The 66,365-nt window shown below is 42.8% G+C and overlaps 3 protein-coding genes across 6 annotated transcripts in view; 2 read left to right on the top strand and 1 right to left on the bottom strand.

Annotated features, from left to right (window-relative positions):
- The first annotated feature begins 14,486 nt into the window (after window positions 1-14,486).
- STX16 (syntaxin 16) lies at window positions 14,487-36,369 on the top strand. 4 transcript variants are annotated; one of them, XM_034787115.1, is made up of 9 exons: window positions 14,487-15,096; window positions 20,155-20,166; window positions 24,374-24,481; window positions 25,300-25,440; window positions 26,245-26,407; window positions 27,605-27,696; window positions 29,189-29,332; window positions 30,124-30,204; window positions 33,291-36,369. In XM_034787115.1, the coding sequence occupies exons 1-9, from the start codon at window positions 14,962-14,964 to the stop codon at window positions 33,393-33,395; spliced, it is 981 nt and encodes a 326-aa protein (XP_034643006.1). In that variant the 5' UTR covers window positions 14,487-14,961; the 3' UTR covers window positions 33,396-36,369. The 4 variants fall into 4 exon arrangements, with proteins under 4 accessions (XP_034643006.1, XP_034643008.1, XP_034643009.1 ...); XM_034787118.1 differs by having other exon boundaries at window positions 14,488-15,042; XM_034787117.1 differs by lacking the exon at window positions 20,155-20,166.
- A 4,804-nt stretch (window positions 36,370-41,173) lies between these two features.
- NPEPL1 (aminopeptidase like 1) lies at window positions 41,174-61,057 on the top strand. The gene is made up of 12 exons (XM_034787319.1): window positions 41,174-41,381; window positions 44,253-44,438; window positions 46,166-46,336; window positions 48,788-48,877; window positions 49,723-49,804; window positions 49,949-50,091; window positions 51,112-51,189; window positions 55,257-55,357; window positions 55,871-55,994; window positions 57,736-57,912; window positions 58,897-59,007; window positions 60,250-61,057. Exons 1-12 carry the CDS (start codon window positions 41,232-41,234, stop codon window positions 60,406-60,408), a joined length of 1,572 nt encoding a protein of 523 aa, XP_034643210.1. The 5' UTR covers window positions 41,174-41,231; the 3' UTR covers window positions 60,409-61,057.
- A 1,129-nt stretch (window positions 61,058-62,186) lies between these two features.
- The window catches only part of LOC117885992 (piezo-type mechanosensitive ion channel component 2-like), a 59,446-nt gene continuing 55,267 nt past the window's right edge, over window positions 62,187-66,365 (bottom strand). The window contains exons 45-48 of the mRNA XM_034787599.1: window positions 65,788-65,904; window positions 64,737-64,816; window positions 64,139-64,367; window positions 62,187-62,795 (exon numbers count right to left, since the gene is read on the bottom strand). Coding sequence (XP_034643490.1) covers window positions 62,540-62,795; window positions 64,139-64,367; window positions 64,737-64,816; window positions 65,788-65,904 — 682 coding nt within the window. The 3' untranslated portion in view covers window positions 62,187-62,539. The remainder of the gene's footprint in view (window positions 62,796-64,138; window positions 64,368-64,736; window positions 64,817-65,787; window positions 65,905-66,365) is intronic.

Raw genomic sequence — 66,365 nt, 5'->3', positions numbered from 1 at the left:
CCGAAGAAGTGGGCTGTAGTCCACGAAAGCTTATGCTCTAATAAATTTGTTAGTCTCTAAGGTGCCACAAGTACTCCTGTTCTTTTTGCGGATACAGACTAACACGGCTGCTACTCTGAAATCTTCCATAGAATTATCCTTGCTACTTTTTTCACTCTGAGAAAAACATTCTCAAACTCTTGTACCTTTGATGTCTGAGTCACTTTGAAAAGAGGCAATACCGGCTTCACCAAGGAGCTCTTGCTGCTGTGCCACTCCCAAGCAAAACATCTGTCTCCAAACTTTCCATGTTAAGGGGAATGTAAAGGAATTGCTAACTCCACACCCATGCTGCAGCATTCCCCAGTGATAAAAGTGTGTTGGAGCATACACGGGACTGAATATACTATCAGTGCTCATAGAATGGAAACTTTTAATTAGCCATAGGGAAGTCTCCCTCCTCTATTCATTAAAATCCAGCCTATTCTTTGTCTCCTCTACCATTTACATCCAGTCTAGTTTTTGCATTGGGGGAACATTTGAAAATTCAGTAACAGTTTATTTTCATAGCTTGAAAGTTCAACATTTTCCAGGCACTCCCAGCAGTGGTTACTGCACAGGGACAACATGGGACTGGCCCCTCTCTCCCTAGGGCTAGTATGGGGGTGAGAGAAACTATATAGCTCTAGCTTTGGCCTGCACTGGTCCAACAGTCCTGGCCTCAGAGGCAACCAGAATGCCCCAGCTGGTCCAGAGCACTTTTGCACCCTCTCTCAACCTATATATATATATCAGGTACTCGTACGACTCCTATCCTTACAGGATCTGAGCACCTCTGAGTTTTAATGTATTTATCCTCATCACACTCTGTGAGATAGGGAAGAACTGTGAGCCGCATGTTATTCCCAAAGAGACTTAGTGACTTGCTCAAGGTTACACAGAAACTCTGTCACAGGAGGAAATTGAACTTGGGTCTTATGCAACCTCTCTACCACTAGACTAACCTTCCTCTCTAAGCACCTGCTGACTGTAAAAGCCAAAACAGAGTCCTTTGTGGGCAACTGCTACTGTCTTGTATATCCATACACGTCACCCCATTTTGCAGATGGCAAATGGATGTGCAAGCACATTTTGCGGTAGCATTTTCAGGGGGCCATTAGAAAATCTGGCCTCAAAGCATGAAATGAAACATATGTGTTTAAAAAGAAACACTCCAAAAATGCATGTGAAACAAACCAGATAGAAGGAACAGAGTAGAGTGTTCTCACTTGCCTTTTCTCCTCTGCAGATTTTAATTGAACATTACTCATTAAGTCTTTGCTCTTCAAAGCAAACAGCTCTGTTACGTGACACTTCTGTTATATAAACAACCAGAAACCTTTCTAGAGGCGTGTGCATGCACGCACTCACACATACACATTCACACACAGAGGAATGTTGTACTCACACCAAACACTCTGGTTTTGCTGTTCAGCTCCTGCATTAAAAGAACAAGGAGTTATCACTGCATTAGGGATTTTTTTCAGATTAGCTTCACAAAGTCCACATGGAAACCAAACTGAGTCACCTGGGGCCTGGCAGTTCAAGAAATGAGGAATGCAGCAGCACACACAAAAGGACCATAAATGGTTATTTGTGAGCGCTCTTACTCCTAAGTATGTGCTCAGTTGCAAGGAATTGTGTCTGCAAATCAGGTGGAGAGGTGTGGAAGCGAAACGGCCAAGGTGCCTCAGGAGTCAGTGCAGCTGCACAATGGGACCACACCGGGCAACTGTGTGTGCAAGTGACACACGCTTGTTCAAAAATCTGATGTGTAAACGGGAGGAGTGTCCAATATGTAGTACAAGGCTGAAAGAGCAAGACTACGAAAGAGCCGGCACCAGAAAATTCAGAGCGAAATGGCTACAACCTCCAATGCCAAGGTTGCCAAAGCAAAGAGCATTGGCAGAGTCCAGGGTCAGGTTCAGTAGCCACATTTCTCTGTGAAGTTGGGTGACTCTGTATTCCAGAACTGACCTTCTTGGCATGGGGAGGTTTGGTGGCTGCCTGTTAACCTACCTCTACAGCAGGGGCAGGCAAACTTTTTGGCCTGAGGGCTGCATCGGGTTTTGGAAATTGTATGGAGGGCCAGTTAGGGGAGGGGGCGTGGCCCGGACCCCACCCCCATCATTCCCCCCCTGCTTCTCATCCCCTGTCGGCCCACCCCCGGGACTCCTGTCCCATCCAACCCCCCCTGTTCCCTGACTGCCCCGGAATCCTTGCCCCTGACTGCCCCCTGCCGCCCCATCCAACCCTCCCCCTCCTTCCTGACTGCCCCCCTGAACCCCTGACCGCCCCGACCGCTATCCACAGCTCCGCCCCCTGACCACCATCCTGAACTCCCCTGCCCTCTATCCAACCCCACCGCTCCCTGCCCCCTTACCGCACTGCCTGGAGCACTGGTGGCTGGTGGTGCTACAGCCACGCACCGCGCAGCACAGAACACGGGGTCAGGCCGGGCTCTGCAGCGATGCTGCCCTTGGAGCTCGCAGCCCCACCACCCAGAGCATTGCATCGGCAGTGGGGCAAGCTGAGGCTGCGGGGGAGGGGGAACCGCCGGGGAGTGGCTGGGGTGAGCCTCCCAGGCCAGGAGCTCAGGGGCCGTAGTTTGCCCACCTCTAAGTGTAAGCAGCACCACCTGCAGGAAAGCATGATAAAGGGGCAACAACGACATGGTGTGCCTGCAAACTGCTAGCGACACAAGCAGCCATTCCCTAAGATACTGCCATGTGGCTGTCCCCTCACGTCCGCAGGGCTGGCTGTAGCACATGCCCGCCATGCACACTGTGCCTGTTGGGCAGTTTTCACATTTAGCTAATGAGAAATCCACAGGAAAGATGCATTTTGTGCACCACAGTGATGAGATGGTTGGCAGGAGGCATCCTAGCAAAGAATTGTCTTTCCTTTCCTTCCCATTCAAAATATTCCCGAATAGCAGGAACACCAATTCTCATGCTCAAATACTAGAGGGACAGATAGATAGATTGACTGATAGAGGACTGCATTCACACTGCTTTAGCCATCATACTTGTTATTTAAAGCTGCCATTTTCTCAGCACTCTTCATTTTCCTCTCATTAACAGCATTAATTTCACTTATTCAGAGCCCAATCCAGCACCTCCCAAAGGCAAAGGGAAGATTTCCTGTATCAGTGGGAGTTGGATCAGGCCTTAAGATCATAATCAGACCTAGGCCATGAGAGCGGTGGCTCAGAAAGCTCTTCTCCCCTGCGGAATTTGCCATTCCCTGGTCTAATCGTGAACATATTGGCTTCCTCGGGGTTCCTTCTTTATAGTTTTCTCCCTGAGGTACTTTTCTCACTCTCCAGCTTTCCCCTAAAAAAAAAAAAAAGAGATCACACAAGTGGGTGGCCAAATGAATACAATTCAAATGTCATATTGCTATGCATAGACTTAAATGTATTGGAAATTACAAGACAGTAAAACTTTATTTTGTACAGTCTTTCATGCAAACCGTATCCTAAACACGGATAAAAACTACTTTGCAGAGGTAAATAATAAAGCTTCAGAGTTAGACATAAAGAACAGCAGGCTGAAAAGAGAACATGACAAAGGGAGCTATGTGGGGCCAGATTGTCAGTGGTACTCAGTACTCAGCCGCTCCTATTGTGACACTTATGGCCTAGGCGTAGTTTGACTTCTACATAAGGGAGGAGGGGAGCTCCAGTCAGGCCAACGGGGCCATGCATGTGGGGGTCAAATTCTGCGCCTGCCCAAGGCTTACAGTTGGGGGGGGGGGCAATGCCCCTTCTGCCCCTCCTCCCCCAAATGACACCCATGACTTATGGCCAGATTTTCAAAAGAAATCTACACAGCAGTGAAACAGCCCCGCAGCCCTAGCCAGGTGGCATGGGACAGCTGCAGGTTTTTCGTTGCTGTGTAGACATTAGGCTCATAGTGTTCTGGTCTACAAATGGTTATAGTGACTGACGGCTTGCTCAAAAGACCGAAAAGTAAGCTGGAAACAGAAAATGTGCAGAGTTTGTGTCTGGAGAAGCAAATGGACGCAGGAGAGCACAGAAAGGTATTCCTAGATCTCTCTAGCTCCTTGATCTAAGGTAGGATAACCAGATGTCCCAATTTTATAGGGACAGTCCCGATTTTTGGATCTTTTTCTCACATAGGCACCCATTACCCCCCATCTCCTGTCCCGATTTTTGACACTTACTATCTGGTCAGCCTAATCTAATGGCAAATCGAAACAAACACAAGTGGGACCAAGTCATTCTTTGTCTCAGCCAGACATAGAAAAACTACTTCCAGTCACACAGGAGGAGATAGTAAGTCACATCTAGTGCAGCAAGAAGACATTTTTAACTGGATTTGGAGCCAGACTTACAATTGGTCCAGTTCATCCCTGATGTAGCTTCACTGAAATCAGCTCAACACTCTTCATCTTCCAGAGTTACCCCAAGGATGAATTTGGTCTGCTATGTTCATCCCCAAAAATCCAGCTGCAATAAGAACTGATCTTCAGAAACTAAGTGGCCTTCCATTGAAAGGCCTTGGGGGCCACCTGCCAATCTGACACATCTGAACTCATAAGCTGAAGATGTCTCTGACCTGCATGCTTCCTTTCCCCATTTCCCTAAATACCCACAAGCAAACTAAGTCAAGCACGTGCTACCCCAGTGCACACGAGACCACGAATTGGAAACGTGCACATTTTCCAGCCTTGCCTCGAGAGTGTCTCCCCATCAGTGGACAAGTCCTTTGCCTAAGGTCAGAGTATGGTTCATCACCTCGTATTTCACATGACACAAGATGGTGCAATGATCAGCCATCTCTCCAGCCTGAGGTTTATGGAGATAGGAATTAATGGGGAGTCAGTGTGTAGGGGACACACAGGCAGCTCGTGATACAGAGCCCTTGCTAGTGATGGGTGGGGCTTGTTTGCCTCTCCCTGAATTTCTGCCAGGCCAGTCAGCACATCCTCGGTCTCAAGGAGTTGGCAGCTGTTTTGCTTTGAAGCACCGGAGGAGGAGAAGGAAACGCAGCGGAGACTCCAAAGGCTCCTCTCAGGAACTGTAGTTCATTTCCTAGTATCTTGCCTTTGGTCAGGAATCCTAGCTGGAGTTGGGTAAATATGCTGAGTTTCACTTAGACCGAAGGCCTCAAAAAACCCGCACCAGGCCAAATTCTGTCCCAGTTACCGCCTTCAGTGTCCTTGTCTTATAAGATAAAATCCGGGCAGAATTTGCATCGTTATCTATCTATATTGTTTATATGGCCTCCATCATTGCAGTCTCCTTAATGTGTTTATCCTCACAACACCCCTGTGAGGTAGGGCAGTGCTGTGACTCCCATTGTACAGATAGGAAACTGAGGCCCAGAGAGACTAAGTGACTTGTCCAAGGTCACACAGGAAGTCTGTGCCTTCAGTGGGGTTGCACAGGGATAACGAAGTGCAAACCTTGGCGCTAAAAGAGTCTCAAGCTCTCTGTGCATTAGTTTCCTCATCTGTAAAATGGTGACAATAAGACTCACCTACTTCACAAGGAGTTTGGGAGGCTTTGATTCATGTTATTAAAAGTTCTTTGACAGGCACTATAGAAGTGCCCATATGTGTTCATAGAAACACTGTTTCTGTGTTTTCTGAACATAAAGAAAAGAGGAAAAGCTAGTGAGACAGCAGGTCCTCTCCTAGACCTGCTGCGGATTCTTACAAGCCCCCTGTTTTGTTTTAGGAAGTGTGGTTTGCTTTTTTAATATATATATGTATGAGGCTATTTCAGGCAGAAAAGGGTTTTCATCTTCTCTCCTCAGCTACTCAGAGCTGCACCTCTGCCCCCTCACTTCACTTGGTCTAATGAGCATTTTTTTGCATGGTCTAGTATCTTACATCATCCCTGTATTTGTCTCAGATTCTTGCATTTCCCACTTCTAAGGACCTCTGAGAATAGCAATAAACACCATGAAAAGCCGCATCTTGCCAGTGGTGTGTCAGCTGCAAGCAGCTATCGTGAGTGACAGAAAGCCAGTTTGGAAACCTAAGACTCTCTGTTTTGAGGATACCCATTTAAGAAATTTTCTAGCCACTGGGCACCAATTTGTTAAGAAAGTCACTATTCAGAGTTCCTAATTCTGTAGGAAAATCTAGACCAAGAGAGTTTATATTTACTAATTAGATGCCTGCTCCTGCTTGCCCTCTGCTGTTTACAAATGTATATTTCAGTGTGCAAAAGCTATTAATTTATTTGAAAAGATATTTTGGCCTGTTTCCTAAGTGTATGAAAGAGATTCTTCCTTGATCAGAATTGTTATTGCTGGAATGAATGTCAGGCCATGATCTACTGTGTTGCTGCTTTCTGAATCACTCTACTAAATTTTATTAGCAGATAAAAACCCTTCTAATTTGAAGAGATAAAGTCTTTCAGAGGGTGACTGGGGACAAGGCAGTCCATGGTTCCCTTTCTGAACAAGGGCAGGCTTCTTGTTCATCTGGAACAATCTTCCTCTTTTTCCTTAAATCCCATAGCTCCTGGGAAAATTTCTCACATTGGTCTCACCACAGATTTCTCTGGGAAGAAAGATCGTCTAGGGGTTAACCAGTGTTCCCTCTAATTTTTCCCACGCATGTGCAGAATTAATTTTGTTATGTGCACCAATATGGAGGTGATGTGTGACACATCATCTCCATATTGGTGCATATAACAAAATTCATGTGGCAGAGGTGGGGTTGAGGGGTTTGGAGGGTAGGAGGGGGCTCAGGGCTGGGGCAGAGGGTTGGGGTGGAGGGGTTGAGGACTCCAGCTGAGGGTGCAGGCTCTGGGGTGGGGCTGAGGATGAGGGGTTCAGGGCTGGAGGTGAGGGTTCCAGCTGGGGGTGCGGGCTCTGGGGTGGGGCTGGGATGAGGGGTTTGGGGGGCAGGCTGCCCCAGGCCTACAGTGGGGAGAGATGATTCCCCGCCGCTCTCTCTCCCCGCTGCAGCACCTAGGCTGGGGGGGAGAGGCACCTCTCCCTGCCGCGGCAGCTTCAGAGCTGGGGCCCTGGGATAGGTGCCTCTCCCCCGGCTGCAGCAGGTCCAGGCCGGGGGCTGGGCGGGGCCAGGGGTGGGGCGCCTCTCCCCCAGCCGCAACAGGTCTGGGGTTGGGCTGGGGCCAATGCGGAGAGCTGCCTCCCCCCGCCGCGGCAGGTCCGGGTCTGGGGGAGAGGCATCTCTCCCCGCCGCAGCCCTGAGCGCCTGCATGGCACTTAATAGGCTGCTGCCGTGCAGCTTAGAAGGAACTTAGGTTAAAACACCAAATTGGAACTCAAAAGATCTAGCTCAGCTCCTGACTCTGCCCCAGACACCCTGTGTGTATCCTTGGAAAAGTCACTTAATCATTCTGTGCCTGTTTCCTCATCTGTAAACTGGAGATAAGTCTGCTTTCTGGATTCAATTCCTAGCTCTCACATCCTATGTGACCGTGGCTGAATCACTTAATAAATCTCTTGATGCTTTGATTCCCCATTTGTAAAGTACAGATAGTGGTACTTCCTTTTATGTTTTGGGCATTTAGATAATAAGCTCTTCAGGGCCGGGACTGTCTTCTATTATGGGTTTGTACCGCACCTAGCACAATGGGGCTCCGATCACAGTTGGGGCCTCTAGGTGCTACTGCACTGCAAATAATAATAATGATCTCTCTTCATTTTTCCTGTGCCAGAACTGGCATCTCATCCTGGAGCTTTACAAAACTATCTCAGGTGTATCGGTTTGAGTCACATCAGGGAGGAGGTGGGCTCTTTATGGCAGATAATCTGGCTTGATTCTGATGTCATTTGTACAGTTTTCACAGCAGTTTAACTCCTTTTACTTCAGTGACATTGTTCCTGGTTTTCAATGGTGTGAGATGGGAATCAGGATCTCTCTATATTTTATTTTGTCTAGTACCGTCCATCCATGTTTTTATTTTGACTAGCACCAGGTCCATCCAGGTTATTACGTAAATAATAATAATAATACTATAACTTGACCCTTTTTGTTCATCACAGTCCCATATGGTCCAGTTCCCAATGAAGTCAATGAGAGCTTTGCCGTTGACTTCAGTGTGAGCAGTACTGGGTTTGTGTTGCATTAGTTATTATCCATTATTCCTATTCATCTGTATATAGTGGCACAAGTGTTCATGGCTCTTTACTAAAAGAATAAAGACCCAGCAACAAATGATGACATCTGCTACACCAGTTTAAATCCAGAGTATCTCCAAATGACTTCAGCAGAGTTACTCCAGATTAATGCCGTGTAATTTACAATCTGTGTTATAGATAAATGACATCACACTGGAGACTTAACATCCTACAAAGGGGAGGGAAACGGGAGTTCCCCAAATAAAATGACATGGGTGTTTGTTTAGGTACGGTACCATATGCATCATTAGGTTGGCATCTAAATGTGAGAGATTTCTGGAGATCATATACTATAAATCTCACATCTGCTTTTGGGCAGGATACCCCTTTTACTCAGATATGTGAACCAGAGGTACTTTAACATCATTTCTAGATGTATACACCAACTCTGGCTATTCAATTCTGATTCACTAAACTCCCCATGCATTTCCACCTGGATACATAATTCTTGTTCATTTCCTACATGACGTTAAACAGATGCGACATTCCACCCTGAATTTGACTGCATTTCAATGGTAGAGTAAGTGATACCTGTATACTCCTATGGCCTAATTCTGCAATTGTTCTGTGTGCAGGAGTGCTGCTGAAATCAACAGGACTTTTGAGTGTGGATTGAGGCACAACCGGCCCCACTTTGGAAGATGAATTCCTAGCATTACTGTATTTTAAATGCCTACTATTCAGGTCTCTCCCTAGTGATATTCTTAATCTCTAACTCCAACAAATCTTCGGTTAAAATTTGAGTTAACTTAGATCATATGAAAAGACAGCTTGTTCAATCAGTGGGTTTCCAGGAAAAGAAAAGTAATAGGCACACATTTGTAACACAGAGGCAATAATAGTTCTCTTCTGTTTATACAACTTTCCAATGGGTGCATTTTAATTATGGTTCAGCAAAATAAAGAAATTATAGGCAATTACCTCCAGTTTTCTTTAAGAAAGTTGAAATACCAAGGACTAGTAGAAACAAAGGAGACTTCATTTACCAAAAAAAAAAAAATGTCTAGAATGTTTCCACTCTCATTTTGCTACCCTATAGCACCACCTATAGAAAGCCTGCAAGAATCACATCGACCTGCAAAAGGCAGGACCTCAATCCACTCTCAAAGCAGTGCGCAGTTTCAATTTTAAAATGAATGAAGTACTTATGAAAGCTGGTACACTGACAACCCTGGAGTCTGAAACCATCTATTTATCCACTGAACAGGTGCAAGGGCAGTGCAAGTTTCCTCCAAAGTGCCTGAACACTGATCCAGAGGGATCACGTCTAGCAGTGACAAAGTCAATTTACAGAGTGGTAGCCGTGTTAGTCTGTATCAGCAAAAAGAACGAGGAGTACTTGTGGCACCTTAGAGACTAACAAATTTATTTGGGCATAAGCTTTCGTGGGCTAAAACCCACTTCATTGAATGCATGCAGTGGAAAATACAGTAGGAAGATATATATGCACAGGGAACATGAAAAATGGGTGTTGCCGTGCCAACTCTAACAAGACTAATGAATTAAGGTGGGCTATTATCAGCAGGAGAAAAAAAAACAGTTGACAAGAAGGTGTGAGTAACAGTAGGGGGAAAATTAGCATGGGGAAATAGTTTTTACTTTGTGTAATGACCCATCCACTCCCAGTCTTTATTCAAGCCTAATTGAATGGTGTCCAGTTTGCAAATTAATTCCAGGTCTGCAGTTTCTCATTGGGGTCTGTTTTTGAAGTTTTTTTGTTGAAGAATTGCCACTTTTAGGTCTGTAATTGAGTGACCAGGGAGGTTGAAGTGTTCTCCGACTGGTTTTTGAATGTTATAATTCTTGATGTCTGATTTGTGTCCATTTATTCTTTTGCATAGAGACTGTCCGTTTTGGCCAATGTACATGGCAGAGGGGCATTGCTGGCACATGATGGCATATATCACATTGGTAGATGTGCAGGTGAACGAGCCTCTGATGGTGTGGCTGAGGTGATTAGGTCCTATGATGTTGTCCTTTGGATAGATATGTGGACAGAGTTGGCAACGGGCTTTGTTGCAAGGATAGGTTTCTGGGTTAGTGTTTTTGTTGTGTGGTGTGTGGTTGCTGGTGAGTATTTGCTTCAGGTTGGGGGGCTGTCTGTAAGCGAGGACTGGCCTGTCTCCCAAGATCTGTGAGAATGAGGGATCGTCCTTCAGGATAGATTGTAGATCCTTGATGATGCGCTGGAGAGGTTTTAGTTAGGGGCTGAAGGTGATGGCTAGTGGCGTTCTGTTACTTTCTTTGTTGAGCCTGTCCTGGCAGGGCCGGCTCTGGCTTTTTGGCCGCCCCAAGCACACACACACACACAAAAAAAAAAACGGGGCAGCCAGAATAGCAAAGCAAAAAAAAAAAAAAAAACGGTGGCGCGGCCGGAGCGCGGGTGCAGGGGAACCGGCTAGCGGGGGGGAGGAGGAGGGAGCGGGTGGGAGAGAGAGAGAAGGGGGCGGCCAGGGCTACAGCGGGGTGCTGCCATGTGGCCCCTCCCGCCGCGCCGCCTGCCCTCCGCTCCGGTCGGCAGGGAGGGAAGGACGAGGACTGCCCTGCCGGGCTTGCTGCAGGGCGCTCCCGTCCTCCACACCGCCGCCCGCTAAAGGACGGCCGGAGTGGAACAAAAAAAAAAAAAAAGCGGCCGTGCCGCCCTAGGATGGGGCCGAATGCTGCCTCGTTCAATCTGCCGCCCCAAGCACCAGCTTGCTCGGCTGGTGCCTGGAGCCGGCCCTGTGTCCTGGAGTAGCTGACTTCTGGATATTCTTCGGGCTCTGTCAATCTGTTTCTTCACTTCAGCAGGTGGGTATTATAGTTTTAAGAATGCTTGATAGAGATCTTGAGGGGATTTGTCTCTGTCTGAGGGATTGGAGCAAATGCGGTTGTATCTTAGAGCTTGGTTGTAGACTATGGATTGTATGATGTGGTCTGGATGAAAGCTGGAGGCATGTAGGTAAGTATAGCGGTCAGTATTTTTCCGGTATAGGGCGGTGTTTATGTGACCATCGCTTATTGGCACTATAGTGTCCAGGAAGTGGATCTCTTGTGTGGACTGGTCCAGGCTGAGGTTGATGGTGGGATGGAAATTGTTGAAATCATGGTGTAATTCCTCAAGGGCTTCTTTTCCATGGGTCCAGATGATAAAGATGTCATCAATGTAGCACAAGTAGAGTAGGGGCATTAAGGGACGAGAGCTGAGGAAGCGTTGTTCTAAGTCAGCCATAAAAATGTTGGCATACTGTATTCCTTAACATCTCTGCTGAGATTGCCAACAAAGATCCCAGTTGTGAAAGGACTGTAGGGTTTGTCATGCTGAGTTGGACTTATTGGTCTATTTAGCCCAATATCATGCCACTGGCACTGGCCTGTAGCATCAGAGGATTGCAATGTTCCCTCTGTTACCCCCATATGAAATGTACCAATGGGGGAGGGAGAAGACGTTCCTTCCTGACCCTTGTTTTGAGCCCTGAAGCATGAAATCTAATCACCCTTGTCTAAATAGTCTGAATAGTTACACAATGCTGGTGACTATTAGGAACTAAACTGAGATGTCAAAACATGTGGGCACAATTTTAAAGTCATCTTTTGAAAATGTGGCTCTAGTTATCTAACCATTTTTGAAACATTTTACTTAGCAGTTTGCCTCAAAATAGAATTTTTAGATGAAATAAGGCGTACTTTTGTCTTTCTTTGAGAGCCTGATCTAAAACCCTCTGTGGTAAATGGAAAGACTACCATCAAGTTCAATGAGCTTTGGATTAGGTCCTGGTTGTGGGCGAGAATGTGAGTGGAGGAATGTGAGAGTCCATAGAGCATGTACTGTACCATTGTTCACTAAGTAGGGCAGCAAGGAAAAGATGCTAAGAAATAGTGGGGAAGCAAGCAGAAGAAATAGCACTTAAAACAACAACAACAAAATACCAAGTAAGTTATAATACAAAAAGAGGCCAGAGATCTGGGAATCCAAAAACATCTTTAAATGGAGACAAGAAAGGAAGAAAAAACTATGCTAAAAGAACATCAACATTTGCAAAAATGAAGTTATGAAATGTAAAAGTTAAGGTACCATCTGCCCCTTGCAATATGGTACGGAACGAGGGCTTATTTCATATGCACCCTCATCAGATTCAGAGAAATTCCAACCAGCTTTTTTATATACACATGTCCAGAACTAAAGGAACATTGAGAGATTGCCTGTTGAATGAAGAATTCAATTCAGCTTACATACACATGCATGCGCAGTGCCAAGAAAGTGTTGGAAGATCATTAGCAAAAACCTGTTCTCACAGAATACATTTTTTTTATAGTAGATTAAAAAAATCATTTAGAGGAGTGAAGTATATATTTAAACCTTTATAATTCAGCCAAACTCAAAACAGATTTTCACCAGACCACTGAAAACGAAGCACATGGCTAAGTCTTTGCAGGACTGAGGCCTATAGCCCTCTCAAATTCCAAATTTCTAGTCTCTTCCATTGAGGCAGTAGAGCTGTTCAAAAATGGGTCCTAAAATGTCTTACAATGGCAAAAGCCACTGCTCACTATAGATGCTGACCCAGGTGGCTAGACACAGTGGAATGACTTTTCTGGAAAAGGTATCTGTGATTATGGTAATTGCCTGAACCATATGTACAAATGCCACGTCTTTTTCTGAAAATTTAGGCCACTGAATCTCTTGAAGGACAAGAGAGGTTCACAGTGGGACAATTGCTCTGCTGCCTGCCACGGTACATTGGCTTCAGTTTCTTGCTGTTTCAAAAGTAAGCTTTGGGGCCCTGGTGAGACAAGAAAGAATGTGTAGATCACTGGGCCGACAGCAGAAGCATAGATCCCTCTCCATACCAAAAGGAGGCTCCCAGGCAGCTCCAGGAAGCAGCACAGCATACAGAATGCCCAGTGCAATAGAACAATCCAGCAACAAAGGAAACCGTGAAAGCCTGAGATTCTTCTCTAAGTCAACCCCAGTTCTCTACGTTTTTTTCTGCCATTTGAAAAATTCAAATAAATTAAAGTTTCAATATGTTTTTTTGTTTTAATTAGTAAATAACATCTCCCATACTTTAAATGAATGCAGACAAGAATTCCAGAACTGTACTGGCTGCAGCCTGCCTGGAGAAAGGTCACCTTTCTGTTCCTCTATTCCGTGTTACTCTGATGCTTATGTACTGTGTTGCTAGCTATCATGATTTTACCCAGAATCTTGCAATGGCCAGTGCTTTTCTTAAAGCCCCACCTTCTGGAGTCTTGTGATTATGTGAGAAGCTCATTTTCAGCCCGCCTGGTTGCAGAGAAAAGCTGGAACATCTAAACAGTAAATGCTGGGAAACCAGAAGGCAAATCAGCAGAACCCAACGTTTATTAGTTTTAATAGCTCATGATTTTTACAACCTCATGATTTTGGGGCCTGACTAATGGTTTCTGAATGCTCGGGGTTGGTGATCCTACTAATAGTTTGGCACTTTGTACCCCTTTTGGAGATTAGTCCTGTAGAGAGGTTAATGAGTCAGCTACTGCCCTCAAGCTAAGGCACTGGACTTGGCCCTTTCCCCAATCAGTACCAGGGCCGGCTCCAGGCACCAGCCCAGCATGCAGGTGCTTGGGGCAGCCAACGGTGAGGGGCAGCACGTCTGGTTCTACAGCGGCAATTTGGTGGCGGGTTCCTCACTCCCTCTTGGAGGGAAGGACCAGCCGCCGAATTGCCGCCGAAGACTGAAGCGGCGGTGGTAGAGCTGCAGATTGCGATCACGGCTTTTTTTTTGCGCTGCTTGGGGCGGCAAAAACCCTGGAGCAGCCCTGATCAGTACGGGCTTATGCTTTCACGGAGTTTGGTCCCTGAAGACAATGACCCCTCGAGGACATTATTACAAACTTGGGATGGCCCCGGCAACAGTCCCTTATTACAAGGGACATCCATCCCTTATTTTTTCATCTCTGTACGACAAGCTCGGGAATTGCTGAGTGCTGCAAAAAGCAGCAAAAAATACCACTGGCGAATATAGATGAGTACTGCTTATTAATTATATTATTAATAATTAATAATACCCAGAGGAGGGGTGGGGCAGAGGTGCTAAGAAAACAGTCCCTTGTTTTTGAAATATAATGTTGGCAACCCTAGCAAAGGCCCCATGACACTTGCAGCACCCACAGGCTTGGCACTGGGGGCAACCCCCATGGCGCTGCCCAGTGCTGCTGGGGACAGTGGGGCAACCCTGAGGAATCCCTCAAGATCTCAGTCTCAGGCTGAAAGTCTTCCCCGCCCCCGCTCATCCCCTCCCATTCTGGGCGGGAGCCCAGGCCGCCCCGGGGCCGGAACGTTGGTGCCGCGGCGCGCGGGCCGGGGGAAGGAGTACTTGCGATGCACAACGCGGAAGTGAGCCGGGCCGCAGTCAGATCCGGGGAGGAAGGCTGGATGAAGCCGGGGGCTGCCGCAGGGAGTCGGGGCTCGTTCCCGCTCCTTGGTCCCTGTGAGCGGCGGGAAGGAGCCGCCGGGGACTGGCGCTGTAACCGCCCCGGGGTGCCTGGGCTGAGCTAGAGCGGGAGCCCCAGGCCTAGGAGAGCCAGGCGCCTGGGGACAGCGGGGGAGGCTCAGGGGCTCCCTGGGGCTGCGATGCTCAGGGCACAAGCCTGACCGGGGAGTCCTTAGATAGAGAAGCCATTGGGGGGTTCGGGGTGTCCCGTGCAGGCCGAAGGGGGGTCGAGGAATCCGGGGACCCCTGGCAGTGCAGGGAGGGCGCTTGAAGGCTCGGGGCTGGGACCCCCGGGGGTGCCGAGGGGTCCCGGGACAGCTCTGCGGGGAGTCCAGGGGGGCCCTAGAAGTAGAGCCATGGCCACCCGGCGTTTAACAGACGCGTTCTTGTTGTTGCGGAACAACGCGATCCAAAACCGGCAGCTGCTGGCCGAGCAAGTGAGTAGTTACAGCTCCTCCAGCCCTCTGAATTCACGTAGCATGGCTGCTGCGGTGAGTCTCCTCCCTTCATCCTACTGTATCCCACACTTGCTGCTCTAATGCCATTTGCTTAGGACAGTCAGACAGCAAGTGTCCTTGTCTCCTCCTTCCTCCTCTCTTCACCCCATCTCCTCTGCCCCTAGTAAACCCCTTCGCCTCACCTTCCCCCCAAAACTCCCCCTGCTACCCTTCTCCTCACCCTATATTCCCCTCCTCCCTATCTCCTTTCCTCTTACTATTTCCTCCCCCCTTACACTTTTCCCCCCATCTCCCACCTTCCATTTGTCCCACACTTCTAACACTACCTCTCCCTCCCACTGTCCTCTCCCCATGTAAAATGAATAGAATAGATCTGTCCTATCATATTGATCTTGACTGTTTGCTCCATAAATAATAATCTTTATTATTATTTAAATATCTTCACATTATTATTAGACATTAAGTTGTTGTCTCTCCTTTTTCTCCCAACCCCACCTCCCTTCCCAGGTGAAAGGAACAAAGCTATCTTTTCATTCTGATCTCTTCTTCTCACTTTGTTGTGGGCACTGTTAAAACTTATAATGAAGTTTAGCACCATTGTTTTAACCTTTTCTTATTTTGAGACAAGTTGCTGGTATCTCTTTTTTTCCCCCTTTTCTGAAGTAAAATGAATGACTCTGCTCTCTTCAATGTGTATCTGATATTTTAAGGAAAAAAGAGGCATATAGAATACAAGGGTTGGAAGGGCCCTCAGGAGGTCATCTAGTGCAACCCCCTGCTCAAAGCAGAGCCAATCCCCAAACAGATTTTTGCCCCAGATCCCTAAATGGCTCCTTCGAGGATTGAACTCAGAACCCTGGGTTTAGCAGGCCAATGCTCAAACCACTGAGGCCTAGTCTTCACTTACCGGCTGGTCCGGCGGCACGCCATCGATGTTCTGGGATCGATTTATCGCGTCTGGTTAAGACGCGATAAATCGATCCCGGAAGTGCTCACAGTCGGCGCCGGTACTCCAGCTCGCCGAGAGGAGTACGCAGCGTCGACGGGGGGAGACTTCCGGCCGCGTCTGGACCGCGGTAAGTCCGGACTAAGGTACTTCGAATTCAGCTACGTTATTAACGTAGCTGAATTTGCGTACCTTAGTCCGAAGTCCGGACTAAGTGGGGACCAGGCCTGAGCTATCCCATCCCATTGGTAGCATGGTGTCATAAATTTGTTAAAATGCAATGCATGAATGCCTTTTGAAGCTCATGTAACATGGCATCCTAGAACTGACGGATCTTTTTGTTGTTTCTTGTAGAAGTTGTTCAATCAATAAATGCATTCCAAATTTACCATGATTCAATCTCCAAATTCTGAAAATACCATCACATAATGACACTTAGTGAAAGTGTAGGGAAAAAGGAAGTAGGATGGCTTATAATTGTCCACACAGGCAGTGCTTGTTTGCCTCTCTTTTAACCTACCCCAAAAAATTACACCGTTCCCTTTAGGGAATTTGTCACCCAAAAGCAATCTAGAAGCTGAATTTTATTAGGACTTTGAACTTCCAAAGCAACTAGCTCTGTTATCTTAGTGAATGCAAACATCTGTTTTCCAGTTGTACATAGAGGGATGAAAAAAGCAAGGAAACAATTTAAGCAAAAGCAATAATGAAATCAAAATTTTCTGGTTTTAAAACCATTTGCGGCCACTCAGTTTTTTATATCTTCATGTCAGTCTGAATCCAGGTACACTTTTAGTTCATAGTTTGATTCTTCCTTGTTTTAAAGAACATGTACATATGCATACAGGGTCCAATACTGACTCTCACAGGCAAAGCCCCTGTTGAATCCTTAACGAAGGATCTCAAAATTGGACCCATTGTATAAAGTCTATGTTATAGCTACCATTCCTGCAAGAAGATGCAATTAGAGCAGGCCACCATGCAGGCACAGATGTGCTCATCTGCAGGTGAGATCAGGGCCATAAGTGATTTGACATGTTTAGTTATGTATTAGTCATTCAATTTTTCTTTCCCTGGTAGGAATTAGCTTTGCTATTTTTCCATTCTGAAATTTAATTGCATGTTTTAATAAAGCCACATTCCACTGCTATATATATAGCTAAGTATGCAAAAATCCAGCATACAAAACTCTGTACATTTTTTCAGCTAAATATTATTTCAGCTACTTGAAAATACTTCATAGTATAATAGCAAATGTAGAAGCTAATTGGACTCTGCAGGCACAGGAGTCCACCCTTGTACATCAGTTTGCAGGATTGGGGCTTGGAGTGTATTCTCTCCATTGGTAATTTAAACATACAGCAAGTTATTATATATACGCTGTAGTTCTAATTTGGATGTTTTAAATATGAAAGGAGAAGCCCTTCCATTTTTCTCCTTAATATCTTATTGTTTGTTTCCTCTTTCTTCTCTGGCGGTTTTTATAGCTTTTATTGTTTGTATTCTATTGCAAAGTGGTTATAATACATAGTGCAGATACCACCAAGCATAATCCTTAAGTGCAAGAGGACAAACTATACCTGTGGCTGTTTGTAAATTTTGGTCTAGTCAGACTATGAGGGAAAACTTCAGATTCCAGTGTTACTTTGAAATCACTTATGAAATAATTATCGAGAGAGAGAGAGGCTTTTCTAAATGTATATAAACAGGCCCAATTTGAATTGAGTTTTAAAAATTGTATTTCAGTAAGTAACGAAGCAGCCCATTTGACAGCCCAGCCAAGTAGATTTCTGGCTGGTAACTGAAACTACATTAGTATAGAATTGTCTCTGTCCATTTCCACTTTTAAGTCAATCTTCTCATTTATTTAGAAAAGCCTCCAGTAAACATATAGGTCCTCCTTTCTTTCTCTGTTACTTTTCATTAGTGCATTTTCTGTAAGGAGAAACAGTACTTACTGCTATAAATTCCATTTTAACCTGGGAGCTGCCGTTGACTAATCTTTGTTCATGATTAGCTTTATTCCACCTATCTTTGTACAAGCTCCTTATGAAATTACATTTATAGAATAGTAAAGGTCACACCTAGTAATATATTTTAAATGTACTTTATTTTGGCACTCTATTTGGCTTTTCTAAAATTTTATTTGTCCAGATTATAATTAGAGGTTGTTAAATCGCCAGGATTTTTTTAGACATTCTAAAGTTTTAATATTTACCTAGAAATGTTACTGATCATAAAAACAGGTGTAGAAGCAACTAACCAATCAAATTCAGTTTCCATTGAAAGGGTAATGGGTTAGTAATACTTAGCACTTGTTTACAGCTTTATATTTTCAAAGCCTTTTTACTAGCATTGATGGAATAAAAAGCTATTTTGTCAAGTGCTGGTGTAAATGCAACCAATACTGGCAGAGATTGAAAAGCTTCATGTCTCCTTGTTGTCCTGTGTGAAATGAATTATTAATTGGACCTAGTTCCTAGTGGACAGCTGTCTGTTCCATAATTGCTATTTAGGGCTGGTCCACACTAACCCCCCAGTTCGAACTAAGATACACAACTTCAGCTACGTGAATAACGTAGCTGAAGTCGAAATATCTTAGTTCGAACTACAAGGTACTTACCACGGGTCCACACGCGGCAGGCAGGTTCCCCCATTGGCTCCGCGTACTCCTCTCGCGGAGCAGGAGTACCGGTGTTGACGGCGAGCACTTCCGGGATCGATTTATCGCGTCTAGACAAGATGCGATAAATCGATCCCAGAAGATCGATTGCTTACCGCCGAACCCGGAGGTAAGTATAGACGTACCCTTAGTTAAATCCACGTTTGTCTCAGCAAGAAAGCCAAAAACTGTATAGACCGAGCTATCTGTCATATATATCTGGGGTGCCTATCACTACACCTAGCAGTATAGCATCTATGCAAATTGCCTTTTCCTCCCTAACATGGTGCCTCCAGAGCAGAGTTGAAGCACAATGGCAGGTTGACAAAGCCTAATTGTCACTACCTTGTCTTACCTTGTTTTGGGATAAACAGGTTCCAGGGTTGTTGATCTACCACCCTTCACGAGTACTAGAAATTGCTGTAAAAAGTTAACTTTTTTTATTCTGCATTAGAATAGTTCAGCCTTCTGATACTGACAGTCATTGAATCAATGCAACTGAAATTTTAAATACTCAGGCAAAGTTTAAATACTTAGCATTCTTAAATTACTTTTTATTTCTAAAGCAGAGTATGTAAATATAAGAGGTATGTAAGTGTAGCATGAGACACCTTTTTACCTCTGAAGCATTTTGTCCTTGCTTTAAAAGTAACGTTTGTTTTATTTATTTTTCAATGATTCTTCTGGCCTCCTATTCATACACCATACAGTACAAAGATAACACAGTGGTTACACTGGTAAAGTTAGAAATATATTGTAGTTGCTAGTCTTTTATATGCTTTTCAACTATAAGGACAATAACATTATTTGATAACTAGAGTTTACTAAACTAGCTCTTGCATCTTTTGGTGTTTGGGTGTGGCTTTTTTGCCTTTCACTGTGTCCTCTTAAGGTGAGTGGGATGCTTATCAGTAAATGTGTGTCTTGAGTCAATTTTTTAAGCTTTGCCTAATAAAAATATCAAACCAAAATGCATACAGGTCCTCCAATCTCTTTCTTGAATTGAATGTGTCAAAATGTATGCTGGGTTTTGAATATCCTGGACACATGATCCTTGCTACATTCAACTGTTACAGCTCACATTAAACATGTTTTACACAGCAATTCTTCTATCTGATAGTTGGTATTTGAAATCATATATTGTATTTAAATCAATTTCTTGACTGTTTCTTGATTATTTTTTTTTAAACAAAAATTGTGTTCCTGTTTACCAGTTTAACTGAAATAACTTTTAAAGAAAAATGTGCTTTTGTGCACCAGGCTAAATGCTTCTGTAGATACATTGAGAATGCTGTATTTTATTAGCCATTACTGTTTTAAGAGCCTCTTTGGTTTGTTTTGGTAAATTGTCAATTTTAAAAAAATAAAGCTTTAGTATTTTCTCAACTGACTGTACCCTATCTCTGTCCTATGTCTCTCTCTCTCTTTTACCTTTTGCTGTCCCTAAATGGATGGGGCTGATGGAATCAACAAATCATATCAGGAGCTGGATGAGGTATTCTTTTTTTTGTGTTTTGTTCCACCATGGTGCATCCAGTATAGATGATGATTAGTTAGAACACTCATTTCTTTTTACTGTTCATTTTTGAGATTTAACAGGGTGAGATCACTGATGGTTTTTTCACAATACAAGAATAAGGCAGCTTTTTCATTAATGTGAAGGAGAGCTTTTGTGAGACATTTTGATGTTCAGGGTAGTCACATTACAGTATTAAGTATCAGGGGGTAGCCGTGTTAGTCTGTATCTACAAAAACAACAAGGAGTCTGGTGGCACCTTAAAGACTAACAGATTTATTTGGGCATAAGCTTTCGTGAGTAAAAACCTCACTTCTTCGGATGCACTGTATAGGCACAGCAACCTACTTCAAAATGCAACCCAAACAAACTGAACTGAAGAAAACTTACTTCAGTAGCTTTTTCTTAATATAAAGTTACCGGTCCATCATCAGAGACCATTACAGTATTATTATATACTTACATAAAATTGTCCAGGTTTACTTTGTACACACTATATATAAAAACTTTATACAGTGAAACCATTAAATGTTGTTCCTGCTTTTGTAAACTATAGCAGGCATACGGCTTATTTCTGAGAGTAGTCCCTTAGGTTTCAATGGACTAAGCAGTGTGCCCAGTAATGTTTGCAGCAACAGGGCCTTTGGGGGAGTATCCTTATTAGCAACAGATCTTCAAAGCTTAAGCTTTTAAATTAGAAAAGCATTATACACTAGAAACAATTAATTTGCACAGCTTTTGATTGTCGGCACAGCTACAAAATATACATATTGCCATCTGCTTACACAAAGTAGTATTAGTGGGATTTCTCTAATATGACATCTTCGATTTACATGACATTTTGAAAAATCTTGCCTTCGCAATCACGTATAATCCATCTGTATAGGCACAGCAACCTACTTCAAAATGCAACCCAAACAAACTGAACTGAAGAAAACTTACTTCAGTAGCTTTTTCTTAATATAAAGTTACCGGTCCATCATCAGAGACCATTCATGCTGCTTTATTTAATTATAAAATAAATCCATTTTATTATTCGTTCAATGTCCTATAAAGAAGCGGAGTGGTTCTGTTTGTAGCTGGAGCAGTGTGTTGCAGCAGTACTTCAGTGGGAGTGAGAGGAGGCTGAGTGAATTAAGTTAGAAAGTATGGTCTAGTGGCTAGATCACAGGACTGGGCGTCAAGAGACTTAGGTCTCGTTTCTAGCTCTGCCATAAATTTTCTGTGGACAAGTCATTTAACCTCTCAGTGCCTCTGTTTACCCATCAGTTATATTAGGATACTACTTCAAGGGATGTGTGAGGGTTTGTTAAAGTTTTCTTTCTGAGGTACTCAGAAGGAAAGTGCTGTAGGAGTATTAAGTGGTTTATGTTGTTGTTTATTGTACTATTGGCCTTACTTCAGAGTTTCTTTGTTTGTAAAGAGCTGTAGTGAGCCTTACTGTTGTAACTACATACTGTGTTCATTTCCCTTTTTAATTACAAGTTATTTCAATCGCATATAAAAAAAATAAAATATACTGAAGGTTACAGCAGCTAACTCAGCAAAAAGTACAGATCCAGGTAAACTACCTTGTTCTATGTGTCTAAATCAGTTTGAGATTCTTCTTCTGTTAGTTTTGGTGGGTAAAAAGGAGTGGCAGGGAGGGCACTAAGAGATTGCTAGGGTAAGGAAATAAATGGACATCTTCCTTCCACCCACTCCACACCTTAAGGACACAATTCTGATTGAGGATAAACAAGTGTATTTCATCATTAATTATGTCAAATCCTATAACAGCATATAATGCATCGGCATATCTGACATCAGAACTGGGCCTTTAGTCTTTGCCAGACTGAGCAAAGATGTTATGCTCTTTTTAGCTTCTTTGTTTTATTTTAAGGCTTTATTAGATGCCTCTTGAGGGTGAAGTGAAATTTTTTTGACCTACACCTAACAGTAAGATTTGGAAAATAAAAATAAGGCTCCTGCACACTTACTGTAAGCATTTGCAACTCTGCAGATAATCTTTGTGATTAGTTCTCTCTCTCTTTCCCTTAAAACCTTTCAACTTTTCAAATCTGGTTGCAGCCATGCTATCTTTTAATAGAAATCCATGCTCTGTTTTCAAGTATACTATTTAACTCTCCTCAGAATGTACTGCACCCTCATTTTAAAACTTACAACTCTGCTGTAAATAAATCAGTGTACTTCAGCTTCCAATAACATTAAACTCTATATCATGACACCCATTAAAACATCTTCTATCATTCAAATTATGTGACTCCTATGAATTGTGATATACACAGGATGTTTTTCCTCTTTGTATGTGTGCTGTTCTAGAGAACATACTATGATGTTAGCGGGCCACTTTTTAAAGGCTTGCTTTCACTATGAGAGTCACTGTAATTACCGGTACATACAAAATGGTTTTGAGGTTATTTCCTTCTAAAAGCATTTCTGTTGGCAGCTTCGCTTGTGTGGTTATTTATTTCCTTGCCAGGATCGCTACTTATTATTACTTGCTTATTTTATGGTTACTCCCAGAGGCCTTAATTAGGATCAAGGCCCAGTTGTGCTAGGCGCTGTACAAATACAAATATACATACAATCTAAGCCCCTGATGTTGCAGTGAGCTCCATGCAGGCAGACCCTTGTTGATGTCAGTGAGGCCCTGCATGGATTCAGGTGTTTGCTGTTGCAGATCTCTGCAGGATTGGGGCCTAAGTAGACAAGATGCAACACGTGAGTGCAACATGCAGAAGGGAGTAGGGAAGGGAGGATAGGGGTAACATGTATTTATGTTGGCTTATTATTGCACAGGTATAGATCATGTATACTAGCTTTGTTATTGTAAACATGCCTCCTAAAAACATATCCCCTCAGGTTTTATTAAAATTCTCCTACCCCAAATAAGGTGACTCTGGGCACACTGCCTAGTTGTATACAGTTTTATTTATTTTTGCTTTCTCCCCTGCCTCTTCCAGACTGCTCCTCTACCTACCATTATTAGTATTTTTTTTTAAACTATCCCCCCAATACCCTGAGATGAGGGGGTCCCTCCCCATCTGAGGCTGGGAGGCCACCAAAACTTCAAAGGTTCCTCCCCTCAGAAGATATTTTGTCCAAGTATGGAGTAGATGTCTTGATGTCACTGGTTTCCAAGGCTCAGAAGGTGCCAATAAGAGTCATTTGGAGTTCCCTGGGGGTGGGGGGTGTATGTAGCCTGCCCACAGGTGTTGCTTCTCCTCTCTTGAGAACGTATAGTGGGGGAACATACTTGGGTTCTTAAGCTGTGGAAGCAAGAGTGGGTTTCTTCCCTCCCCCTGCCACCTCTAACATTGCTCTGGACCAGGGGGAAGTCACATATGGGCTCTGCCCTACTCTCCACCTCTTGGGAATCTGTAAGGCTTCTTGGAAAAGTATTCCTATCCTCCGTGTGCTGTCCCAACTTGCTGATCATCATAATTTGGATCCTCCAGGTTTTCTTCATATCAATTCTAGAAGACCTTACCCGTGATCATTTATTAAATATATTGGTCTAGGAGGTACTTAGCTAGCCCGTGTCCCCCTAGTATCTGAGATTCCGAATGAATCAAATACAGTATTTATGTGAAAGAACTCACTGGAGACTGAGAATATAGAAAACTTTCTTTTCTTAGCTTCAAAGGGAGCTAATAAACATGATCTTTGGTTATTTGGAAATCTCATACTATTGTTTGAGACTACAAAACAATATAAATATATGGATATATAATTTTTTAAAATTAAGTCCTTGAAATGAAATTTGAAACTTTTGGCTAGCCCTGATCTGTAGAGAAATGTGGCCAATATGAGGATCCAGTGGCAACAAGCTCTCACATAGAGTGAGGCCACTTCCCTTACTCCAGCCCAAGGGCTTCCTGAGGCCCAACTTCGAAGCAGAGAGGAAAATGTGTGGCTGCCCGCTAGTTGCAGAGTGGATTCTATCTCCCGAATCCTGGCAGGACACAAGGACATTGCTAATTAATGTGTGAGAAACAAGCCAGGAAATGAACATCCATCACAAATGAGTAAACTGTACATGGAGTGCATTAACTACTCTGTTAAGATGGCCTTTTTTAAGCAAGGTTGCAGTTACAGTGATTACGAATACCTGAATTGGATGTCTATAATCTGAATAGACATTGGTTTCTGTCTTTAAATTTGTTGCTTTTCCCCTTCATAGCTTGCTGATGATCGCATGGCACTAGTATCAGGGATCAGTTTAGATCCCGAAGCAGCAGTTTATGTAACAAAGCGGCTACCTCCCAAATGGGTTGATGGAGTGGGAGAAGTAAGTACTTGCATGTTATTGTTGGGTGTAGTTTCACGTGCGAGGATTTTATTGGGAAAATAGCTGTGACAACACTAATGCAATAAGGTTTATTGTAATAGTAATTTACAAAGGAGTTAGTTGAAGTAAAGTCTTTTTGTAAATTCTAATGCTGTTTTACATGCATAAGGCAAGAAACACGGCACAAAAAGTGAACCTACTAGTACAGATTTCAAAAAGGCCTCTAAAAATGTACTCACAACATTTATAATCACGTCCTTTTCTGTATACAAAAAAACATCGTGTGCACAAAAATGGGTATTCAGCTGTTAGAAGCACAAGACACTGCTTGCAGACATCTGGCTTCTGACCTTACAGTTGTATTGGTAGAAGCCAATTTGAAATTATGCCCTTGAATTTAAACCATTATGTTTGGTTTGTATTATAACACCATGTGATATGGGTGAAGGTGCCATCTGGATTTTTCATATTCCCTTCTACATTTACATTTTTGATTTTACTATTAGTTTTTTATATAATTTGAATGATCCTTTGACTGTATTATGGTCCAGTCCAGTGGAGTTATATCTTTGAAAGTACCATAGTCCCATCCAGTGGGTACTGGTGGAGGTTTATACTAAGTTAAAATGTCAAAAGAGCAACAAGGTCACAGACCAAACCTCAGAGGCCAACTTTGTACATTTTGGCTTAAAATATTTGGCCTATTTTTCTACAGTACACGCTTCTGTTAATTATGTCTTTACATAGACTTAATTTATCTGATATTTGTCAGAATCTTTTCCTTTGTGGCATTACTGTCCTTTCTCCATTTCTTTTAGATTCAGGATGATATCAGCAGGATTAAACAGAAGATGAAAGAATTAGCCAGTCTTCACGACAAATATTTAAACAGACCTACTTTGGATGATAGCAGCGAAGAAGAACATGCAATAGAAATTACTACCCAAGAGATCACACAGGTGCAGATGAAATATTTTCAGAGAAGATGTTAATTATGTTCAGTTCCGAAACCACAGTTTTACTTTGCTCTATCCTGGTGTGGCACTGACTTATTTGAAATAAAGTTCACATTTGATAATCAGTACGCTCTTGTGGCTAGAACAGGAAGCCAGAACTTTGGGGTTCTGTGCCTAGTTCTTCCACTATGTCACTGAGATCCTGGGTGGTGGTGGCCTGTGATATACTGGAGGTCAGACTGGATGATCTGGTGGTCTCTTCTGGCCTTATACTCTATGACTGACTCTATGATGACAAGTCACTTACTTGCTCTGTGCCTCAGTTTACCCATCTGTAATATAGATGTTAACCCCCTTGCTGTAGGATTGTGAGGCTCAAGTAATTCATGTTTGTAAAGGAGTTATAAAATATAAAATAGTATTACTAATATGCAACCTCCATTCTGAACAAAAGTAATTACTTTCTAATGGAGTAAATATTCTGCAACCAGCATGCTCTCTTGAATGCCTTTTTTATTCACAAAGTAAATATCATAACTTGCTTAATCACAAATTCTTTAATCAGTTACAAAATCTAGCTTACAGAAAACTTTCATTTACATTTAGCTGCAAAGTTGTTTGGATTTTAGTCTTCATCTGAGTGCTGTGTTTTTATATCCATTTAAATGACAGCCTGGACATCAGTGTACTTTACTTTTCTTTAAAAATCCTTATGTTAAAGTATTACAGTCATTCATTCAGCATTTGAGCCATGTGATAATTAAAATGTCTTACTATTCTTTGACTAATGGGAATTATTTTTTTCAGCTATTTCACAGGTGCCAGAGAGCAGTCCAGGCCTTGCAGAGCAGGTCACGTAATTGTACAGAACAAGAAGAACGTGTTCTCAGAAACATAGTGTCTTGCTTAGCACAGTCGCTTCAGGACCTATCCACCAACTTTAGGCATGCACAGTCTGACTATCTCAAACGTAAGCATCTGCAAAGACATATAGTACTCAGTGCCTTCTGTCTGCAAAGTATTGAACAAATACCCTCACCCTATTCCATTTGTGCTGTGAAGGTGGTATCCCCATTTTCTGGATTGGGGAAACAGAAGCACAGAGAGGTTAAGTGACTTGTCCAAGATCACAAAGAGCTAGTAGTGGAATTCAGGAATTCCTGGCTCTAAGTCCTGTGCTCAAACCACTTAACTGTGCCTCTTTGGTCTTATTTATAAAATAAGTTAATATACTTAGTGTGGTCTTGATACAAGTACAAATATGAGGTATATATATGAGTGAAGTCTTATGTACAGGCAACAAGTGGAGATTGATTGCTAATAAATGTTAATGTCCAATAGCCATAGAGGAGAGAGAACACAGATGCAAAATGTTGTGTGGAATATACCACATATATAATGTGCAGTGTCCAAAATTCTGTAACTACGCAAATTCACCAACTTATTTTTATCTTGTCCACTTAATGTTGACCTAATATCTCTTCACCCTGTAGCACAGCACTATAGTTGCCACAGGTAAGGTTTGGGATCATGACTAGGAGGAGACATGCAACTGAGAGGATTTCTTTGTTAGAAAATAACTTCCGGGGTGACATACTGAAAACTGCCGCCCTGTGAGAGACATAGTGCATGTATCTACGTAGGTACTTTGCAGCCCACATCACCTTAGAATCTGTATTTACTCATCACCTCTAGCTTTGTTCAATCCTAATAATGTGCTTTTCTGCAAAAAGAAATAAAATAATTTTTTAAAGATGGGGCAACAAAAAAACAAACCTTTAAATTACTTTAAATTTGATATGCTGAATGTTAGAGCATGCTGAATTACTTGAAGTTCATGGAACATGATGATTAAGAGTTGTTGATCTAATCAGAATCTTGTGTAGTCAAAGTTGGTCATGCTTTGTAAATAGCAATCTGTATATGCCGATTAAAATTCAGTGCCTGTCACTTAGGAAAATCTGGCTAATGGCGTGATATTGCTCTGCATACATAAGTTTCCCTCTCCTGCACATCTCTTGTGTCCTCCTGAAGCTTCTGGAAAAATCTTATTTCAACTAAAGTACATTAACATTCAGAATGTTGTATTTCAAAACGGTAATGGTGGACCTGAGTGACTTTCTGCATCTAAATATTATACTCAACCACAGCTTTCCTCTTTTTACAGGCATGAAGAATCGAGAAGAAAGATCCAAGCATTTCTTCGATACGTCAGTCCCGCTTATGGATGATGGAGAGGACAGTACTCTTTATGATAGGGTAAGTTAGTAGGTATTAAGTGAAGTTTATTGGCGAGTGGGGTTTTTTTGTTTGTTTTTTTTTTACTGTGGTCTTAAATAGGAGAATCATGAGAATGAATCAAAAAATCAGATTGTGTCTGATGTATGCATCAAACCACATGGGAGTTCCATCTTGCCAGTTGTCTTAGTGTTTTCCTAATAGCACTATTGTAAATGAGTGGGGGGGTTTAAAGACTTTAATTTAAAAAAAGTATTTTTCTGCTCTGATATGTCATCATTAAGATGTGTTCAGTAATACGTACCATACCATACATTTTGGGGGAAAAGGAAGAGCCCAGATTGTCATTCATAATGTTAGGAAGTTGGGATTAGCTTTGATTTTTGCCGTGTGGGAGACATGAGTTCAGTAATCAAACTCTCATTCCCCTGATAGGGACTAGAAGCTCTGCAGAGGCAGCATTGTCACCCCTCACTCCATCTTCCCAGGGCACATGCAGGGGTTCTGAAGAGAATTGTCATCAGCTGGCAGGATGGTAGCTTCAATTGGATGGTGGCAATGTGCAATCATTAGGCGTGATTCCTGTGACTTTATTTCCGCTTGACAAAGAAGTTGAAGTTTTCTGCACAGACCTTATGGAGCATAGATACGAAGAATGGGTCCAATTTAATGCTTCACCTTTACCTCACCTACTTGGTATATTACACAATACACATCTCTAGCGTTACCACGCATGCCAGATGCATCCCTTACAAGTACCCACAGCAGTGTTTCAGGGAACTGCGTACCCCTGCTATGTCAGTGTTTCTCAGTATGCCTCTGCTTGTTGGCACTGCAAAACACCACAACCTCCAATGCTAAAGGGTTAAGTAGCAAACTCGTGGAAAAGGTGGTGGACTGTATTTCAAGTAGCATAATAAAAGTAGTGTTCCACTTGACCTCTAAACAAGAGAGCCTGAAAATGAGCGCAGTGCTTTGTAGGGAATGGCCTTGGGAGATAAAAATAGAAATGTCTGTAATACAAAAGGATTCTGCAAACACAGTCATTGCTGTAATATACACACTTTAACAGCAGTTGACCTTATGAGATGTTCTGTACACTGAGCATTGAGTAGCTAGGCCATACCTACTACTGTTGACATGTATGTTTGCCATTTCTTTGGTTTTATACATGGGGGGCAAACTTGCTTTCAGACAGATTTTTATGTCCTGCTGACATTTTAACTGCTAGTCTATTTTGGGTGTGCAAGTTTCTTCTTTTTAAATTATGCATAGCTGGATTTAAATCATCTCTACCAGAAATACAGATGGCAATCCAAATTATTTTTGTGGCAGCCCTAAATCTATTATATATTTAATGCATAGTTGCACACTAAGATTTTTTTCTCAATGATGTCTGTGGCTGCTATGGGAGTTCCAAAGAGACCCTGGCATTAGGATGACAATACTTTATTACTACCAGTGTTCCATGTTATTACTGTTAGCTCATCATTTAAATCTTCTATTTTTACAGGGTTTTACAGATGACCAGTTAGTATTGGTGGAACAAAACTCATTAATGGTGGAAGAGCGGGAACGAGAAATCCGCCAGATTGTACAATCAATCTCTGATCTCAATGAAATATTTAGGGACCTTGGATCAATGATAGTGGAACAGGTGTGTGGACCCAGGGTATCAGCACTACAGACAGAGCTGCTAGCACTGCCTGTTATTAAGGTTGCCTGACACTTCTCGCTGTTAGACCCTCTTTTCAATTTCTTACAACTTTGCCAAATTTCAATCTTTTGGGCTGTAATATTCCATGCTTGGTGTCTGCCTCAAGCTAGTTTGCATATTCCCCCCTTCTTCCTTTCCCCTCTGCCTCCAAAATGGTTTCCAGGCTAGGGGAAAATATGTTTGCCCATGTTAAAAAAAAATCTGGCAACCTTTTCTAGTATGTGTCTGTGTATCAGTGCTGGGAAGCACCCTCTCGGTTGCTATGTAGATATACCCATACTCAAAGGGTTTGGATGCCCATTGTTTCTGTTCATTTCCATGGTGCAAGGAATTTGGGGGTTGAGAAAACTAACCAAGAGTACAACATTGTTTCCTGGGATCATGAAAAAGTGTTAAAGTTGCAAGAAACTTTTGGTCATTACAAGTAACTGGATCTGCATTTATAATTTAAAAACTGAAATGATCACTGTTAAAGCATGCACAATTTGAGGTATATAACAGTCCCATTATTTAGGCAACCAAGCTAGGAACTCCTTTAAAAACAACATTTTATTTTCTTGACCTGTTCTTAGTTTGCCTTATTTTTTTTTTTTTTGAAGACTGCATAGTTCATCAGTTATCTTCCGTGAACCCTATTTATCACGCTCTTATTAATTGTAACTGATTGTCACAATTGTAGTATTTATTTAGGTTCAGGTTCATGCTCATTATAACTGTTGTTTGTTATTCAGGGTACAGTTCTGGACAGAATTGACTACAATGTTGAGCAGTCGTGTGTAAAAACCGAAGAGGGATTGAAACAATTACATAAGGTAAACAGAGAGGATGTTTAAGATACTATACTCTTTGTTACATGATACTAATATTTTTAAGTAGATCCATCAAACACCATGGCCAAATTTAAAAAAAATAAATAACTGGTGCCTCTTCTGTCACATACAATGGCTGTGTGGCAATTGTGGATGCAACAGCAAGTGAAATCTATGATCTGACTCTACCAGGAACTTTACTGGGTAACATTTTCAAACATAACAAGGAGTCTAGTGGCACCTTAAAGACTAACAGATTTATTTGGGCATAAGTTTTCATGGGTAAAAAACCCACTTCATCAGATGCAACCATTTTCAAACATGATTCCTGGCAGTAGGCATCCAATCCCTAGTTGAGCACGTAAATACAGGTGGCCTGACTTCCAATTGCTGAGCCTCATGCAGCTTACACAGAAGAGAAGACTAGTTCCTTAGGTCCCTCGTCGTGGACTTAAATCCCTCACTTTAGGTGCCCAAGTTTGCAAATGTCCCTGGAGTCCTGGGTTTAATACGCAGGCATTGCTTTTTGTGGAGCTAACCGTGGATATTTTCCTTTTTTCTACTGCATCAGCTAGGATTTTAGTCCAACCTTATGCTTCTGCTCTGGACATCTTAGCTTTGAGGTAGCTGAAAAGCTTGGATTCCAGCAAAATGATACAAAAAGGCTTTTCTTTCCCTCTTTTTTAAAAATGTAGGATTTTGTTCTGTTCAATTGAATCCTTCCATGGCTGGCAAAAACATGGAATGAGAGGTTTAGGCTCAACCTCAGAATCTCAGTGGCCCATTATATTTTGGAAACTTGGAAGTCTATTTACTGCAAACTCAGTCTTCTCATATCATTGCAGATTTCTGATACATTGTCATCAGCAAAGTGCCATTGGAGAAGAGCATAATGCATTGCTATCTAGTTTCTTTTTTCTGCTTGTGTATAAAGATGAATTGGTGACCACTGAAAACAGGGCATTGATCCCCTGGCTATAATTATTAAAGTAATGACCAGCAGTTTGCACAAAATGGGCTAGAAATAAATAAATGATCGGAACTGAAAAGATATAGTCACGTTCGTGACCCTGCCACAGGTCCCTTGTGGTATACTGATTAGAGCTTGGATCCTTAGTGCAATATGCATTTTATACTGACTGTTTTCTGTAGATGTGTGCTGTAGCCAAGCACTTGGTAGAAATCTAATCAGTCACAGGAAATATATATGCAAATTATCATGATACTGTAAAACAGAGAGTGCCTGCTATTTTCAATACGATTGGTATCTCTTTTTTTCTTTAAGGCATATGTTAGTTTTCTTTTCTGCTTTAATGTGCACAGCTATTTCAAACTATCAAGCTATTTCAAACTCTGTATACCAACTGATTTGCATTAATTTACTTTGGAAACCTGATGCCATTAATAGTATTAAAATATTCCTCCCTCATAACAAAATGAAAATTACACAAGCCATTGTTTTGGGATACTTTAAGGGCCAGATTTACAGGCTAATTAGGTGTGCAATTACGTTGACTGCACATCAGATAATTGCATATGAAAGTGGCTAGTTAACATTTCTTCACCAGCCCTATTAAGCATTTCTCATGAAAAATTTCTAACATCATTTTACATTTTCTTCAAAAATTGTCATGATGTTTATTTTGATTTAAGAAATCAAAACAAGAATCGTTGTTTGGTTTTGATTTTAAAAATTTAGTTTTGGCTTCTTTTGGTGGGGGTGGTTCCCCCCTCTATTTCCCTGAGTGGGGGAATGGAGAGAAGGGGGTAGAAAACTGAAAACCAAATCAAAAGAAAAATTTTCAATTCCAATTTCAGAAACTAAAAACAAAATTTTCATTTTGATTTGTTATATCAATAAACACATTTTAAAGGAAATGAAGCTTTTTTTTTTAAATTTCATTTCCTTCAAAAACCACTTTTGTTAAAATAATACCAAAAAAGAGTTTGAAGAATTTTTGACCAGCTCTATTACTTAGAGCAGGGTGTCTCAAACAGGGGTCGCCGCTTGTGTAGGGAAAGCCCCTGGCGGGCTGGGCTGGTTTGTTTACCTGCTCCATCTGCAGGTCCGGCCAATTGCGGCTCCCACTGGCCACTGATCGCTGCTCCGGGCCAATGGGAGCTGCTGGAAGCGGCGTGGGCCGAGGGATGTACTGGCCGCCGCTTCCAGCAGCTCCCGTTGGCCCGGAGCAGCGATCAGTGGCTAGTGGGAGCCGCAATTGGCCGGACCTGCAGACGGAGCAGGTAAACAAACCAGCCCAGCCCGCCAGGGGCTTTCCCTACACAAGCGGCGACCCCTGTTTGAGAAACCCTGATTTAGAGACATTTGTATGCACAATTGCCTGATTTGTGTCCACAATTTAGGTAATTTCCGCACCTAAACAATCTAAAATTCTGATTTTAGTTATCACTTACACTTTCAGATGTGCCGCCTCTATTTTAGGTAAAGTAATATTTTACACAGCACCCTATAGGGTATACAGCTTTTCCCGGAACTAAAGATAAGCACAGCCAAACTTTGTTTAATTGACAAGAGATCAAATTCTGTGACATGAAGTTTCCCTCTTATCTGAATTAATCTAATGTGGATAAATGGGGTTTCAGCATATACTTGTCTTCAGTACATCGATACCAAGTCAAAGAAGTCTGTACAATGCTGACATGAGTTATTGAGTTATAAGGCCATGTCTACATTGCAATTAAGCACCGTGGCTGGCCCAGGTCAGCTAAGTTGGGTTTGTAGGGCTCAGTCTGTGGGGCTGTGAACTTGTGTAGACATTTGGGCTCGGGCTGCAGCCCATGAGTGGGAAGGTTCCCAGAGTCCCGGCTCCAGCCCAAGCCCAAACATCTGCACCACGTTTATACAACCCCACAGCCCAAGCCCGACTCAGCTGACACAGGCCAGACACGGGTGTTTAATTGCAGCATAGACATACCCAAAATGGCTGCCTTACAGTATAATGTGAAATGTCAAGTTATAACCGTAAAAACACTGTAGGTGTCTAGGTACTAAACATGGATCATGCCAGGATCTGCTTTTGCACAGTGCTGAAATCAACATACTAACTACCTTTCTTTTGTTTCTATAGGCTGAGCAATATCAGAAGAAGAATCGGAAGATGCTTGTCATTTTAATTTTATTTGTAATAGTAATTGTACTTATTGTTGTTCTTGTTGGTGTAAAGTCACATTAGGTAACAGTTCTATGATTTTCTTATTTTTGTGTGTATGTAATTATTTTTCCTAATCTGAATGGATGGACCTGCACTCCTGAAAGTCGCCTTTGAATGTATAAGCCCTAGTGGTACAAATTCTGTGCAATGTTTCAGTAGAACTCTTCATAATACATGCTTCGGTGATACCAGAGGTGTTTGTAAAACTTGTACAGAAAATGTCAGGACACTTGATAATGCTACCAAATTGGTCATCCAGTTCTTTATCCAAACATATTTGGAATATTGTGCAGTATTTAAAAAAAATATGGAAAATAAGAGTAGACGTTTACAAGAAAGTACAATAATTAGTATTTCACTGTATGCAAAAAAGTGTGCTGTTCTTTGTAGTCTTATTTTGCAATTTTGTAAACTATAAAGGTTTTTATGGGACTATGATTTGGAGGTTAAATGCCTTAAAATTCTAACTGTTTGATTTCACCTACTTTTCTCCAAACTTTTAAAAAATATATTTGGATTGACCATTAAAAAAGAAACCTCTTAAAACAGAGCATAATTCAACCCCTGTGATCTTAATTTAGATTTTGCATCATTAGTAATTATCAAGGTAGTACTTAAAAGTGTAAATAACAAGACTTAATCACTGGTATAATTTAACACATTTAGTTAATTAAAATAGCTTCCTAATCCTAAGTAATCATAGGGATAATTTTTCCTCATCAAAAAGATCATGCCATGATATTTTCTATTGCAAATTTCTTGGTTATATATTAAACACAGCCAGCTACATTACAATAATTTTAATGGTTTGCGCTAATCCTGCAATAGAAAGGAAATTCTCCTTTTAGCTCCTTGTATCCTTCATCTATTTCCCTCCATCAGGTGTCCCACAACAGTGGATGGTAGGCTGTCTTCACATACAAGTAGTCCCAAATATTTACAGTACATCTATCCATACACTCATCCTAAATAAGTATTTCAATATGGGTACAATATGTATTGCAGTCTTCATAAGGGGACAAGTTTAAAATGCAGTGTTGTCCATGACTAAAATGATGTACTAGTATGGGCATGCATCAGAACTTTGGTACAAAATTTCTGGCTTGCAGTGATTCTGCAGCAGTACAATTTGCTGTCGGTCAGGGGAGAGAGAGAAGAGAAATCTTGGTTTAATATGGTCCAAAGTGTTGCACAATTATAGGGGCATTGCCTTAATATTTTTAACAAGGCTTTTCTGTATTGAATATTTGGTTTCTCTAAGAGGCTATAGCTTGTACTAATGGCACTTTCGGTTCTGATTTGTACAATGGTCTGCATACTCTTGCAGTGATGTGCCCAAAGCCACTGAAGCTCAGGTACACAATATAATGATTCTAAAATTGTACATGGGGGATTGGGATCCTCTGTCCATATCCGTGCACAGACTCTTGCCAGCTTTCTTCCTGTAATGGGCCAGGTATGCCATCCACCAACCCCTATTTCCCTAGTAATGATGGTATACATGGGTCTTCCTTGGCATACTTAGACATAATATTAAGATATGGCCCTTTAAAAAGTATTTCTAGCTATCTAGCTATTGATTTTCCTTTGTCTGACAAGATCCTCAGTCATTAGGGTGTTTAGGGTATCTGTTTACTTGCTGGAATACTTCAGTGTCAGTTCCAAGTCTCTAGGTGTCATGTATGGCAAATCAAACCAGACAGATTGACTGATGGAAAGAGGTCCAGTAATGAAGTAGATATTCTCTCCTCCCCTCTCCCACCAACCTCTTTCCCCCCCCTCCCCCGCCACTGAAGAATTGCAGTTAGTGGCTGCAAGGCAGAGGAGACACATGGAGGTCCTTCATAATGATTAGTCACGATAATTGGTGTTTTCTCTATTAAAGCTATTGAAGATATTGCAGGCTAAAGAGAGAAATCCCTAGCGTGTGCTTAAGTTACTGCCTTTTGCAAGATGAGTGTGCCAGGGAACTTTCTTGGAACTGGATTAATTTTCACTTTTTATTAATAGTCTCCCTTGGGAGAAACATTTGTTGTCTTTTATGAATCAGGCAGATGATAGGAAACTAATGGGGAGGCGGCTCATTTAAGTGTTGTAACTGATTTTGTGAGGGCAGAACCCTACCTAATACAAAGTATCTTATGAAATAGGATAGAATTCTGAGCAAGTAGTTTGCCTGCATGCAGCACCACGACCCACAGGGTTACACACTACAGACATTTTTAGGATAACTGCGGACTAATGGAGTTCTTGCTGATCAAAGTGTCCCATCAGAATATCTCATTCCTTGGTCTGAGCTCATACTTGGAAAATGCTTATTTGATATGGGGAATAGGGCAAAATAAATGTGTTGGGTGGCTGGATGGTTTTTTGGATTGGTGATGGAATCTGTGGAGCCATTCACCTGTAGGTTACTGGTTGAAATCTGTTCCCATTGGTAACAACCTTTAGTTACTTCAACCTGATGGATAATTCATGGCCTATGTGGAATAAGATGATAGTTTCAGGCCAGTTTCACAAACTGGCACTAATTGGCACACTTTGCAAATCTTAACTGATAGGCCAATGAAACTGGACTATCCTCCGGCCTTGAAATGTGGGACAGTGTGGGAATCCATGCACTGCTTCTACTCCCACTATTTGTTTTCTGGGTAAAGAGGCGTTTGGTCTCCAGAAACTACCAGTCTAGACCACACACACACACAGACAGACAGACAGTAGAATAAAATTCTTTAGTTTTGTAGCTGGTGTGCAGCTCCCCAGTGTTGGCATAGATCTTTTTGATGATTGTGACTAAAACTACTGTCTCCTAAGTGTGTTACTGCTATCTGCATCCTACGGTGCGAAGCAGTAAACATTGCTTTAATTTAATTTACTGTATTTGCAACTTTCACTCTAAGATGTTATTTATTTCTGTCTTGACCAGTGCTTTTGTTGTTTTTATCCTAGCTGATTAATTTAAAGACATAATAAAACAACAACACTTCCAAACTAATTGGTTAATTGTTACTCATTTTTCTTACATATTTATACTAAAATAAAACAATTAAGCATTTACACTGATGGTTCTTAAACAAAACTAATTTTGTGTTTGTAGTCTGTCACATTTAATGGGAGCAGTAATGACATAGAAGATCCTGGAAAATTAGTGCTCTTTTTAACTAATGCTAAATCTCATGTAGCATGAATATTTTACGTAGCCAAAATTAGGAAAGGAACAGCATTCATCTATAAGTATTGGTGAAATAGAAGGGATGGCCTAACCATGCTAAAATGATAGAAAATATTTAGCAAATGTGAACATTTTAAATAGAGGTGCACATTTTATACGCAGTGCAGATGACAAGTTTAAGCTCAGATGCACCATCTAGCATAATTCATGATGAGCTAGAAATTGTTGAAGCTGATGTATAGTGATACTGTGTTTATCTGAGAGAGAGGATCTTTGATAGGATTTCATTTCCTATATCATTCCAAATGTCTGAATTTCATTATAATTCGTCCTAGTTACTTATTCAGGGCCAAAGCATAGTCGTTTATGCAAGGCTGGAGTAATCTGGCTTTAATCTCCCTGGGGTTAAAAACGGATGGTATTACCCTTCTAACCTAGGCTGTGGAGCATCTGTACAGCCACAACAGTCCGTGAGCTGTATCAGCAGCTGCTACACCTACACAGAGGATTTGGGCCATTGGATCAGCATAATCTCATCAACCTATTGACCATGTCATTGACCTCCCTTGCATGCTGTGGAGAAAGCCAGTGCAATGTATTCGATGGCTCGTGGGGTGTGCACCTCTCCCTGGTCTCCAGACACCTCCCTGTCTGTAGTGGAGCCCCAGGATATGTTCAGAATCTGCTGTGGGCACAAAGGGCAGAGTGGGAGAACGTGTTAGGATTCAGTCCTTGATGTGGAAAGCTAATCTACGTGTAAGTGTAAATCAAACTTACTAGAATCAAACTTCATTAAATGTTTGAAAACTTGTAAGCTAATGTCAATAGGACATTAGGTGCCGCTTTGACCCCTCTCTAAAAACTGAAAATGTGTAATGGTTCTCCTTAAAACACACAATGTAAGCATTAACACCACTTGTAGGCCTCAGGGCCTAATTAGCAGTGGAACGATGACTAATGATTTAGTGTTCACTGGGGCTTTTTAATGTAGGATATAACATACTGAAAATGTTGGATACTTGCTGTATGCACTCTGTTATGAAACTTTAATTTTTATCTGTTTTGCTTAACTTTTACAAACCTTCTGGCTTTCAGTACAGCCATGCACAGTACCTTAAGAAACAAGAGGTGACAAACAGTTAGAATTTCAATTTTGCTAAAGAAAACTTTAAAAGACTTTTATCTACCAAAAAAAACCCCTCATGTTCTGTGTAATCTGCAAAGAGGTATTAATGCAAACCGATCCTTAAAGTGTATCTTTGTTAGTGCATGAGGCATCAGAATGAAAAGTTACGCTCTATTTGTCAAAATAGATCTTTATGAGGTGGTTGAGGAAAGCTGGGATTTTGTGTATATTGTAATTTATCCATTTGTAATTAGAAGAAATTACATTGTTTTGGGGGGGAGAGGAAGAAAAAGCAAATGATTTGCAGCATAATTTGGGTTTAACAGCCTAGTTTTTGAGCTAGACTAAATGTAAAATATGTACATTCCAAAGGGGTTTGCAAACTTGAGATCTCTTCTGTTTATCCCTAATGGTTTCATTGTAAGATAACATTGGTAAAAGATTGGGACAAGTAGCAGTGCTTGCTTAAGGGATTGTCAGGGCTTTTTCTGCTCAGCACCCCTTTTTCCAGACAGATGGGTAAACATGGGGACATAACTTTTCTTACTTTGCATAGTAGTTTTTCTGAACTCCAAGAAAGTTTTTCACATTCATCAAAATGTTTTCTTGATTTAGATCTCCAAATAGTGCCTATCCCCAGATAAAATTGATCAAAACTTGGATTTATAAAATAAACACACTTAAAATAAGGAACCCAGTACAGTTTTCTCTGTGTTGAATTGTAAGTAATCATTTAAGTCTTTAGCAGTTGCTTGATTCCATAAACACTGTTGAACCGGCACAAGGTTAAAAATTGCTGTGGCCATGGACTCCTGCACTCCTGTTAGCAACCAATGGGGGGGGGGGGGGGGGATTTTAAGAAATTTTCACAGCATAGACAAGGCTTCAGAAAGAGATTACTCTCAGCCAGTCCAGTGCCTTGATTAAGACCCTGATCCTGCACTATTAAAGTCAAGGCGAGCTTTGCAATTGCTTTCAATGAAGATAGGATCGAGCCTTAAGTATCAGTGCTTTTTACCCATTCCAGATCTTACCTACTGAGCATGTTAACATCCTGGGATTTGGATTAGATGACCTAATGTTCTTTTCCAATTGTCGATTGTTTTAATGTCTAAATTCAAAATTCTGCTGTTTATTCCTATTTCTCCTATCTCCCACCATAGTTTGTCCATGTGTATTGGAATAGAATCGAATCCCTAATGGAGTATGTTCTCTGGCTCAGTAATCTCGCTAAAGATGGAACCTGTGTATGAGGTCATCCTGTCCGTTCCCTAGCAATGCAGGATTGTTCTCTACAATATACTTCTTGTATCCGGGCTAGTTTTAATGATTCAGACAGTGAGGCTGTCACCATTTCCTTTTGGGAGGCTGTCCCAAAGCCTAATAAGATCAAGGAAGTTTTTCCTGGTATTCAGCCTAAATTTTTCCTTTTTAAATGTCTTCTATTTACTTGCACTTACATTTCACTTTGCCACCATAAATAAATCCACTCCCTCTTTGATATATAGACCCTCCACCCATTTCTAGATTATTGTGTCTATCTCCGGCTGACCAAACATGCAGAGATGAAAATAAACCCTGATATGTTTGGTTTAAACATATTTTAGTTTACTACTAAAAGTGGAGTTTGGAAAACATTGTTTCTTGTTAGTAAATCCACATGCTGTAACTTAAAACACAGTTTGGCCATTTCCTGTGGTTTTTGGCATGCTCCTGTATAAACATAATTTAGGTCTGATACTTAGTTATGGTTTTGTGAATGCAAAGAAGAAAATTCAGCTTTCCAGTTAAATTTAATAATTAATCACCTATGAAATTAACACTTTTAGAATCATAGAATATCAGGGTTGGAAGGGACCTCAGGAGGTCATCTAGTCCAACCCCCTGCTCAAAGCAGGACCAATCCCCAGACAGATTTTTGCTCCAGATCCCTAAATGGCCCCCTCAAGGAGTGAATTCACAACCCTGGGTTTAGCAGGCCAATGTTCAAACCACTCAGCTATACTTCCCCCCCCATTTGCAGTTTCCATCAGTTAGAAGATATCAAAAAAAATCATCAAGAATGTGTAACTTGAGCTCTTCCTTTTATAAAGGGTGTGTATTTTTAATTGTAGGTGGATGGTAGCTGGAATCAATGCTAACAACTTCCATTCATTTCTCCAAAATATGAATTACTACCTTAATCTGTGGAGTGTAACACAAGTGATCTCATGTTTTGAACAACTATGTACAGTATATTTTCTTCCATTTCACTCTGTGAACTGTTTGTAATGTATAAGTAAACTATTAAAAAAAATCTTAGTATATTTATTGAAAGTGATATTAAATGCAAAAACATGTTAGATCATCTAGCTCAGGATTTCTCAGCCTGGGGCCACAATCAGGACCACTCTGCCCTTAAGATAGTGTTGGAAGGGTGTCCTAGCTCAATAGGAGGGAGATCCCCTCCCCCTATAGAAAAACTGAAGCCCCCCAGATGTAGGCCATCCTCTGCTAGGCCATGTTTCCTATTGCTTTATCATGCCTGTATTTAAATATCCCAAGCAATGAAGCTTTCCCACTTTCTTTAGGAAACTAGTCCACAATCTGTTTTTACTCTGAAATGTTTTAATGTGTATTTAGCCCAAATGTTCCTTTATATTAGCTTCCGTCTTGTTACCCTTCTTCCTCTCTAAATGATTCTTCTCTTTCTTGAGGGTACACTATAGATGTGTTTCTCTTCTTCCCCCATCGCTCTATCTTCACTTACTAAACTGGCCTAGGTCCTGCTAGCAAAGCCCCGCAGTTCCTGGGCAGTGTCCTATCCACTCACAGACACACACATACACACACCCCAAGCTACCCTGTGGGCTGGGTGTTCTTGGAGCCACCAGCTGCCCTTAGCCCAAATGTGCCAACTGATCACTGGTTGTGCTCACAGGCGGTTATAGATGTTTGTCTTTATGGTCAAACCATCCACAGCGTTTCCCCTTCTTGACCGGTCCTCCTCTCTCCAGAGAAAGGCCCCTCTTTAACCCTGTGATCAAAGGGTGAAAAAGCTCAACCACTCCCCAGCCAGCTGTGGGTCACACATTTCTCTTGCTTTCCAAACACATCCCAACACGATATTCTCCCTCTCCCCTCGTTCTCCCCCTCATACAGGTGGAGTCGAAATCCTGAGCTGCTGCCAGTCGCTTGGCCTAGAGGCCGCTTGAAACATTTCATAGACTATCAGGGTTGGAAGGGACCTCAGGAGGTCATCTAGTCCAACCCCCTGCTCAAAGCAGGACCAATCCCCAACTAAATCATCCCAGCCAGGGCTTTGTCATTTTGAATTTCACAATTTTTCAGCCAAAAAAAAAAAAAAAAAGAGGGGGTGGGGGGATGATTTTATTTGTTCCCAACCAGCCGCCTCCCTCCAGGCGAGGGTGCTGCGAACTGCTGAGCTCTCCGCGAGCCAGAATGCACCGGAGGGACGTGCCCCGCGGAGCGCGGCTGTGCCCGGCGCGGCCGCATGGGGCGCCCGCGGCGGCGCTGCGCGGGGAGGCGGCCGGGCCGGGCCGGGGTTGCGGGCAGGAAGATGGCGAACGTGCAGCTGGAGTTCCAGGCCAGCGCCGGGGAGGCGGATCCGCAGAGCCGCCCGCTGCTCGTGCTGGGCCAGCTGCACAACCTGCATCGCCTGCCCTGGGCCCAGCTGCGGGGCAAGCTGCAGCCACGGGTCAGCGAGGAGGTGAGGCCGGGCCGGGGGCACGATTCCCCCGCAGCTCGCTGACTGCTGCTCGCTATCCCTCGCGATCCCCCCCCCCCCCCGACTTCCCTGCGGGGTGCACGATATTCCCCGCCCTGGGGCTGCGGGGTGCGCCCCCCCACCCCCCGACTTCTCCCCGGGGCTGCGGGGAGCGCCATCCCCAAGCCCGGGCTTCAGGGTGCATGATCTCCTCTCCCCTCCCCCGGGCGGGGCTGCGGGATGCATGCTGGGCGCCAGGGCGCACGTTCCCGCTCCGCTCTAGGGCCCCTTTTCTCCAGGACTGCAGGGTGTATGATCCTCCCCAGGGCCATAGGTGCTGGGACTGGGGCTGGTGCCGCAGCCCCTGGCTTCAAGTGGTTTCCATCACATACAGGGTTTGCAATTTGATTCAGTGCCTTTCCGCAACCCCACTCTACAAATTGGGCTTCTTTTGGGTCAAGGCTGATTTTTTTCCCCCCTGCTCCTTCCCCTGGGTTACTCATCCCACCGGGCTGCCAGGTGCATGATTGGGCCCCTGCGTGTGCGTGGAGGGAGACTCCGGAGGGCTTAAGGTGCATGATTCCCTCCTGGAGTGGGGTTTGGCTTGGGAGTCCTGGGGGTGCAAGGTGTATAGTCCCCCTTTGGGGGAGGTGTTTAATCCCCCCCCTGGGCTAAAATCCCTTTTTAGCTTGCTAGATGTGTGTCATTTGAATGAGCATCCTTCTAGGAGTAGTCTCTACCTAATGCCTCTGTGCCTGGGCCGCACCAGAGCATCCTTCCTCTTCCAGGCTGGGTGGGTTGCACTCAGCTCAGCTCTAATCTCAGCTCTAATCTCCTAGCTCTGCAGCTGGGTGAGCCTGCCCCTGCAGGTGGGGACTGGGAGGGAAATCACAGGGGAAGTCAGCAAATCACCTTCCTGTGTTTTCTGAGCAGAAATACAAAAGTTGCTGTCAGGGCCGGCTCTGGCTTTTTGGCTGCCCCAAGCAAAACAAAAATGGGGCGGCCAGAACGGCAAAGGAAAAAAAAAAAAAACCTGCGGCGCGGGTGCAGGGGGACCGGCTGGGGGGGGGGGGGGGGGGGGGGGGGGGGGGGGAGAGAAGGGGGCGGCCAGGGCTACAACAGGGGCGCTGCCACGCGGCCCCTCCCGCTGCACTGCCGCGAGGGCTCCGCTCTGGTCGGCGGGGAGTGAAGGAAGAGGACTGCCTTGCAGGGCGCTCTGGTTCTCCGCGCCACCGCCCCCTACAGGGCAGTCGGAGCGGAACAAACAAAAACAAAACAAAAAAAGCGGCCGTGCCGCCCTAGGATTGGGCAGAACGCCGCCTCGAACAATCTGCCGCCCCAAGCACCAGCTTGCTCGGTTGGTGCCTAGAGCCGGCCCTGGTTGCGGTGGCTGGAAGCGACTAGCTCTGATTGCCTGTCCTAGCAGAGCAGTTTCTGGTGAATGGGGGCCTCAGAGCCCTGCCTGAGACCGTGGTGTGGTTGCCTTGCTTCTTGCTTCCCTGTGAGGGGAGCCCCAGTTCAGGGGATTGGGGCTGGGGACAAAGTGTTGTGGGGAAGGAGGGCTTAGCAGGGCCCTCTCAAGCGAAATGAGATTTTAAATGTCTCCTTGAAACCCACAAAGCAAAATCCTTTGCCTCTCAATGAATGATGCTTTAAATCAGTGGTTCTCAAACTTTTATACTGGTGACCCCTTTCACATAGCAAGTCTCTGAGTGCGGCTCCCTTATAAATTAAAAACACCTTTTTATATATTTAACACCATTATAAATGCTGGATGCAAAGCGGGGTTTGGGGTGGAGGCTGACAGCTTGCGACCCCCCCCCCGCCATGTAATAACCTCGCAACCCCTGAGGGTCCCGACCCCCAGTTTGAGAACCCCTGCTATAAATGAACCTTAAAATGGCTCCTCCCCAAAGGAATCCCCCTTCCCAGCTGAGAGACACTTGGCAGGTCATTTTCCCGGTAGAGGGGGGTCCGGTAGGGCTTCCAGGCACAGCAGTTAAGATAGCAACGTCTGACAGGAGCCTGTTGCTGTTCTGGAAGATCTGTGGGATTTGCCATGTGCCCATTGAGGGGACCGTTGCAACTTAAAATGTAGAACTGATCTTACCTTCCCTCTGCTTTGATGGGTGTAAAGTGCTTTATGTTCCTTTGAGGTCACAGGTGTTCTAGCAATGCCAGGTGAGGATATTGTAATTATTGAAATATACATTCTTGCATGCCAAATGGCAACCTTGAGACCTAAATTGGATTTTCAGAAAAGGGTGAAACGTATCATGTTGGTTTTTTTTCCCTTTTCCCAGCTGTTTGGATGGAATGTGTTGATCTGTTTTTATTTTGATTCTCCTAATGACTTTTTAAAAATTACGGAACAACCCCAAATATTTTTGCATTAAGATTTTTAGCTTGCTAGATGTGTGGCAGTTCTTGATTGGACTGTGCGTCTCTAGTGAAGAACAATTGTCTCTCATCGCCTTTTTTAATTAAATGGCCATGTGAAACAGCTATATATTTTATGCTAATAAATCAAACCAGCTTTTTATCACTATTAAAACAGTTTTAATTATAAAGGCTTTGAATAGCTATTACATAAAATGGCCTGTTTCCATGTTTAATGTAGTATCAAACATAACTTGCACTGCCTATGGAAGTATGTATCCATATTTAAGTTGTGTGTATAAAAACATCATAAAAAAAGTTGCCTGCATGTGGATTCTAGCGGACACTGTATCTAAACTCAGGTGCATCATTCTACACTTTCCGCACCTAAATATTACAGTTGGGCAATCCATCAGAAATACCAAGAGTGAGACTGATAGAAAAGTGTTGTACTGTTCTTTGCTTTTAATCTCTTTCCCTTTCTCCTCCTCTCAGATATGGCAGGCTGCATTAAGCACTCTGAATCCAAATCCCACCGACAACTGTCCCCTCTACCTGAACTATGCCACCGTAGCTGCTTTACCTTCCAAGGTTAGCAGACACAATAGCCCATCTGCAGCTCACTTCATCACCCGCCTTGTTCGAAACTGTCTTCCAGGAGGTATCAACAGATGTATTGTTGTAAGTGACAATTAGAAAGTACCTTTGTTATAAAGCTAAGTTAAGAATTTTCTTGTATTTGAGGAAGTCTGATCTGTAGAATAAGGCCTTCGTCTATACTTGAAAGTTTTATCAGTAAAATTATTTCAGTTCGAGAGGGATGGGGATTATTTTGTTTTTACCAAAACAGTTAAAGCAATAAAAGCCCTAGTGTGAACACAATTATACCACCATAAAGAAGATTTATACTGATAAAGCTTATTCCCTTTTCCATGTTGCGCTAGTTATACTGTATATAGCACTTTATAGCAATATGACTGCATCTATGCTGGGGGTTGGTTGCATAGGTATAACTCTACTGGTATAGTCACAGGGTTGTCTACACTACAGCTGGGAAGGTGATTCCAGGTGCAGGTAGATAGACATGGTAGCTCTGCTCTAGCTAATGTGCCAAAAAGCAACATATCTGGGGGTAGCACGGGCAGTGGCTCAGGCTAGCCACCCGAGTAAAAACCTGCTTGGATGCCCTGGTCCTGTTGTTGGCATGCTACTCTGCTGTTGGCATGCCCATAATGTGGTACAACTTTCTAGCATAGCCAAGGACTAAGTGGAAGAGCTAGTCTTTGCACAAGGTGAGCACCGGTTTAACTAAATCACTTTTAAGAATTGTTTTTATTGTGTTTTTTTTTAAACAGATTTAAACTAGATTGATGTAATGCACTCATCTGGAATAAAAATCCAAACAAAGGGTTTGCAGCAGTAGATGCCTTGTCTAGATGAGATCTAAGGTGTGACATTAACACATACTAGCAAGCGTGTTTTAAAAGTATAATGTAGAAGCAGCCTCTTGCCTTTAATACATGCTACACAACCAGTTTAGGATATATTAGAGGCAATGTGCCTTGTCTACACTAGACTCTGAAAACATGTTAGCTAACACCTGCTAATGTCACACTTGAATCCTAGTCTAGAGAAGGATTTAGTTAAACTGCTGCAACTGGAGAGACTTTTTAATTTGACAAGTATCTCCTGCAGGCCAGTTTGAATGGTGACTTTCAAGTTACTGTCAGTAATGAAACATTTCTCTAGATAAACTATTAGGCTATCTACAACACTCATCACATGAAAAATTAGTTGGGAGGCCAGTTGATCTAAGTCTGTTCCTTCTGAGTTAACATTTATAATGTTTCTCTACAACAGTTTTGCATTTCTCATTCCTATTGTAAACTTCAAGAATCTACTGTATGTATCAAGAGCCCGAAGTTAATATTTAGCCTTTCCCATAGTAGTAATTTCCTGTCAATGTGCTTGGAATATAGACAGGCAATTCCCACGCTTCTTAGGCCTTGACTATGCACTAAAGTTGAAACGCTTTGACTATATTACTGTAATTAAATTAGTACACACACCCCAGTGTGGACATACTTGCACCTGGATTAAAGTGTTACAGGGTCCTGCAGAAGAGCTTATCTCTGTATGGGAAGTGGAAGAAGCAATTCTGGTCTAAGGCCCCTTCATCCCGGTATAACTGTGTCCACACAAGGGGTTATACCAGTATAACTATTTCAGGAAAAAAATCACTCCCTAATTGAAATAGTTTAACCAGTTTAAAGTCTGTGTATAGGCCAGGCCTGAGCTCCTTCTCTTTTCTGTCCCTGGCACTCTTATCAAGGATAACAGACCCCATAATCCAGTTTCATCCGCTTCTAACACTTTGTGACCCATTTGTCTTCCTGCTGGTATTTCAGATGGTCTGTGAGCGCTCTGAAGTCTTTGCCTCAGCTTGTGCGCTAGCCAGGGCATTCCCACTGTTCACGCACCGGTCCAGTGCATCTAGGCGCACAGAGAAGAAAACTGTAATTGTGGAGTTTTTCCTGGTTGGACAGAACAATGGGCCCATAGAAGTGGAAACACTTAAAGTAAGTTACAGATTTTCTCTCAGTTAGCTGTCACGTTGCTCCTTGTATATCCAGCCCAGTTTTCTTTCAGAACTGTGACACTGATATGAATTACCATTCAGTAGCTAATGAATGTAGAATATCTACTGCACCCAAGATAAGAAATGGTCACAGATCAACTCAGTTTTATTACCACTTATGTGAATATAACTTTATAGCACTCAGACTTGGTAATGCTGAAGATATTTTTGCAGAGGTACTTAAAGATCTCAATCAGGGGTCAGACTCCTGTGTCCGCGGAGAACTGTACAGACACATCACATACCGGTAGAGACGTCACTTCTATAATATTTGTCTTAAGTGCAATTAATAGATTTTAACGTATGGCCTAATATTGCATTGAATCAGGCATGTGTATATGTTTCCAGCCAAAGGAAGTTACAGTAAGTTTATCCTGCTTTTATGAGGCTGAATTCTACCATTTGTTACATATGTGCATCTCTCGTTGAAGTCACCAGTAGCTGAATGTTCTGGGGCCAGAATATGGCCTATGATATTTATATGTGACATTACATCACCTCAATGTTTTATTCTCCTAGTGAAACTTTGTAGCCAGAAATGAGACACTAGGGCAGTGTTTCTCAAACATTTGTATTGGTGATCCCTTTCACACAACAAACCTATGAATGCAACCACCCCCCCTTTATAAATTAAAAACACTTTTTTTGTATTTAACACTGTTATAAATGCTGGAGGCAAAGTGGGGTTCGGGGTGGAGGCTGACAGCTCGCGACCCCCCCATGTAATAACCTTGTGACCCCCAGTTTGAGAACCTCTGCACTAGGGAAATAATCAGTCAGAGTTGAGCTGCAAGTCTGTATTATACAGCATGAACTTAGCATATCACTTGATTAGTTGCAGGAACCCCTCAACCATGTTTTTGGCTGTGATGGAGCTGAACAGGCCTAGGTTGACTAGTGTCACTGAGCTGACACTTATCCCTGTCAGAAGAGCAGTTACAAATTTTTCTAGTTTATGCCTTTGCTTCTGCCCTGGCTTGCGAGCTGGATTAGCTACACAACACAAAATGATGCCAGCCCAGCTAATCAGTTTTCATGAGGGTGGCAGGGAAGTATTCATAGCTTGGCTAAAGGCAGGATATAGTTGTGTTTATTTCTTTTTTAAAGTGGCTTTCCCAAGCTCTAAGCATCTTTGTTATGACCGTATAGTACAATATAGGGCAGTCGCGTAACAGCAGCTGCTCCTCACCCCAAACGAGAAAATCATAGAATGGAAGGGACCTCGAGAGGTCATCTAGTCCAGTGCCCTGCACTCATGGCAGGACTAAGTATTATCCTATGAGTAATGAAAACGGACCCCATCATGGAGACAGGACCCAAGCCACTTAAGGCTTTATGGCTCAAAACCAACCCCTAGATTCTAGGTTCTCAAACTGGGGCATGGCCTCCTCCCTGTGGAGGCGCAGAATACATTCTGGGGGGACACGAGAAGCTACTTGTAACAGCGCTGCCTTCAAAGTTGGGCATCTGGCCAGCAACTACTGCTCTCTGGCCCCCAGGTCTGAAAGTAGCGCTGCGGCAGCAGTACGGGTGGCATGGTATGGTATTGCTATATACTTAAATGGCTCGGTTTGAATCAGTACCTTACTGTTTTTGATATTTAGGGAGTTGCAAGTGGATTTTTTTATCAGTATATGTACTTGGGTGGTAACTACTGCAGACACAAAGAAAGGGGCGTGATCAAATCAGTTTGAGAACCACGGTTCTACAGTGAAATCCTGACACCCTTTCCCCAGCTGAATTCAGTGAAAAAACTCCCATTGACTTCAGTGAGACTAGGATTTCACTCCATAAATTCAACCCAGAAAATATGAGATGGCTCTTGCAGACCCCAGTGCACTGATGTCACATGCTTCCTTTTGGATACACCACTCACCAGGCAGGCTGCTCTATTCTGCACCATCTTCCTTGTCTGGGCCAGTTTAAGATGGAGGCCAATGTAAAATGTATTGCAATAGTAAACAGGATTGAAGCCTCCAGAGTTAATCTGCTCTACAGCCTCCCCTCCAAAGGACTATATCATTTCCACAGGCTTCCAGCATAAGCAGCCCACCGTTTATAGGAGCCCTTCATTATATGAATCGGTTTCATGCCCTCTCCTTTGCATTCATAACTTGACATTGCGCTGTGTGATTGTTCAGTAGGACAGTGAAAAGGACTGTTACATTGTGCTGTCAATTCACGCTGGAAAGGAATTCAGTTTCCTTAAGGCACAGCTAATTAATTGGAGCTGAAGAATAGGCAGTGCAAAAGTGTTGGACTTGAACAAGGATCTGTTGCAGTTGAGAATCGGGAAACTGCACATCTTGTGCCTTTACGTTGAACCCAATTTCTGTGCAGCGTTGTGCAATTAGTCCGCCAGCTCTCGATTGTCTGTGCCTTTTATTTCCAGTGTTTGGCAAGTGCTACAGAAGGGGTGAGGCTGGCTGCTCGCATTGTGGACACCCCATGCAATGAGATGAACACTAACAGCTTCCTGGAGGTTGGTGATACACCTTGCAACAAGGTTGCTTATTGGAAGTCTGTCTTGAATGTCACGGTCTAGAATTAATGCTGGCATCTCTTAGCGAAATCTTGGGCAGTGTGAATGATGGCAGGCATCCCCATGAAGCTGTTACAGGCTTCTCCCTAGTGTCTGAACCTTTCACAGCTGAAGAGCACTGGCGAGTTTGAGGGAAGCCCAGTTAAACAGATCACGAGTCCAGAGAGCTGGATTCTCTTTCTGACTGTGCCACTGGCTTGCTCCATGATTTTTGGACAGGTCACTTAAGGCTGATATTTCAGAGGTACTAGAGGCTCACAGTTCCCACTGGTTCTAGGGTGCTGCCCCCTTTTGGAAACGAGTCCCTTAGCCACTTGTTCCCCATCCATGAAAAGGGAATGCTGTTCAGTTATCACTGTCGAGTGTTTCTGGGACCATGAGGTGAAGGGAGCCATATGTGCAAATTATTTTACTCTTACTCAAAGTTTTTGAGAGCATGAACTTTCCTTCTCTATTTCATCATGGTCTGATATAGGAAAGTGCCTTCTGTGGAGGCTGGCTGGCCTTCCTATTTAAAAGCTCCTCTCTCTATCAGAACTTAAAGGCCAGAGTCAGCCCTCACGCTGTCATAAATCAGTGGTATCTCCACTGAAGTCAAAAGAATGACACGATCAAGAGGTCAGCATCAGGCCCAAGATCTTGAACGTTTTGTGGCTTTGCACGCAGTGCACGTGTGGGTGGGCATCTTTAGCTTTGGAAAGACACATGCACATTCTGATCAACGTTGGCTAATTATTATTTTTTAATTTTATATATATATATATTTTTTTATGATCACCTTAAAGGAAATCAAAAAAGTTGGCAAGGATCTTGGGATTGTTCCAACCATTTTTCGTGATGAGGAGCTGAATGAGAAGGGATTTGGAGGTATGTCTTGCTGAAAGCTCAGTCTTTCATTTTCAGTTTAATTCAGGAGAGTGCCCACTTCGTTATGACTTTTGGTACACGCGGACTCTCTCTCTCCCTCCCTCCCTCCCTAACAACTCAGGTTTTTCAATCTTTCTTTTCCAGGTATCTATGGAGTTGGCAAAGCCGCTGTTCATCCGCCTGCCCTAGCAGTACTCAGTCACACCCCAGATGGTGCGACACAAACCATTGCGTGGGTTGGGAAAGGTATTGTGTATGACACCGGAGGCCTCAGCATTAAGGGAAAGGTATGTAAATGCTGTATCTGTAGATAGAATAGGTGGCTGGGGGAATGTCTACATTTCAGTCAGTACATGTAGATATATTCGAACTAGCTTTCTTCTAGCTATGTCAAATGACGAGCAGTTAAGCACGTTCCGCAGCATGTCTCCACTTCATACCCAGAATCCAGGGCAGGAATGTATAGCCCATGGCTTAACTACCGTTGTTTGTGATAGCGGGCTCAAAGCTAGATCAGGTCTGTCGACGTGTGCTGCAGTCACAGCTCTGATTGCAGTGTAGACATACCCAGTGTCCTACTTCCATCTCTGCTTGTGATAAAGTCGAAGTGGATAACTTATGTCGGAAATGTCCATGGAAAATGAGATGTTTTTCTTTGAGTTAAACACTTATACTTGAGATCCTTCACGGGTGCATAGCTGTAAACAAGCCATAAGGGTGCAAGTGGCAAATAAGATTCTGGGAACATGTGGCAAAGCAGTTAAATTGCTGATATTTTCCTCCTGCAGTAGCTTGCAGCATTAGAAGAAAGCTAGAATTGAAGGGCCTTCATTCCTGAACCTAAAGCGTGATCCTAAACCCCTCCAAGTCAATGGAAAGACACCCATTGACTTTAACTCATGCTGTCAGGCCCATAGAGAACATTGCAGCCTGTTGACTTTATATGCTGAAATAGCAACAGAAGTTTAGTATTTTCAGCTCTAAAACAGGATCTAGTAAGAGCCAGACAGAAACAATGTCTGGAGAATTGACTGTATTTAACATAAAAATAGCTTGTCCAGTATGCAGATCATGTTATGAAAGCTTCCCTTGCGAAAAAGTGCAAGCTGTTAATTTTCAGTGCGTTAGCAATAGCGTTTATACGTTTTCTGTCTTCAAAGTTTAAGGTGCAAAGCAAAAGCTTTGAGAGTTAAGGTTGCATCAGAGATTCTAGTTTTAACAGGGAATAAAACTGTGACTCTCCCTTATGTTTTTGAATACACACACACACACACACAAATAAATATATATATTTCTGTTTTAAATAGACCACTATGCCTGGCATGAAACGCGATTGTGGTGGAGCGGCTGCTGTTTTGGGTGCCTTCAAAGCCACGGTAAAGCAAGTAAGTGAAATCTTAGTCAGCATAACTTAGATCAGAATTCTTGCTTAAGTTCACGTATTGCCAAGAAGATGCAGTCTTGTCTAGTACTGTGTTCCCTGGACTGGGGCCTAGGAGCTTCAGAGTTCTAAGTGTGAGTGGCCTTGGACAACTTGCTACCCATCAGTGCCTGCCTCTCTGTGAAATGGGGAGGTTTACATACATCACTGGGGTCTTGGGAATTAATGTTTGTAAAGCACTAGGGCCCCGATTCGGGAAATCACTTTTCCAAACCGGAGCCTATATGTGTAAGTGCTAAGTATGCTCATATCCTGAGAAGTTCTTGGGTCACATCCATTCTGCAGAATTGTTAGTCGCTGCGGTTGCTGAGAAGAATATCTTTGTGTTAGCAGTACATAACCGTGTAAGAGTGTTGCTCTTCTCTTCCTGCACTATTGTTATGTAGTGTTGTCATACGCTGTTAATCAGCTGCCTCAGGTGAGGGCATTGAATGTTTTCTTTATTGTCAGCAAATAGGTAGATAAGGTGTGAACACTGGGAAAACAGGCTTATCTTTCCCCATCAACAGTTTATGGTCTTGCAAGGAGCTGGCTTTTGGTTTGCTCCTGTGGACAGCAGGTAGAAGGAGACCAGCATAAAGCCAAACCTTGAAATGTTGGGAACCATTCTGAATAATAATAATAATAATAATAACAATAAACCTAGTGTCACCGCTGCCAGAGGGATTCAGCTTTCACCATAAATCCAATCACTGTAGGTCTTGCTGATGGAGCAACCATTGCCTCCAAGAAATATCCATGGTTCAAAGTACATTTGCTGCTGTGGATTAACATACAAGTCTGAGAGAAGATCTGTCCAGGAGATGGTCAGATGCCAAACTTCCATTTCCCAACAGTTTATTATGACTTTAGCTATGTTCTTGGCTATAACAGGAGTGTTTGATGTGGAAGGACTATAAACCTCATAGTTATCTGCACAGTCTTGCAGTTGGAAGCAAATTTGCAAGGAGCAGCTTCCCTTAAGCTCTAGCTCTGTAACCCTCACACCTCAAATAATTTAAATCACACACACACAATTCCAAAGGACAAGACAGAATTTTCACAGCACTCCGATGGGACTACAAAAGCCACGTATGCCGTCAACATGACAACTTGACTTCGTTTTATACTAATTATCCCTCAACGATTGTGCACCAAAGTTTTACAAGTGCATGTGCACCTATTGTGTGCAATTATTGTTCACAGTCCTGATAAATGTGCATGTAAATGACTGGTCATTTTCACACACCATTACTATGACTGTGCAATATGGCAGTAAAATTAGTCTGGGCAAATTAAGCCTGCAAAGGCTGTTGTATTTCTGAGAAAATCCAGGCTACGTATTTGTAAACACCAGGATCCTATTGCTTAGTTTTAAAATCTCTAGAATAAATGCCAGGTAAATAAGTCCAAAAAGAAGCTATCTTCAAAGTTGTAATTTGGACAGTAGGGGAGTATTCATTTTTGTTACTGATTTAAGGTATTTAAAAGCAACGTGTAGATCCTGCAAGAGAAATCAACAGGATTCAATCATCTGTCTGGGGACATTTGATAATGGGATGGATGGGATGGAGTGTCCACCTTTCTAAGCATTAGTTTAGCTGCATTTCCTATTTAGAGGAGTAAATATACATGCACTTGGTGGAATTCCTTTTATGGAACATGAATAGAACAGCTTTTTGTCATGCAGATCAACTTTGCCCAGCAGGAGGTTCTGGTTGGCACAGTGTCTCTTGTATCCCTTTATTTGTAAAGTACCCCAGCTCTTGTGTGTGAGGTTATTTGATGGTTCCCTACTGCTGTCCTTTTATAGGAATGGTTGTTGGCTTTAATTTACAAAGTACAAAGAGCCAATCTAACTCTTGGGTTAGCCCTTTGGACTTAAGACCATGAGCTGGCTCAGCAAGTCCTGGCATCTCTAGCAGGTGAAGCTTATCAAAAGATCCCTAGTGAAACTGACCTCTGACACAACCAAGAGTTTGCTTCTTTTAAAAGCAACTGCTGCTGTTGAAAATTGTGAAAGGAGATCAAAGCAGATTTATTTAAGACCCAGCTGCCACTCTTTCCTCCTTCTCCCCCATAAAAAGGAGCCGCCCCCCCATCCCAGTGCACTCAGCATGTTGTACACATGAAAACAGTGATATATTTTAAAATGTCATCAAACAAAATACAAATATAAACTGGTTATAAACCAGAAAAAAACAGAGTGGGAGTTAATCAGAAGGAGAGAAAAAGAGAGAAGGGAAAATACGAATTATTTGCCAGCTGTTAAGAGCACGCAGTGTAGCTCACAGCAAAATAGGATATCACACAGTGATCATTCTTTTTCATTGTGAGACACCTTATGGTACCATTTAGAAGTGGGGCAACCCTAGGAAATGCTGTAGTGGCTCGGACCCGTGGACTGAATGGACTAGTATCTTGTCTCTTATGGACGTCGAGGTGTGAGAAATCCTGCAGTAGACCGGTATGGGATGGGAAGTGATGCATTGACACACATGTGAATACCATACTCTAGGACAGCCAGTCGTCTTCCAAATGAAGTCTCCATAGTGGAATTTCGGAAAATCAGGAGGCATTGCCATGTCCTCTACAGGGAGAATGCTAATTATAACTAGGCCCTGCGGGGCAATGATAATAGGCAATAAGGTCACTCAGCTTATTGTCTGGAGAAACGACCGTCCATCAGATCTCTTCTGGTATCTGGTTTAATCCAGTTGGGGTCCACATGGCCTTGCAGTTGTTCTTTCAGGGTTCCTCTTTAGAAGGCTTACAGTTTACAAATGGCTATAGACCAACTGTTGTTGTATCTAGCCTTCTTCATAACTACTACAGGCTTTTCCCTGAGATTGCCGGAAGTGATAGAGATGGGAGCAATTTATCAAAGGCTCCCCAGGCATCACTCGAAACTAAAATAGAAGTAATAGAAAACACAAGCATTGGAAAATAAAAGCCCATTCATCATGAACTACTTTGTAACATGCTGTCACAAGTCTTTATAATTGTCATGTTGAAAGGATTTATTATCTGAATCTTTTATTTGTGGCTAGAGATGATTAAGTAGCTAGAAATATTGGCCCAGTCTTTGTGTTTTGAGCATGCTTTTAGGGCTGTATTGAGGTTGAACGTGTGCAGTAGCACATTTCTGAAAATCTGCACCACTGTTGTTCATATAGTAATACTCTGGTTTTATGTATGAGCTCGTACTTAGAAGGGGCCTGATCCAGAGCTCATTGAAGTCAGTTAGAAAACACCTGTCAACATTAATAGGCTTTGGATTGGATTGACCCTATTAGAGCTGGTCAAAAAGAGCAAAAATAATTTACGAAAACGTCTAGATTATTTTTATCAAAGAATCAAATTTCACAAAGTTTCAACCAGCTCTGTTGATGCAGACATCTTGAACAGAGACACTTTTTAATTCTGATGCACAGAGTTTAAGGCCAGAAGAGACCGCTACATCATCTAGTGTGACCTCCTGTATATCGCCGCCCACTGAATCTGACAACAGAAATGAGAACAAAATAAATGAGACCCCCGGAGACTAGACTTATGTGCCAGAGAGTGAAAGAGGCTGAATTCAGTGATTTAAGCAGCTGGCAAAAGCTTTAGTTCCCCACCCTAACACACACATCACATGCTCTCTTCTCAGCGTGTGCTGCTTTCTTTTTGTTAGGTTCCTTATTATCTCTCCACTGAAAACTCAGAAGCTACAGTCAATGAATCTCTACGCTGTCTTTTTTTTATTATTATTATTTGTATTACCAAAGCACCTGGGAGCCCCAGTCATGGATCAGGACTCCATTGTGCTAGGCACTGTACAAACACAGAACAAAAAGATAATCCCTGCCCCAATGAGTTTACATATCTGGACATCAGCTCCAGACTAGAAGCCACTTGTCACAGATTTTGCATGTGATAAATGCATTTCATGGTAATAGACGTATCTAAAAGCCAGAATCCCTCATTGATTTCAGTCACACTAAACTATGTACATTATGTTGAATTGAATCTCTCCTCTTATTGTTACAGGGCTTTAAAGACAATCTTCATGCTGTTTTTTGCTTGGCTGAAAATTCTGTTGGGCCTAATTCAACAAGACCTGATGACATCCATGTCCTTTACTCGGGAAAGTAAGATTCTGTCCCTTTCATAGACGTATTTAGTAGTGCTTTGTCTCTCCACTTTATTTAAATGGCTCCAGTTCAAGTGAACAAAGAGTATAGCTCTAGAATCTATTTTCTTATATTGTAAGCTCTTAGAGGGGCAAGGACCTTTTATTGTTATCATTCTGTGTTTGTACAGCAGCTAACATAACGGGGTGCTGATCCATCACTAGGCTTGTACGTGCTAAGCAGTACAAATAATAAACCCTCATATCATTCATACATTTCCCAGCGATAGCCACCGTGCCAAATGAAGTCCACGATACCTTAGCCAAGTAACTGAGAATAAATCAAACAATATTAACATCTGCAGCAAGTTTTAAATTGGAAAATATAAAGAAACAAAAGATGGTTATAAATTGTTTATTTTACACAATATTTTGCAGCAGTTTTGGATCTTAGAGCTGCATAGCAGGATCTCTTTGCATATGTAATTCCCAACCTGAAACGTTGTTGCATTAAATAACGTCTTCTTCCTAGAACTGTGGAGATCAACAATACTGATGCAGAGGGCAGGCTGGTGTTGGCTGATGGAGTAGCGTATGCATGCAAGGATCTCGGCGCTGATATCATTCTTGACATGGCCACTCTCACCGGAGCTCAGGTACTTGTTTGCAAGGTCTCTGGGTTGCTGGAGGACAGCTTTTTATTGTAACGGCCCCATGCCACCACTGTAGGTTGTCCGTGGCGACAGCATGCTGCACTTTAGGCTACAAACCACAGGTCTCTACAACTTGAGCTGGAAAAGTAACTCTGTTAGCTAGCAGCAGTAATAGGCTGTTATCCTCTATATGGACCAACCAACAGAGGGGAATACAACACACTTTGCCAGCGTGTTATATTTATAACTACATTAGTCAGACATGGTTTGTGTACCTTATGAGCTTTTATATCTCATACGTAATTGAGTAAAAAATTGAATTTATTCAGAGACAAAATGAAACTCATGTAAATGCTCCAGTATTATTCAAAAGTTGACAGTTTTATCAGTTTCTCCTTGAGAGAACTTGAACCAGTGTTTAAGATGCTGTTTTCAGTTTCCATGGTCTGATCCTATTCCCATTGAAGTCCCTGCGGGGTTTACTAAGCTGGAGGTAATAACCATCAATAATGGTGAACACATGGGTGTTTCTAAATTCAGCCTAGTAAATTTGACTCATCCCCTTTGCTTAGGCACAAGACATGTGTTGTATGAAGGAGTGAAATGTTGTTAGGCTTTATCATCACCACAAGGATGGGTAAGAGAACTTGTGCTTGGCCTAGCACATTTTTATCTGATGATGTAACTATAGCTGGATATTGTTTAGCAGTTACAAGAGCTGGAAGTTCTATACAAGATTGAGATTAATGGGCCAGACCTTCAACTGATGTAAATCACACTAGTTTCTTCGAAGTTAGTGGAGCTATGCTGATTTCCACCAGCTGAGTATCTGGCCTGGCGTCTGCAGTTAATTATTTGGCAAAGGCTTGATTTACAAGGTATGTTATATAATGTAGGGCGTATGTTACACACAGTATATAATATTAGCAAAAAAGTAAAAACTGACATTGAAATACCACTTTTGCAAACCACTATAACATTTTTATAGAAGATGGTGTGGACAGGCAGTAGTTCCTGTGATGAGATCTGGCCTGGATGTCTGGGGTTAGAATTAGTCTTCATTTAAAAATTGGGTAGTTCCTGGAAGCATGCTTTTTGCATACATCAGAGATTGTGCATGCCAGTGTAACTGTGTCCTTTTGAAAACCTGCCTTATGTCTGCCCTATGGTACCTGTCTGGAAAACTCTAACAACATATGGCTTCTAGGTCTCAGGTCGAATCCAAGACCTAACTGCAGATCTAGGGTGAAATGACCTTTCCAATGAAGGGTCCTGCATTCACAATGTCCATGTTATCTGTGGTTGACACAAAATGCTAGGTGGGTTGTCTGTGCATGTGAGCTATTTTATTTATAATTCATTGCTGGACCAACAAACATGGGCGTGTAGCCATACAGCCATATAGTTTGTTGGCTATGATACCCCAGGGAGATCTTTGTGTGTCTGCCGATGTGTTAGCCCAGATGAAGGTGGACTATTTCACTGTGAAATGGGTTTCTTTTCTGAAATGTAAAATGTTTTGATGATGCCCAGAACCCCTCTGTTTAATTATAACACCTCAGTCTTTTTCTTTAGTTTTCAGATATGTTTTCTCAGTGGGCATGTCATTGATAGCCATGTTGCAGGGCAGGCAACTGCTAGCGCCAAGTAGGGAGAAGAAAATTGTTCTATCCAGCACGTCCGCTAAAGCGTTTGGGACTAAACCCATATTAATCCTACTTGGTTGTGTCTTATCCTTCACTAGGGAATTGCCACAGGGAAATACCATGCTGCTGTCCTCACCAACAATGAAGATTGGGAGAAGGCCTGTGTTATAGCTGGCAGGAACTGCGGAGACCTGGTCCATCCTCTTGTGTATTGTCCTGAGCTCCATTTTAGTGAATTTACCTCTGCTGTAGCCGATATGAAGAACTCTGTGGCAGTAGGTTTTTTTTTTTTTTTTTTAAATTCCCTTATTTAATCAGAATTGTTCAGGCCAGACTCCCCGTGCATGTTCTGCATAATGCACCAGTTGGAGGAGGGGCTAGAAGATACAAAAATGATATATGGGTAGTTGATAAAAGCTTTTAGAAACCTGCCTGCCATTGACACTTGCAAACAGCTCTGTTTTTGACAAAGGGAGCCAGGCCTGGCCTCAGGTCTGGTTGTGGTGACTTCAGCTGTTGACCTTGGTATATCTAAGCTAAATAAGTGGGGTTGGAATTGGTGTGATGGAGGATTCTGCGTTGTCTTAACTGCCACATGCATCATGGCTGTGTAACCCACCCCTTCTGTCCCAGTAAAAGTACAATGGTTCTGTTTAGTACCAGGAACGGAGGTAAGGAGAAAACACAGCTGAGTGGGGAGGTAACTCCAAAGAGGAGCAGCAGGCATTAGCTCACTCTTGCATACCCGAGAACTTGCTGGCTTTATGAGAGGTGGATTTGTACATTGTCTTCTAAAACAGTGGTTCTCAACCAGGAGTCCGGGGCCCACGGGGGGGCCGTGAGCAGGTTTCAGGGGACCCGCCAAGCAGGATCGGCATTAGACTTGCTGGGACCCAGGATAGAAAGCCGAAGCCCCACCACCTGGGGCTGGCTCCAAGCCCTGCCACCCGGGGCTGAAGTCGAAGCCTAAGCAACTTAGCTTCACAGGGCCCCCTGTGGCAACGGGCCCCAAGCAATTTCCCTGCTTGCTACCCCCTGACGTTGGCCCTGCCTTTTATATGCAGAAAAACAGTTGTTGTGGCACAGGTGGGCTGTGGAATTTTTATAGCATGTTGGGGGGCCTCAGAAAGAAAAAGGTTGAGAACCCCTCTTCTAAAATGCTGGGTAATGTAAAGAAATTGTTACGAGTTATTTTTAGACAAACAATATTTTTAAAGACAAATTATCTCACAAAACCAAACTTTTTACTGTTTCTCCAGGACAGAGACAATACTCCGAGCTCCTGTGCTGGGCTCTTTATTGCTTCTCACATCGGTTTCGATTGGTCTGGAGTCTGGGTCCATATAGACATTGCAGCACCTGTCCATGCGGTGAGTGTGTTCGTTTGTTGTGTGAATTGTCACCTTTCCTGCTTGCTGCTTTTGCAGAGCTCTCTGATGTGGGGTGGGGGAATTAGACAGGAAAGCTTTCTTGTAGGAAGTAATGACTGTACAAAGAGATCTAGATTTTAGAAAGATACCTGCTTTATTCCGGTAAATTATTTGGGTTTTTTATTTTTAAAAAAATCTCTAAATGTTACTTAGTCTAATTTCTGATTTGCAGCAACATGTGCATTCTTAACCCAACTAAGAGCCTTCTACAGATTTAAGAAATGAGTACATAAAATGTGCCATGGGGATAAGTGATTTAGCCCAATATCCTTTCATGGTAGTTGTACAGCATTTGCTTTGTTGTCTCTTCCCAATTGGCTTGTGTGGGCTGCCTGTCAAATTTCTGTGGGGCTCTATCTGCTCCCCCAGTGCCTCAGCAGATATTTGCATGCTCATTCTTTTCTTGCTAACCAACTAGCTGCTTTGCTTTAAAAAAAAAAAAAAAAATTGTGCATCTGGATTTTCCTCTCTGGTTTTGAATTGTGGATTCTCTGCTGTGAGGGGTTAGGATAAATACAACACAGTAATTGTCAGTCTGTCTGTTGCAAATGAATTGCACTCTGCCTCCTACTAAACTACAGTAAAGTGCAAACTTCACCCACTCACCAATATCAGCCGTAACTTAACCCAAGAGTACAGTTCCAGAGAAAGAGAGGAGGCTTCTCTTACAGAGCAACCATGTACTACTTCCAACTCATCTGTAGATCAGTTTCATAGAATACATTCTTGCTTTGATGGTAAAGATCATTGTAAAGGATGTTGTGCTGTGTTTATTTGTATCATTACAGAGCAGACTGGGATTTCTGCATTAGTAGTGTGCATGTTTCTAGACATCTGCATATCTTAAAGTATTATTAGGATTCTCCATTTTTCTCCTTTGTGTGTGGTGCCTGCTTATTTAGCACTTTTTTCAGCAGGATCCGTCAGAAATGTCTGCCTGTGAGCTTCTTCAGAGTTCTTCTGCCAAGGGCGGCATAAAAGGTGGGATTTTCCAAAGCAGCTCAGGGAGTTGGACATCTCACTCCCACAGGCACTTTGGAAAATGCCACCCCAAGAATGTGCGTAGACTCACGGGTCAGCTCTCTGCCTGGATGTGCCACTTACATCCTGCTTGGAAAAGAGTGAGGATGAGTGCAACACCCAAGTGATATTAAAATCTGAAGTGTAACCATTTCTTTCTAGGGCGAACGAGCTACTGGTTATGGAGTGGCTTTGTTGCTGTCCCTGTTTGGCCGTGCATCTGAAGATCCTCTGCTGAACATGGTGTCCCCTCTGGGATGCAATGGAGACTCTCCAGATGAGGAGATGGAGAGAGATTCTAAAAGGCGGCGCCTTGTTTAATGTTCCCCAGCCCTTACCAACAGGGCGCCTATATTACCTCACTTTGCACCGATCTGTTCTGAAGCAAAGATACCATACATGGGAAACTGCCATTTTTTTTTTTACTGTCATGATGAGATTGATTGCTTATTTCTGATGAAACGGCCTAGTCTTTTGTTTTTTAAATTATTGGTGCCCACAGTTGCTGAACAACATTGACCTTGCAAGCTCTGAGCTCTACTAGCTTTAGTGGAGGGAGGGAAATGTCCCCCTTAAAGCACCTCACAAAACTTGCTGAGTGCATTAATGCATGAATAAGCCACTGCCGCTCTTGCTTACCAGGCCTTCTGATTTACTTTGTTACTTTCCATGAGGTTTTATTGATTCTCACAGCCCCCACTACTTCTCACAACAGAGTTGTGTGAGGAAGAAGAAACCACTGTAGGCTCAGCTTATTCCATGGCAATTCAGCTTAGCAGCAAAGAAGGTCTAACGGGAAAAGGCTTTTTATTTTAGTAAGGTGCAGTACCTGCATGCTAAGCTTTCGCTGACCATTACAATCAACAAAAGAGTGGGCCAAAACACTCTTACTGTTTCAGATAACAGAACATATTCACTTGGTAAGAAAAGAAGAAATAGTGGGACTATGAATAAACTTGGTTTATAAAACAAAGTAGCTGCTTGCTTCTGTCTACTTGGCACATGCATGGGCTGAGTTTATTAAAGCCATTTGTATATCCCCTCATGGAACTTCACGGCATTATTTGCATTTCTGAAAATACTGGGTGCTCCTAAAATGAGAGTCTGACTGGACTGCACTGTGCAAGTTCTCACGCCCAGCTCTACTGCTGCACTTCAAATCAGACTCCCAGCACCCGTTTCCTCCAAGGAGCTGCTGCCACTTGTGCCGAATGACTAGGCGGCTTTGCAGTGCATAGGAGCTTCCACTAATGGCTAGAATGAGAATACCAAATTCTCTCACTCAATTCACTGAACAGAGATTAAGGGCCCGTGCTGTGCACACAGAGTGAGAGACAGACCCTGTTTTGAGGAGCTTTTAGTCTAAACAGACAGGATGGGACGGGAACCAGGCGCTAAGGAGGGAAGTGGCTTCCCCAGAGTTTCACAGCCTGGTGGAACTGGAAATAGAAAGCGTGGGGCTCCAGGTGCTCACTCCACTGGATCCATGCTGCCTCCTCAGACATTTATTTGTAAAAGAACTGCCCTACTCATCCCCTTGTCCCTATGCTAGGGTACCATCCTGGATGCCATTCAGGTAACCCCTCTATTTTAACCTAATAAAACACTGCCCAATATGCCTGTTCTCTGCTTCCAACCCATTTTTCAGTGATTCTGCAGCGAGGAAAAAGTGGCTGAACTCTCACTTGGAAGGAATAAGTACCCACTTAAAAGCAGAGCAAGATAGGAAACTTCTTCAGACTATAAAGTAGAATATTAGTTGGGTAAAGGCTGTGGTAGAGACCTCTTAAGAATTAAAGGGACCTCAGGCCTAGCTAGAGAGATCTTGCTCTGATTATGCAAGTGCCCCATTCTGTTCTTTTATTTTGTCTTTGAACGGTTTGTTTTTATTTTCTAAACTGGAATGTTTGCACACCTTGAGTCTGTGCATTTTGTCCAATGAGCACTGGAAGCCTCATCACCCATGTCAGAGCACTCCTTTAAGTGTTTCTTTAAAATCTTACATTTGAACCTGGACTCTTGTAAATTAGCCCTATGAAAATTTCCTCCCTATAATTTATCTTCAGCCATTAATGGCGCTCAGCAGTTGCTTGGAGGCTGATTAGAACCCCTCCTGCTGTGAGGAAGTTTTTAGCTGCTTTGCAGATAAAATCAGGTGGACTTGGGCGGAGCTTTTTGCATCCATGATTGTGGGATGAAGTGTGTAGGGGATCAATACTAGGTCTTCTCTGATTGAGCAAGGGGAAGTCACTGGCCTGAAAAGTACACTTACTGCCTAAACATGATACATTTTGGTGAGGAACGTGTGGAAAAGCTTAAGGTGAAAATATGCCAATGGAGAGGAGACGCTCGTAGCATCTCCCGTTCCTGAATGTTAAATTTGCTTCTAAAGCAGCCCATGACAATAGCTTGCTTCCTAAGCCTGATCTTCACTAAACAAACCTTTGTCCTGTCATTGTTCCTTTGATTCTCTGGTCCACATGATCATAGTTTCAGGCGATCTGTACAAAAAGATGAGTTTGGCAAAGAGTTGTTCCTCCAACTCCAGCTCCCCAATCTCCCTCACCAGGAAGATGTCCGTGCAGAGTTTCAGGATGCGGTCCACGTTGGGCAGCTCTTCAAACATTATTGAACGAGAGATGCCATTGAAGAACTCTCGGATAAACTTCCCAATGACGAGAACAACAGACATGTAAAGGCCAACGATGCTGAGGAGAAGGGAGTACAGAGTTGATCAGAACTGGGCAAAACAAGGCACCATATCTGTACCCTGATATGGTCATGCTATCCGCCCACTCTATAGGAGTTGTGCATAAATGTCTATAATAAGCTATTCAGGTATCCATTCATTAATGTGCAATTTAGCTTTTCCCAAGGGGCCCAACTTTGCCATCCTTACCTTGAATAGTTATACAGGCTTCCACTGATTTCAGTGAGACTACCGGTGCAGATTAAGGTAGATTAATAGGCCAGAAGGAGAGACCATTGTGATCAGTTATTCTGATTTCCTGCATAACACAGGCCATAGAATTACCTCCTCTGGTGCTGTCTGCCTTAAACCCTAACTTGTTGAGCTTCAGCATGTCTTCTTAAAAAGAAATCCAATCTTGGATTTTCCATCACATGAATTCTTTAAATCACCACCTCCTTAACTAAGGTGTGCCGATGGCTAATTACCTTCACTATTACATTTCTGCTTTTATTTCTAGTCTGATAATCTCCTAACCCAGGGATTGGAAACTGGGTCCAAAGTAGCTCCCAGCCTAGTGCACTGGGAAGGGGACTTTTTTTCCTCCTTTGTTTTCACATTTGGTTTTACTGAAAGGCGTGTGATTTTTAGATAAACTAAAAAGGGACATAAGGACTCCTCACTGGCAAAACCCCAGGAATTTGTTCATGATTTTGAAGGAGAATAAAGCACCCGGTGCCTTCAAGCCCTTTCGGAACACAGACCTAGGACTTCAGTAAATTGCTAGGTGGTGCATAAAATCTACTGTGGGGGACACGGAAATGGAATTGCTTGATGTGACTATTTTCCCCTCAGAATCACCGCAAATTTTGAAAGCTGTAGCACTTTGCAACACTTGGACTGACTTGGATCAAACGTTAGCCTGCAGGCAGTTTTGTGCACAGCAGGCTAAATTCTGCTCTCAGTTACGCTTGTGCAACGTCATTGACTACAGCAGGGTCAAAGCGGAGTAATCAAAGGTCAAAGCTGGTGGGTGATAACCCTACACTTCCATTTCAGTTGCTAATAACCCAGCTGGGGGCCGATCTTTCAGTCCAGTGCCTGAGTCAGGTTTGACAGGCCCAGCTTTGGAGCCATACCTGACCAAGGAAGGATAGAAACCAAATACAAAATATTGAAAAATTATGAAAGAACCAACCTGTCAAATACAATACACAAGCCGGCAGAATAGATCTATATTCTGCCTGGTTGTGTAGGAAAATGCCAAGACTAAATAACTACCTAATAAACCCAAATAAAGTCTTCCCCCACCTAGGAAGAGCAATGGGGAGTATTTTTTGTAGCGTAGCATGCCATCCTTACCCGTAGCCTGCCAGGAATCCCAGACTGGAAGGGCTGACTTTGTCATTGTAGATGATAAGCTCCATATTCTTGCTGCAAGCATTACCAGAGCACGCAGGATTCCACTCTTCAATAACCCACCACTCAGTAACTTGGCCGGAAGACGAGTTGAGGGCCAGCTGCTGTAGTTTTATGGTTATATTTCGGAAGAAAGCCATTTTGTCTACGTCTTGTGGTTTCTGAGAATGAGCTGGTTCCCAAATGCAAAGATAAAGTTAGGAGCTTTTTCCCTACATGTCTGATACCTTTCAGTACTATGCTTCCCTTCCCTGCATGCTCTTTCCTTCTCCAAGGACTCCTCTTCAGAGCAGAGAATCCACTCTGTAGAGCAGTGCAGTGGATCTGCTTTGCACATGTAAAAACTGATGTGCTCACAAATTTATGAGAATTTGTTCCTGGGGGAATATTTCCATTTCAGCCAGTTGTTTGGTGCAGAATCTTTGAGATCCTTGGAAATGTGTGTGAGGCTCACAATATTTCCCCTCTTAGCCCACAGTGGGTACCACTTCGGTTTCCACCAAGGAACCCTGAGACCAAAACCTTTATTGCAACTGCTTACCAACTTGCAAGCGATGTGCAGTTCTAGCTTCTGCTCCAGCAGTAGCCCTGAGGTATCTTGGTACCACGCCGGGAAGCAGTCTAGAAACAAGTGGAAGTCAAAAATTGCCTTGGAGTTATCAAATACTTCAGTGCTATGCATTAATCTTCTGGATCGTTACCACTTAGAAATGTGCTTGGACCAACCCCCCAGAGTGAATCTGAACTTTGCAACTCCCACCCATATCTGTTAACAGGTAGAGCCTATCTAGCTCTCAAGGAGCATATCAGAGAAACTAGCTAAGGTACCTGTATTGCCCCCCCATTGCTATAGTATGTGAGCACCTCAAATTATTAACATATTTAATCTCACAAGGCCCTTGTGAGGTCGGGCAGTGACATTATCCCCATTATACAGATGGGAAAATGAGGCCTAGACCCTCAAAGGTATTTAGATGCCTAACCCCCTATTGAAATCAACAGGAGTTAGGTGTCTAAATAACTTTGTGCATCTACATCTGAGTGACCTGCCCAAGGTCCTGCAGGAAGTCTGTGGCAAAGTCAGGAATTGAACCTAGATCTCTGGAGTTCTAGGCTAGCACCCTAACAACCAGATCATCCTTCCAGTCTTCCTCATTAGTTGCCCATTTTTGGCAGCCTCAGGAAAGAGTCCCGGGGTCGACTGGGCTCTGGAAACCAACCAACCCAAAACCACAGAGATGATCCCTCCAGGCATGTATGCAGGGCAGCTGCTGCCTGGGTTGTAACTGCTTTGTGGAATCCAGGGCTTCAGTCTCTAGGGCTGTACAGACACCAGTGTTGATATGCAATGTATTTTAGAAAAGGTTGACCATAAATGGGAGCTAAAATACTTCTAGGAGTGACTATAACACCCCTGCCCTTCCTTGTCATCAAACAGGAAGAAGTCCTAACACAGCGTGGTTCTAATGTTTGTAAAAGGAATGACCCTCCCATTTAATATGTGAACAATCCCCTCTACTGCGTTCACCAACAACAATTCTTTGCCATGGCGCAGTTTGAAAACACGGCTCGAACAGAAGAAAAATACTGACATTGGCTCTTTCCTGGTCCCATTTAGCATTTGAACAATTTGTTCTCTTATCTCCTTCTCTTCGTACCGCACTGTGTGCTTGCCAGACGCTTCCACATTCTTCACCAGAGAAGCATTCCTGCCCAAAGGAAATCAAGCGAGGTATATTCAGATGTGGTACACAAATGCAGTTCAAGATAAGACTTACTGGGAGGGATTCTTCTTCCCGCTGTGGGCCAGATGCGCTGCTGTGTACAGGGGCTGTAAAAGACACTTAACTGGTGAGGAAAGAATTCCTCTGGTGCAGGCACTCTATAAGACAGCTGTGGGCTGTCTTATGAGGGTCCTTTGCAAGCCCCTTTGGAAGGAGACATGTTGGAGGTGAAGCTGCAACACAAAGTACTGCAGAGGATAATTACACCAGCCTCTCGGTGGAGGTAGGTGTGAGGTTCAAGTCATGAATGAATGTTTGTAATGGGCTTTGAGATCCCTGAATGGAAGCCATTAATTAACTAATTATTATTATTATTATGTATTTGTATTGTGGTAGCTCCTAAGAGCCCCCGTCATGGACCAGGACCCCTTGGTGCTAGGTGCTGT

This window comes from Trachemys scripta, chromosome 12 (genome assembly GCF_013100865.1).
Source record: "Trachemys scripta elegans isolate TJP31775 chromosome 12, CAS_Tse_1.0, whole genome shotgun sequence".
Taxonomy (NCBI): Eukaryota; Metazoa; Chordata; order Testudines; family Emydidae; genus Trachemys; species Trachemys scripta.
Note: the sequence above shows the minus strand (reverse complement) of the source record. Positions and strands in the feature narration are given on the sequence as shown.

Coding starts and splice junctions, on each gene's coding strand:
- STX16 (XM_034787115.1), top strand. CDS start 14,962: ATGGCCACCCGGCGTTTAACAGACGCGTTCTTGTTGTTGCGGAACAAC. Junction 26,408..27,604: donor ACAGTCTGACTATCTCAAAC/GTAAGCATCTGC, acceptor CTCTTTTTACAG/GCATGAAGAATCGAGAAGAA. Junction 30,205..33,290: donor GATTGAAACAATTACATAAG/GTAAACAGAGAG, acceptor TTGTTTCTATAG/GCTGAGCAATATCAGAAGAA.
- NPEPL1 (XM_034787319.1), top strand. CDS start 41,232: ATGGCGAACGTGCAGCTGGAGTTCCAGGCCAGCGCCGGGGAGGCGGAT. Junction 51,190..55,256: donor TCAAAGCCACGGTAAAGCAA/GTAAGTGAAATC, acceptor TTATTGTTACAG/GGCTTTAAAGACAATCTTCA. Junction 57,913..58,896: donor ATATGAAGAACTCTGTGGCA/GTAGGTTTTTTT, acceptor CTGTTTCTCCAG/GACAGAGACAATACTCCGAG.